The sequence below is a fragment of the Erythrolamprus reginae genome, chromosome 8 (assembly GCF_031021105.1).
Source record: "Erythrolamprus reginae isolate rEryReg1 chromosome 8, rEryReg1.hap1, whole genome shotgun sequence".
NCBI lineage: Eukaryota > Metazoa > Chordata > Lepidosauria > Squamata > Dipsadidae > Erythrolamprus > Erythrolamprus reginae.
Window position 1 is genome coordinate 40352182 of NC_091957.1, and position 72089 is coordinate 40424270.

At 42.9% G+C, this 72089-nt stretch overlaps 1 protein-coding gene and 1 non-coding gene across 2 annotated transcripts; one reads left to right on the plus strand and one right to left on the minus strand.

The window, feature by feature from the left end:
• The first annotated feature begins 26160 nt into the window (after positions 1-26160).
• Positions 26161-44964, plus strand: SPRY3 (sprouty RTK signaling antagonist 3). Its single transcript, XM_070758304.1, has 2 exons — positions 26161-26283; positions 42502-44964. The coding sequence occupies exon 2, from the start codon at positions 42549-42551 to the stop codon at positions 43449-43451; it is 903 nt and encodes a 300-aa protein (XP_070614405.1). The 5' UTR covers positions 26161-26283; positions 42502-42548; the 3' UTR covers positions 43452-44964.
• A 20717-nt stretch (positions 44965-65681) lies between these two features.
• LOC139171731 (U1 spliceosomal RNA) lies at positions 65682-65845 on the minus strand. Its single transcript, XR_011559788.1, has one exon. It is a non-coding gene; the product is annotated as a U1 spliceosomal RNA (small nuclear RNA).
• Positions 65846-72089: the final 6244 nt, after the last annotated feature.

Sequence of the window (72089 nt, forward strand, 5' to 3'; positions counted from 1 at the left end):
CCTAACCAGCTGAAGTGAAGATTTTATTTATTTATTTATTTATTTATTTATTTATTCATTCATTCATTCATTCATTCATTCATTCATTTGTCCAATACACAAATACATAGGAAGAAAATAGACATGAAGTAATATATATAAGGGTAAAAGTGAATATAGAGGAGAAGATATATGAAAGGAAGAAAATATATATATGATATATAGGATAAAGGAAAGACAATTGGACAGGGGACGAAAGGCACACTAGTGCACTTATGTACGCCCCTTACTGGCCTCTTAGGAACCTGGAGAGGTCAATCGTGGATAGTCTAAGGGAGAAATGTTGGGGGTTAGGGGTTGACACAATTGAGTCCGGTATGAGTTCCACGCTTCTACAACTCGATTGTTAAAGTCATATTTTTTACAGTCAAGTTTGGAGCGGTTTGTATTAAGTTTGAATCTGTTGCGTGCTCTTGTGTTGTTGCGGCTGAAGCTGAAGTAGGCATTGACCGGTAGGACGTTGCAGCATATGATCTTGTGGGCAATACTTAAATCGTGTTTTAGGCGCCATAGTTCTAGGCTTTCTAGACCCAGGATTGTTAGTCTATTTTCGTAGGATATTCTGTTATGAGTAGAGGAGTGAAGGGCTCTTCTGGTGAAATATCTTTGGACATTTTCAAGGGTGTTGATGTCTGAGATGTGGTATGGGTTCCAGACAGATGAGCTGTATTCCAGGATGGGTCTGGCGAAAGTTTTGTAGGCTTTTGTGAGTAGTGTGAGATTTCCGGAGCAGAAGCTGTGTAGGATCAGGTTAACAACTCTAGAAGCCTTTTTGGCAATGAGGTGGAAAAACCGTATCTTTGCAGACCAGGTACTCTAGCACAGTGTTTCCCAACTTTGGCAACTTGAAGATATCTGGACTTCAACTCCCAGGATTCCCCAGCCAGCGAATGCTGGCTGGGGAATCCTGGGAGTTGAAGTCTAGATATCTTCAAGTTGCCAAGGTTGGGAAACACTGCTCTAGCACACCAGTATGTCCTTTTTAAGCTCTTATGGCTGATGAGTCTTGACCCCAGGAAAGGATCCCTCACGAAGAAGGCTGACATCCAAACCTGTTTTTCCTTCACCCTGTGGCTTGCCTCCATCTTTATGGTATAGTTAGACCAGTCTGGGAGGGGCATACAGTGACCTCCTGTGGGATGTATTATAAATATTTGATAGGTCTAATGTAATCATATACAATCGATGAGGACAAGAATATATACGCCCCAGTTTCTACCTCCTCTGCATCTCTTCTGTTCCTTCCCCGCCTCTCTCTCTCTCTCTTTGCCTTTCATTAATGCATTCTCCATTTTACATTATTTATTAACTTCCTCCCCCCACCCTTTTTCCCTTTTGAAAAAATAAATTAAATAACATTGGTTATCTGTCGTCTCAGACGCTCAGACTAAGCAGTTTAAGGGTGGGAGGGAGAGAGGAGGAAGAATTGCTGCTGGTCTTCTATTTTTCTCTTATAATTTAGAAAGCTTTCCCTGCTGTTATAATGTCAGGGGCTGGGCATCACCCCAGAGGTTGTTGTTGTTGCTATTATTATTATTATTATTATTATTATTATTATTATTATTATTATTATTATTATTTAGATTTGTATGCCGCCCCTCTCCGTAGACTTGGGGCGGCTCACAACAGTGATAAAAGCAATACATGGTAACAAATCTAATAATCAAAATCTAAAATAACAGTTTTACATTAAAAAGTCTAAAAAGGAAAAAACCCAATAGATAAAATACATACACACAGTCATATCATGCACAAAACTACATAGGCAAGGGGGGGATGTCTCAGTTCCCCCAAGCCTGACGACAGAGGTGGGTTTTAAGGAGTTTACGAAAGGCAGGGAGGGTGGGGACAGTCCTAATCTCTGGGGGGGAGTTGATTCCAGAGGGTCGGAGCCACCACAGAGAAGGCTCTTCCTCTGGGTCCCCCCAGACGACATTGTTTAGTCGATGGGACCTGGAGAAGACCAACTCTGTGGGACCTAACCGGCCGCTGGGATTCGTGCGGCAGAAGGCGGTCTCGCAGATATCCTGGTCCGGTGCCATGAAGAGCTTTATAGGTCATAACCAACACTTTGAATTGTGACCGGAAACTGATCGGCAACCAGTGCAGACTGCGGAGTGTTGGATTAACATGGGCATACTTAGGAAAGCCGCCCTGAGTCTACGGAGAGGGGCAGCATATAAATTTAATAAACAAACAAACAAACAAACAAATAAATAAAACCCATGATTGCTCTCGCAGTTGCATTCTGCACGATCTGAAGTTTCTGAACACTTTTCAAAGGTAGCCCCATGTAGAGAGCGTTACAATAGGTTCCTGTGCATTGCACCCAGGCATTATCTTGAGATTCAGGCCTTTCACTGCTCGCCATCTCTCGGACTGATCACAAGAGATATTGTGAGGTTGAAGCAGAGGCAATTGTGCCGCTTTTCTGGATCCAGCAGTACCATTTATCCCATGGTTTATCTACTTTGTCTGTTTGTATACCTTTAATATCTCTTGACATCTCATCCATCTCCACACACCTAATTTTTTTCCAATTATTTGTTTTTCTAATGGAATGTCTTGTCTTTTCCAGCTTTGGGCATATGTTATTTGGGTTTTTTATATTTTTAGACTGTTTTAATATTGGACTTCTGAACTGGTCTTTGTATTTTTATATGATGTAAGCTGCCCTGAGTCCTTGGAGAAGGGTGGCATATAGGTCCAATAAACAAACAAACAATTTTTTCTGGAGGTCACGGTGATTGGTAGAACCTATAGCATTCCAGAAGTTCCTGAATTACATCTCCCAATATCTATTGGGAATTAACTTCTAGGTCTCACTTGCATCTTGATAGCTTCCTGGTCCTTGTTTTTGTATAGATAATGAGCCCATTGAAACAGAATCTCTAGCTGGCCTTTAAACATGGGGGATAGACATAGGAGAAGACCTTTTCCAAGTCTTCCATCATTCTTGGTTCACTTTTGCTTTTCTGCCTCTCCACTTCCTGAAGCCAGAATTCTGGGATCTATGCCTGCTGGCCCAGACAAGCAGATGGATCTGCAAGAGCAAACAAAGCAATGGTTGATGGTGAGCACTAAATTATTCATCTTCTGACAGTGTGGTGTTCCGGTTGCTTCTGTTCTCAATCAGCAGAAGAAGCCACAATGAGTTGAATGACGCGATCTGGAGCATTCAGAGAACCTTGCTCTTCCCTAAAAGCTAGACTCTCCAGATTGTCTTCCTTTGCTCTGAAAGCCACTTGATGTCTTCCATCTGTTGTAGATGCGATTCCATCTTCCCCAGGGAGCCTAGCCAATGCCCATGGATTGTGGGAGATGTAGTTCAAAACCAGTTGAGGGATTCCAAAGTTATCTGTTCATCCGTAGTCATCAATCCTTTGGAAGTAGGGTTGTTTGCAGTAACTATCACTGGTCTAAAAATGTAGACATGACTGGGCAATCAAAACCCTACTCTTTTTACATTTGTGGAATGCTGGTAATGTCCCTATCTTGAAATCATGGGAATCTCAGTACAACATTTGGAGGGGGGAGGGGGGAGAGAGGACTATAGGAAATAAATTCCTATATCTTTCCATGATGTCCAATTCAGCCAGTATGGTCTGCTCTGGCTGGGGTGGGTCGTCTTCTTCTTCTTCTTCTTCTTCTTCTTCTTCTTCTTCTTCTTCTTCTTCTTCTTCTTCTTCTTCGTCTCCTCCTCCTATTCTCTTATTCTTATTCTTTCCTATTCTTATTCTTATTCTTATTCTTATTCTTTTATTTTTATGCTTATTCTTATTCTTATTCTTATTCTTATTCTTATTCTTATTCTTATTCTTATTCTTATTCTTATTCTTATTCTTATTCTTATTCTTATTCTTATTCTTATTCTTATTCTTATTCTTATTCTTATTCTTATTCTTATTCTTATTCTTATTCTCATTCTCATTCTCATTCTCATTCTTTTATTTTTATTCTTATTCTTATTCTTATTCTTATTCTTATTCTTAATTAGACTTGTATGCCGCCCTTCTTCGAAGACTCGGAACAGCTGATTTTATTATTTTAAAATGGTAAAGCCAGTTTGGTGTAGTGATCGACAGTATTGGGTTCCTATTGGAATGGGGGTTGGGGGTGGGACGCCGTATCAATAGCAGTAATGGAGCTGTGCACGCAGCTCTGGATGACTGGCAGGCGCACGTGTACACTGGAGTGAGATTTGTGCATGCTCAAGAAGCAAAATCTCACAAGAGGATGTGTGTGAGATTTTGGCAATTTTTAGCAAGTTTTGGTTAATGTTTTGCTTCTGTGAATGCGTGGAAGCAAAAAAATCACCAAAATCTCACATACCTGTGCGTCTTCTCACGAGATTTGCTTCCTACACATGCGCAGAAACCAAATCTCACTCTAATGCGTGCCTGTGCCTGCCGGACATGTCCATGTGCCTGTCAGTCACTTAGAGCTGCGGGCATATCAGCACCGGTAGTGGCGGTAAGTTGGAACCCCTGCCTGGTGGTTAAGGTGTTGGCTCAGAAACCAAGTACTTGGCATAGGGATAAAAGCTGACTGTGGGTGATTTGGGGTCAATCATCAGGAGATGGTAAGTTCTAGTCCAGCCTTAGGCATTACAGCTGACTGGGTGGCATTGGGTCAATCACCAGGAGATAGTGAGTTTGGGCCAATCCCTGTTTCTCAACCTAACCCAGAAGTAGGCAAAATTGGCTCTTCGATGACTTGTGGACTTCAACTCCCATAATTCCTGAGCTAGCATGATTGGCTCAGGAATTCTGGGAGTTGAAGTCCACAAGTCATCAAAGAGCCAACTTCGCCTACCCCTGACCTAACCCATTTCATAGGGGTTTTTTGTTGAGTGGAAAATAGGAGTACTAAGTATATGTATGGGTCACCCTGAGTCCTCGGAGAAGGGCAGCATATAAGTCCAGTAAGTAAGTAAGTAAGTAAGTAAGTAAGTAAGTAAGTAAGTAAGTAAGTAAGTAAGTAAGTAAGTAAGTAAATATTTGCTGCCTTGAGTTACTTATAAAGTAATAAAGGCACCCTAATTATAAAATATAAAAAGTAAAAATGAAATAGAATAAAAACATAAATCTGTGTAAAAATATAAATCTGTCAGGGAATTGCGCAGCTAGTGTCCAAATGGAGCCAGAGACGCTGACACAAGGTTATTGTTTTATATAAATAAGATAGTCAGGCACATCACTACATCATGAGGTAAATTGTCAGTGAATCACAGAACGGCATACAGAACACACAGAAGAAAAAGGCGGGAAAAAAGGGAAACCCCCTCTTTACACCCAGCAACCAATCATAACATAAATTGCCTCATGCAGGAGCCCACAATCTCCAATCAATCAACTTACCACTGTATGTTTCGGCCTATTATCTACTTTACTGTTCGAGCTATTCAATAGCTTAACATAACTATGACTAAACAATGGATGATTAGCTCTATCTGGATTCACTAAGAAGGTTGAGAACCTTCACAGACCAGATGTGCTACAGACGTGCAGGACTACAACATTTACTGTGTCCCTCAATGATATAACATGATGTCACCCATCATAGGACTGGGCCAAGTTGGGAATGACAGCTAATGTATTCCTCCATATTTTGAGGGAGCCTGCTTAGGGAAATCTGTAGGACATAATTTTATATCTCAACTGACAGTCCAACTGGGAAAATCTCCATTTGTAATTCATATTTTTTGAGCCCTTCATATGTCGCACCATCTGTTTTTCTTTCCCGCGTGAGTGTAGTCGAACTCTCTTGCTTTTCCCCCTGAAAGTATTAATGAACGCTCATACATATGCATGTGCAATTCTTCTTCAATCACAAGCAAGATCGGTGAAGCCTCTTTTTACAGGAGCTGCGATGTCTTTATTTACTTCTCTCCCTGTCCCGCCTCACTATCATGTTAAGGTCAGGAGCAATTCCACTAAACTCCCAAGAGGCAAAACAGAACTTCGGAGGTCTAATGAAGAGGTAGCCAAATCTCCCTTGTTCCTTGTTTAAATGCAATTCCTTCAAACTGCTTTATCCATTGGCCAAATAAGCACCATCTAATTCCTTTATAATAGGATTATATAATATTTCCTGTTTTAAGGACTACCTATAATTTTGAGGACTGTCTGTTTTAAGGACTACCTCTAACTATGACAAGTGACCCTCAGAACAGTGGGTATGGCCAAGATGAAAACTAGCTGTGATTTAATTTAAAATAATTACAGTTAAATATCAGTTTCTCCTGCAATACCTACAACACCTTTGACAAAAATAGACATAAGGGGGCAAAACCATTTCTTATGATAAAAATAAATGGTTGGTTTTTGAGGAGACACATTTTGTGTAAATCTTTGGTAAACATAAAAGATTTTCTGCCCCGAGTCTATGGAGAGGGGCGGCATACAAATCTAATAAATAAGTAAATGAATGAATGAATGAATGAATGAATGAATGAATGAATGAATGAATGAAACTTTTGAAGTAGTTTTCAGTTGTTCTGAATAATACTGAGTTTTGTATTTTCAATTTTTCCTGATGAGCCTGCATGGCTCTCACGGTGTTTATTTGAATAAAAATTACAGTAAATCCAGGAGAAGATTTAATATAATCTTTGGATACTATTATTTTAGCTCTCACATCTCTGTCACAAGTCATATCAAAACAGATTCTCCAGTTTGGCTGTCCTCCAGTGGTCCTCAATGGACAATGAATTTCAACATCAGTATGCTCTTGCTAAGGAATTTTGGAAATTGAAGGCCACACATGAGGATAATGTTCTGGTTGAGGAAATCTACCCCAGGGTTAGTTAATAAACATTTTTCCATGCTCCCCAAAGAAGAAAGTTTGTAGGTATTTAGGGTGAATGAACTCTGCAGCACCCTGGACAGCTCCCATTGATGGCTAAATCAGTAGGGTGATTGCTATTAATACAGGAGTCTTTCCCAACCTTTGATCTCCAGATGTTAGACCAGGGGTTGGCAACCTTAAACGCTCAAAGAGCCACAAAGGTCCCAACTGGAAGCCCCCCACCATTCAATTCTGGAGCTGACCGGAAGTCCGGTTCCTCCATCATAGTCTCCTAGATTAACGTCTTTTTTCCTCTGCTGACAGGAAGTCCACTTCTTCTACCATAGAGTCCACTCCTAGCATGGCTTCCTTTTTCTTCTATCTGTCCTAACTGAAAGCCCTATCAATTGTGGAGCCAACCAGTGATTGGGAGCCTCAGCAGAGGGATGAAAGAGCCACACATGGCTCCAGAGCCACGGGTTGCTGACCCCTGTTTTAGACTGGCCTGCTTCCACCTCTGAGAGTTGACTATATTGGCTGGAGATTAAAGTAATTGTATGTTAAGAATTTTTGGGGCTGAAAGTTGGAATAGACTAGACCAAGTAATCTCCAACTCTTTAGCAAAAAAACAATTTACTGCTGTAACTTGAACTGGGAGCTAATCCAGTGTCTATGCAGTCCATTAGACCATCCAAGGCACACCAAATTTTACCAGATTAAGACAGGAATCCAAGTGTGGTTACTCTGCCCATTCTCCAACCAGGGCTTCTGGTCCTCATAAACCTGATTGCCTCTCAGACCACAAACTTCCTTCAATAAGATCTATTTGACAACCCACACTCAGTAAAAGACCTTGGAATACTAATATCAAATGACCTAAGTGCTAAAGCCCACTGCAACAATATCGCCAAAAAGGCTTCTAGAGTTGTTAACCTGATCCTATGTAGCTTCTGCTCTGGCAATCTCACACTGCTCACAAGAGCCTACAAAACTTTTGCCAGACCCATCCTTGAATACAGCTCATCTGTCTGGAACCCATACCACATCTCGGAAATCAACACCCTTGAAAACGTCCAAAGATATTTCACCAGAAGAGCCCTTCACTCCTCCACTCGAAACAGAATACCCTACGAAAATAGACTAACAATCCTGGGTCTAGAAAGCTTATAACTACAGCGCCTAAAACATGTTTTAAGTATTGCCCACAAGATCATATGCTGCAACATCCTACCGGTCAATGACTACTTCAGCTTCAACCGCAACAACACAAGAGCACGCAACAGATTCAAACTTAATATTAACCGCTCCAAACTTGACTGTAAAAAATATGACTTTAACAATCGAGTTGTCCAAGCGTGGAACTCATTACCGGACTCAATTGTGTCAAACCCTAACCCCCAACACTTCTCCCTTAGACTATCCACGATTGACCTCTCCAGGTTCCTAAGAGGTCAGTAAGGGGTGTACATAAGTGCACTAGTGTGCCTTTCATCCCCTGTCTAATTGTCTTTCCTTTATCTCATATCTCATATATATTTTCTTCCTTTCATATAACTTCTCTATTTTTACATATTATCTTTATATATATTACTTCATGTCTATACTCTTCCATATGTATTGTGTATTGGACAAATGAATAAATAAATAAAAATAAATAAATAAATAAATAACCACTATAAAGGTCAGCAGGTTTCTAGCAAGAGCCATGTTTTCCAGAAGGTGGTTGATACCATGTTCTTGTTACTGTTTTGTTTCTATTTGTCATGGTGTGTGTGTGTGTGTGTAAGTGAGTTTTATTGGTCTGTGACCATACATAAATGTTTTGATTTACGCGCCCTTGTTGTAATGGTATATTTTGTGAATATGCATAAATGGTTGCCTTGGGGGTATAACCAGTCCCCTCCACTCCAGAATGACTCTTTTTCAGGTACAAATATTTTACTCTTGAAATTCCAAAATTGTCTCTGGCCTAAAAAGATTGGGGACTCTTTTTCCTAGCAATGGACAAAACTTCTGAAATCTGAGCAGACTCCAAGCTTTGAACAGGGCAAAGGTGTTGCTGTGCTTGAAATACCTTCAGTACACTGAAGGAGAACAAATGAACGACACACTTATTAGTTAACAGCACATTTCACGAAGCAGCAGCAATTTTGCACCATGGAAAATTGGTAACACACACATATGGATAAATCCACCCCACCATGGAGGATGAGCAGTCACTTTCTCACACACAGCCAAACCTATTTCACATGCTGTTCTAATGAGTGTTGTGGTTGGCTCCTGCCCCAAGGAATGTGGAGGTGGATGCAGGGGAAACATCAACATGTCAAAGGCCTGTTTTATTGCCGACAGAGTCAAATAGTGCAGTTTCCTTGGACGAAGAAGAAGGTGGGGTTGACTTGGAAGAGGGAGGCTTGGCACACAGCCCAGGAAGCCAATCTCCATTATCTTTGGTCGATTCGGAGGAGGAAGTGTTAGACCCACGCATGCGCAGAGTTATGCATTGGAGAGACCAATTGAGGAAATATTACAGGGGGTAGAGAATCCACCTGTGGTTGGGTGGGGCTCACTTAATGAGAGCAGCTGTTCAATTGGCAGCGTGCAAGCTGAGCAGTGTGGAGATTATCTGATTCGTAGTTCTTCAGGACCGTTCCTTGCTGTTTTAGGACTTTGCTGATTTTTCATGACTTTGAAACCAAAGAAGAGCAAAGTGAGTGTGTTTCACTTCATGGAAGAAGGAGGGCTGTGACGTTTCTTCACAGCTGCTTGCCGATCAGTTTCTGGTCACAATTCAAAGTGTTGGTTATGACCTATAAAGTCCTTCATGGCACCAGACCAGAATACCTTCGGGACCGCCTTCTGCCGCACGAATCCCAGCGACCGGTTCGGTCCCACAGAGTCGGTCTTCTCCAGGTCCCGTCGACTAAACAATGTCGTCTGGCGGGACCCAGGGGAAGAGCCTTCTCTGTGGCGGCTCCGACCCTCTGGAACCAGCTCCCCCCTTAGATTAGGATTGTCTCCTACCCTCCTTGCCTTTCGCAAACTGCTTAAAACCCACCTCTGCCGTCAGGCCTGGGGGAACTGAAACATCTCCCCCTTGCCCATGTTGTTTTGGTGTTAGATTGATTGTGTGCTTGTTTTTTAATATTTTGGGGTTGTTTTTTATGAATTTTTTAGCTTAAAATTGTAATTGGATTGGTGGGTATTGGATTTGTTATTATGTATTGTGTTTACCATTGTTGTGAGCCGCCCCGAGTTTGCGGAGAGGGGCGGCATATAAATCCAATAAATCCAATAAATCTAATCTAATCTAATCTAATCTAATCTAATCTAATCTAATCTAATCTAATCTAATCTAATCTAATCTAATCTAATCTAATCTAATCTAATCTAATCTAATCTAATCTAATCTAATCTAATCTAATCTAATCTAATCTAATCTAATCTAATCTAAATCTAATTACTTAAGGACTGATTAAGGGGATTTTACAGCCTACAAGGTTGTTTTGGGACGAGTGCTCTTTGCAATACAGAAAGGGTGCTTTGTTTCTTTTGAATTTTGTGATAAAGAACATTGTTTTTGAACTTTCAAGTGTGTGTGTGTCTGAAATTTGTACCCTTGAATTTTTGGGAGGCTCCTACCAGAGAGCCCGACAGAACAATGAGGAAAAGAGGAAAGAGGGGTGTGCCACCTTGCAGTCCTGAGACAAGGCAGAATATATCTGTAACAAATCGACAAAAGATCTAACCACACATTTGTGGCCAGCTTAGTAGACATCCATCCCCTCCCACCCCATTTCAACCCTCCCTTCCTCATCTTTGCAACCGGTCTCATTGGTGGGAAAAATCCAGGATGCAACCAGTGCCAACGATGCAAATTCCCCAGTTACTTAAATAATTTTTTTTTTTTTACAGCAGGAAATGCAGGGGGGCAGGAAATGCATTTTCTGTTTATCTGCAGCTATTGGATTACCAGGAAATGGCTTGCTGGCCAGGATCCAAGACTTTGCCTTAAAGTGATAGAGGAAAAGGAAGGAAAGCAGGAGAGAGAGTGAGAGGCAGGGAGGGAGGGAGGGGGAGAGAGAGAGAGAGAAGCACAGTGTCTGAAGAACTAACAGTGCTCTGTTGGAACCTCCTGACTCGGTTGCAATGCACTTGACCTCTGAGCAAGGAAAAAGTAGGAAGCAGAAACTATGTGTGAGCAATATTTTTCTCTGTGTCTGCCATAAATTCAACTACACAAGGAGTGTGTAGATAATGCAAGATTTTTTTCTGAAAATATTCACTCTTAAGCAGCCTGTCAAGTGTTGGTTGTTACCTATAAAGCCCTACATGGCTTAGGACACAATCATCTACAGCAGTGATTTTCAACCTTTTTTGAGCTGCGGCACATTTTTTAGATTTACGACACCCTGGGGCACATTGAGCGGGGGGGGGGGGGGCTAAAAAAGTTTGGACAAAAAAATTATCTCTCTCTCTCTTCCTCCCCTTCACTCTAGTTCTTTCTCCCTCCCTCTTTCTCTCCCTTTCTTCCTCTTTCTTTCTCTCTCCATCCCTCTTTCTTTCTTTCTCTTCCTTCCTTCCTCTCTTTTTTGCTCTCTTTCTCTCTCCCTCCCTACCTCCCTCTATGTATTTCTCTCTCTCTCCTTCCTTCCCTCCCTCTCTTTCTCTCTCTCTCTTGCTTTCTCTCTCTCTCTTGCTCTCTCTCTCTTTCTCTCTCTCTCTTGCTTTCTCTTGTTTTCTCTCTCTCTTGCTTTCTTTCTCTCTGAGCTTCGCGGCACACCTGACCATGTCTCGCGGCACACTGGTTGAAAAACACTGATCTACAGGACTGTCTCTTGCCTTCTCAAGGTGTCATCAGCCAAACAATGCCAGCTGGCAGGCCCTAGGGGAAGAGCCTTTTCTGTGGTGGCTCCGGCCCTTTGGAATCAACTCCCCCCAGAGATTCACACTGCTCCAACTCTCCTGGCCTTGCGGAAGATGTTGAAGACACATTTTGTCGGCAGGCTTGGGGCTGTTTAATGTAGACACTCTGCTCCAGCCCACGTTATGACAGAGAGGGATGAATGTGATGGAATGGTTTTAATGACATGGGTTTTTAGGTTTGTTAAATTAGATTTTAGCATATTTTAATGCATTTTGTTTTTTATTTGGTTTAGTTTTAATTTTCGATTTCTACTGTTTTATTTTTATGTATTCGGAGATGGGCGGCATACAAATCCAATAAATTATTATTATTATTATTATTATTATTATTATTATTATTATTATTATCATCGTCATCGTTGTTGTTGTTGTTGTTGTTATTATTAATAATCTGTATAGTGTAAGCCATCCTGAGTCTCTGGAGGAGGCCTAGAAATGGAAATAATAAAATAAAATAAATAATAAAATAAAGTTTAAATCCAGCTTAAAACTAAACAATCTACAACCAGGAGTAACTATCCATCAGTCACCTGATTTCAGGACCCCCATCAGTAGTCTACCCATCAGTTATAGTAACTATTCATCAGTTACAGATTGCCTAATGGACTGGTGACAGTTCTGCTTTAAACCATCATGATTTAGTGACTAATTATGAATGGGAAGATCCTACTTCAGGTTGGTGCTAAGCCACATGAAGTTTATTGTTGTACATGAGTGACTTGAGTCTTGTGTCCCATCCCACTCTCTCTCACACAGGGTTGTTGGTGTGGGTGAAATGGTAGGAGCAAATACCCAATGGAGCAAATAAAAAATGTATATTTAACAAGTCAGTTACGCTTACTTTTTCTGGAGCTGCTCTTGTGTATGAACATTTTTAAATTTTGTTTCTATCCTACTTTTATTACTTTTAAAAATTGATCAATGTTTCCAAAACACTTTCCTCCTACTATTTTCCCCACCCAAACCCTGTGAGGTCAGTTGGGCTAGCTAAAAGAGAAGGACTGACCCAAGTCCCCTCTCTGTCTCTCATGGCTAAGTTGGGACTAGAACTTTCAGTCTCCTGCCTTCTAGCTTGGGGACTTCACCACTAGACTAAACTTATTCTCTGCAGAAAGATGCAAATGGCCCGCGGTGTCTTCTCTTCAACTGCTAACACCTCAATGGCCATCATAATATATATATATATATATATTTATATATATATGCTTTTCCTCTTTTCCGGTTCTCCGACTATTCAAAATTTTCATTACCGGTTCTCCAGAACCTGCTGAATTTCACCCCTAGGTTGTGGGGAAAGAAAGAACAATCTTTGCCTTACTTAGAGCCAAGTAACTGGCTTATTTATTATACTGTAAATATAATAAATAATGGAACGTGAGAACTGAGAAATTAGCCTCTTCTGGAAGTAACAAAAGGTAAACACTTCTGTTTTAGGCTGTCCTGCCCCTTTTTAGGATCCAATCCAGCCCAGAGGCATGCTGGATGTCAGCGCATACAGGAAATAATAAGCTTGGCAGGTGCTCTCTTTGACTCCTTTTGCCAACCTCACTGGGAATTTATTGGCCTTCCATACCCTTTCAGTCCACCCTTGTCTTCTCAGCACAATTTTGGTTTGGCAAAAGCTTCCGAGGCTCATTTGGCAAATGGCTCCCAGGCTATCTCCCCTTCGGCCTCCCTGACCTCCTCTGCCATTGTGTCTGCAGTGAAGCTAACTCAAGCTAAAGATGGATAACAACCCCCGGGGGTTTTAGACCCTCAGGATTGGGTGGCATGGAAGTCGAATAAAATAAGATAAAATAAGATAAAATAAAATAAAATAAAATAAATAAAATAATGAATATAAATATAAATATAAATATAAATATAAATATAAATATAAATATAAATATAAATATAAATATAAATATAAATATAAATATAAATATAAATATAAATATAAATATAAATATAAATATAAATATAAATATAAATATAAATATAAATATAAATATAAATATAAATATAAATATAAATATAAATAATATAAATATAAGTTAAAGTTAAAGTTAAAGTTAAAGTTAAAGTTAAAGTTAAAGTTAAAGTTAAAGTTAAAGTTAAAATTAAAATTAAAATTAAAATTAAAATTAAAATTAAAATTAAAATTAAAATTAAAATTAAAATTAAAATTAAAATTAAAATTAAAATTAAAATTAAAATTAAAATTAAAATTAAAATTAAAATTAAAATTAAAATTAAAATTAAAATTAAAATTAAAATTAAAATTAAAATTAAAATACATCCACAATATGTTTTTTACAAACATTTTTTTTAAAAAATTAATGTTTATTGATTTTAAAAAAGAAAAAATATATCATATATACATTGTTGAACAGGTCATACTCCATTTCTGTTACATCCTATATTGTCATTTCTTACACTTTGTATAATATTAATCTGTATACATTCACATGTATGAAAGAAGAATAAATGCCCTTGACTCTATAAAGAATAATATTTAAACAAAAATAGTTGTTTCATTTATCTATATTTACATTTTAATACTGGTTATTTATCTATCTATCTATCTATTATTATTATTATTATTATTATTATTATTATTATTATTATTAAAAAACTATAACCAGAGACATCACACTTGGTCTGAATTTTAAGAGTTGATTATTCTTTACAATGCTCTTTGCTTTATAGTGCTGTTATTTCGCCGGTACCTCTTCTAACAGAAATAAGACTGCAACTGACAATTAGCACTGGATACCTTGTTTTGCCTCATCATCTAGATTAGATGCTGTCTGGGGAATTCTGGGAATTGAAGTCCACCCAGCTTAAAGTTAAAAAAACCTCCAAACCCCAATCTAGAACCTGACAGTATTTGAGACATGAACTTCTTGGCACCGGCACCTCATGGAGAAAATGTTGCTATAGGAAGAAAACCAGCCTGTGCCCCAGATGGGCAGAAACGAATCCATCATATTATTTTTTAAAACACTGTTTCCTAAATATTTACAGCGTTTACACGTATATTTACAGGTTTAGGAGGGTGCTGAAATTCCGCTCCAATTTTAAAATGCATTTTAAGGCATTTTCATCCTCCGCAAAAGAACTGGTTTTGTTTTCCTGCCTTCCAGATCCATTTCCCTGTTTTATTATCCATTTCTTTCTTTCCTACCTTTCCATTAAACATCCCCCCTCCTTTATAAGAACTTTGAGAAACTGGAAAGTTTCCTCCCAGATTTATTTTTTTGCAGAGACAGACAAAGGCGGAAGGAATGACTAAGAAGCGGAAGGCAGTTGTGATCCACAGCAGAGGCAGTTTATTAAAGTTTAACAGCCTAGAAGCCCCAAATGGCTATATTTAGCCCTAGATAGGATGTCAGCTGTGAAAATAGCGTGTTGGCAAATGGTGATGCTGTTGTCCCATCCCTTCTGGCAAGGCAGGATGCTCTCAACCTCACCCCACCTCACAAGAGCAGCTGACATTCACAGGAATTCACCTTCTGATTAGCTTCTCATAGCTTCTCCTTCTTCTCCTCTCTGGTCCTCAGCCAAGAAAGTCAATGCAGTAGCAACTGTTGTGAGTGCCCAGCCCTTGCCAGAAACTTAAAGCCTCTCAAATTATTATTATTATTATTATTATTATTATTATTATTATTATTATTATTATTATTATTATTATTATTTCTTCTGTTGGGCTCTCTGGTAGACTCCTCACAAAAATTCACAGGTACAAATTTCAGACACACACACGTTTGAAAATTGAAAACAATGTTCCTTATACTGAAAATGCACTTAAACCAAGCCCTCTTTTTGTATAGCAAAGAGCACTTGTCTCCAAACAAACTGGTAATTTGTACAAGTCCCTTATCAGTTCTGTGATGCTTAGCTTGCAGCTGTGAGGTAATTCACAGTCCTTCTTCTTTCACAAAGTGAAACACACTTTGCTCTGGTTTAGTTTCAAAGCGGGGAAAAATCAGCACACAAAAAGTCAAAGTCAGTAAAGCAGTCACGAAATACAACGGTCAGATAATCCTCCACAATGGCCAAACCCACAGGCTGCTATTTATAGCAGCCTCACTAATTACCACAGCCCCACCCAACCACAGGTGGCCTCATTTTCTTTGATAATAATCTCTCAGTTGTTGTTGCCTATTCATCACTCTCCGCATGCGTGGCTGTATCATTCTGAATCCAAGGAGGAGCTAGATAATTGATCTCCTTCTGAGCTGTCTGCCACACTCTCCTCCTCCCTGTCACTCATGTCTTCTTGGTCAGAGGAGCCTTCATCAGCAGATTCCACTGGGGGCAAAACAGGCCTGCAGCATGTGGATGTCTCCCCCACATCCACAGTCCTTGGGGCAGGAGCAGGGCCAGAGCTAACCACAACATTATTATTATTATTATTATTATTATTATTATTATTATTATTACTATTATGTCAATACAACACAGCAAACGAGATCACTATGCTGGATTTCGTATTTCATCACCAGTCGGGCACTTCCCAAGCACCTAGGACTGCGTGATGTAGCGCCGAATTTCACTAATTTCTCTAGTTGCTTCTCCTCAATTCTGTTGTCCCCTGGGATTGCGATGTCGATGATCCTATTATTATTATTATTATTATTATTATTATTATTATTATTATTATTATTATTTAGATTAGATTATTGTATTAGACTTTGAAGGGACCTTGTAGGTCATCTAGTCCAACCCCCGCTCAAGCAGGAGTCCCTACACCATTTCGGACAAGTGGGTCCAGTCTCCCTTTGAAAGTCTCAAGTCTTGGAACTCTCACAACCTCTGCAGGCAACTTCTGTTCCACTGATTGATTGCTCTCACCGTCAAAAAGTTTCTCCTTATTTCCAGGTTGAATCTCTCCTTGGTGAGCTTCCATCCGTTATTCTTTGTCTGGCCTTCTGGTGCTTTGGAAAACAGCTGGATCCCCCTCTTCTCTCTGGCAGCTCATTGGAACACTGTTATCATGTCACCCCTGGTCAGTAATGGACAGCCAAAATTTTTACTGCCACACTGTGGGTATGGCTTATTTTGTTGGCGTGGCTTAATGGTCATGTGAAATAAAATAAAAAATAAAATAAAAATAAAAAAAATAAAAAAGAAGAGGGGGTGCACCTAGTCTTCAAATGACCTAAAGTGAGGACAAAAAACAAGGGTTAGAAACTAATCAAGGAGAGAAGCAACCTGGAATTAAGGAAGTAGTTTCCTGACAATTGGAACAATTAACCAATGGAACAACCCGCCACCAGAAAAGTGATTGGACAGACACTTGTCTGAAACAGTACAGGGCTGTTTTGGCGAACCTATGGCAGGTGTGCTATAGGCGGCACATGGCGCCATATCTGAGAGCACGCAAGGTGTTGCCCTATGTCAGCTCCGGTGTGCATATACACGTTGACCAGCTGATTTTTGGCCTTCTTTTTGGCTGTTTTGGCTGTTTTTGCTCTCCCCAGCCTCCTGAACCCCGAGAACAGCAAAAAAAATGGCCCAATGGGCCAGCTGGAAATTCACTGGTGTGAGTCACCCCCAGCCTCCTTTTCACTGTCAGAGGCTTTCAGGAACTTCTTCGGCTTTGGACAGTTGCGGCCACAACTCAGCCCATTTCTTCTGCAGCCAGCAAGGCTTTCCTGAAGTCCTTTGCAGCTGACAACAGAGCTCCGGATTGATCTGGAACTTTGTTATCGGCTAGAGAGGCCTTCAGTCAGTGATGAGCTCCTACAGGAACGGTCAGGAACGCAGTTCTGGTAGCAAAATTTGGAGCTCCACCCCAGAGCACCCAATTTGCACTGAAAGATGTTGAAACAAAATGCATAAGCCACGCCCACAGTGCGGTAGTAAAAAATTTGGTAGCCCATCACTGCCTTCAGGAAAGGTCCCTGTAAATGTATATTTCTAATTTTTTTAAAAAAAAAGTCTTGTATTTTCTCCTCTTTCTATTTGTTTTTACTTAGCTTGATTAATGACAAGAAAAAACAAGAGAACATCTTGCTGAAAAACAAGAGAATTTCAAACATTTTCTGGAGCGGATTGTGGTATTCTCACACTTTTTTACTGATGAGATAGCTGAGGGTTGTGTGAGAAAGTGAGAGACTGTCCTGTTTTCATGACAAAGCCATCTGACCCGTGGCCTGGAATCTCCCTACATGAAATTCCAAGGGATTCTGTCTAACATTGTAGGGCTGAGAAAGAAAGATTGACCAAGTCAGTTCTGTGTTTAAATGGAAACTACTACTTAACTACTACTACTTCTATTTCTTCCTTCTCTTTTCTTCTTCTTCTTCTTCTTCTTCTTCTTCTTCTTCTTCTTCTTCTTCTTCTTCTTCATCATCTTCTTCTTCTTCTTCCTCTTCCTCTTATGACAGACCAACGCATGCGTAGAGTGATGCATAGGAGAGAACAACTGAAGGATTATTACAGGAGATAAGTGAGGTCACCTGTGATTGGGTGGGGCTGCTGTAATTAGTGCTACAGATAAAAAGAACAGTGTGCTGGTTTAGCCTTGTGGAAGTTTATCTGATTCATAGTTCATCAAGATCGTGGTTTTGCTGTTTCCCTGTTCAAGACTGTGTGTGGACTTTCTGGACTTTGGAATTTGGACTCAATTTCCCAGTTACTGGGTGAGAAATTGGATTGCATTTAACCTGTGCCTTGTGTGTACCAGAACATCCATTTGACATTTAAAAACAGAGTTTTTTCTGCTTTTCTGTTGATAAAGACTTCTGATTTTCCTTCTATTGTGTGGTGTGTGTCTTTCTGGACTAATTACCTTGTAATTATGGGCGGTTGGGACACGCTGGCAGAACAAATGATGATGATGATGATGATGATGATGATGATGATGATGATGATGATGGTGGTGGTTATTGTTGTTGTTGTTGTTGTTATTATTATTATTATTATTATTATTATTATTATTATTATTATTAATTAGGTTTGTATGCCGCCCCTCTCCGAAGAGTAGGGGCAGCTCGCAACATAACAGCAATACAATATAAATACAAATCTAATGTTAAAAACTTTTAAAAAACTAATTTAAAATACATTGTTATAAAAACTTATCTGCTACACAATCATACACACTCAGTCCAACTGAACATAAACATAATAAAAGTCAGCGAAAAAAGGAGGGGGGAGATTAATCCCCCCATGCTTGGTGGCAAAGGTGAGTCTTCAACATTCAGCAACCCCAAACTGTGCGCGCAGCTCCATTTTTACTACTGGTGTGGCATCTTCATCTGTACCGGTAGGAACCTGATGCTGAACCTTGTGTTAACCCTGAAGCTGGCTTGGCCGAAGCCATCTTGGAGCTTCAGTACCACCACACTAAGATTTAAGATTTAATTGGATTTGTATGCCGCCCCTCTCTGAGGACTCGGGGTGGCTCACAGCAAGTACAGAAAAAACAGGAAACAGGAATCTTTAAAATTCTAATTTAAAAAAACAACGATCAATACCATTCATTCAACAATCATCCTCAAAACATTCATTGGTCAGGGGGGAATATCTAAGGAACCCCAAGCCTTTGTTTAGTCGACGAGACCAACTCTGTGGGACCTCACCGGTTGCTGGGATTCGAGCGACAGAAGGCTGAGGAACAGGGAGGGTGGATTAGAGGTAGCTGGGGTTGTATAGCCAAAATAAAATACTTTCTCTTGGGAATCAAGGACGTTCATTCTCACACCTGGCCAGAGGAAGTGGTGATGTCAACAGACCAGCAGACATGGCCATGTGACCGATTGTTTGTGATTGGAGGGTGTTCTGTCAAACTCTCTGGTAGAATCCTCCCGAAAATGCACAGATACAATTTCAGACACACACACGTTTGAAAATTCAAAACAATGTTCTTTATACCGAAAATGCAAATAAACGAAGCACTCTTTTTGTATAGCAAAGAGCACTCATCTCCAAACAAATTGGTAATTTGTACAAGTCCCTTATCAGTTCTGTGATACTTATCTTGCAGCTGTGAGGCAATTCACAGTCCTTCTTTCACAAAGTGAAACACACTTTGCTCTGGTTTAGTTTCAAAGTGGGGAAAGATCAGCACACAAAGGTCAAAGTCAGCAAAACAGGCACGAAACACAACGATCAGATAATCCTCCACAATGGCCAAACCCACAGGCTGCTATTTATAGCAGCCTCACTAATTACCACAGCCCCACCCAACCACAGGTGGCCTCATTTTCTTTGATAATAACCTCTCAGTTGTTGCTGCCTATGCATCGCTCTCCGCATGCGTGGCTGTATCATTAACTCTTGTTCCGAATCCAAGGAGGAGCGAGATAATTGATCTCCTTCTGAGCTGTCTGCCACACCCTCCTCCTCTCTGTCACTCATGTCTTCTTGGTCAGAGGAGCCTTCATCAGCAGATTCCACCGGGAGCAAAACAGGCCTGCAGCATGTGGATGTCTCCCCCACATCCACAGTCCTTGGGGCAGGAGTTGGGCCAGAGCTAACCACAACAGAGGGAAAGCGTTCACTTTTAATTAGATGAAAACTGAGAGTCGGTTTTCCCCAGATATGTGTCCATATGATATTTCCAATAAAGCTGTTCTTGGAAGAATCTACCTGCCTTGGAGTGAATCTACCTGCTTGCATTGGATCTATTACTTGGAACCCTGACAAATTGTCTAGGTATCAGAAGGATGAGGAATTGACTATCTTGGTCAGGATGATTTTTTTTTAAAAAAACCCTTGCTAAAGACAGTTTTACTTCTTATTGAAAATGGAGGGAGACCCAATTGGGGAACTTCTTCTCCCTTCGGTGGTGGTGGATGGTGGGAGTTGTTCCTCCACCCCACCTCCGTAGCCAACTCCAAGTCATTCTCTCCTTCCTCTTTAGTGCATTCAGGCTAATTCATGGCAGTTTATTATTGGATTGTGAAAGCAGAGTCTGGGCTCGATAGTAAATGGAAAGACACACACAGGAAGAAAAAAAAATAGAAAAGAAAATGCAGAGAAAGTGCTAATGGGTCTCGGAAATAGCTCCCTGCTTTCCTTTCCCCCGTGCTCATTTGGATGAGGAAACCTGGAGCTTTAGGGGTTTCTTGGCTCCAGAATTAGCTGCTTGGTCTTTTTTTTTTTAAATCAGCATTTTGAACATTAGGGAGAAGCCAGGGAGAGACATGGCTAATCAGAAAGAAATCAGGAACTGAGTTAGTCCACCCATCTCCTAATATTGGTAAAGGACTCGTGTCAATTTGATGCATTGTCTTTAAAAATGATACCTTCTTGTTCTTGCATTCAGTGGAATAAGCTGGAGTTCAAACTGATGCCTTCAACAGAAACTTGCTGGGCTTACGTCTAAATCATAAAGGAAAGAGGGATAGATGGACCCAGGGAGGGAGGGAAGAAATGGCGATGGGAATGAGAAAATGAAAGGAAATGGGGAAGGGAGAAAGGGGATCAGGGAGAAAAGAAGACAGAAAGGCAAGCAGACAGGAAGGAAGAAAAATGATAGGAATGAGAAAGTGGAAGGGAGTGAGGAAGGGAAGGAAGCAGGAAGGAAGGAAGGCAGGAACAAAGGAAGGAAAAAAGTTAATGAGGAAGGGAGGAAAAGAATGAGGGAGAAAGGAAGGAAGAAAGAAAGAAAGAAAGAAAGGCAGAAACAAAGGAAGGAAGGAAGTTAATGAGGAAGGGAGGAAGAGAATGAGGGAGAAAGGAAGGAAGGAAGGAAGGAAGGCAGGAACAAAGGAAAGAAAAAGGTTAATGAGGAAGGGAGGAAGAGAATGAGGGAGGAAGGAAGGAAGGAACAAAGGAAGGGAAAAAGTTAATGAGGAAGGGAGGAAGAGAATGAGGGAGAAAGTCAGGAAGGAAGGCAGGAACAAAGGAAGGAAAACAGTTAGTGAGGAAGGGAGGAAGAGAATGAGGGAGGAAGGAAGGAAGGAAGAAAGGCAAAAAGTTAATGAGGAAGGGAGGGAGAGATTGAGGGAGGGAGGGAGGAAGGAAGGAAGGAAGGAAGGATGTTCATGAGGAAGGGAGGAAGGAAATGAGGGAGAAAAGCAGGCAGGAAGGTAGGAAGGAAACAAAAAGCCCACGGAAGCTGAACTGGCTCACATGCCAGAGTATTGACACCAAAAGTTATTCTTGCTTCCTATTTGCAGCTAAACCTTGAAATGCTGATTCAAGAAAAGAACCAAGTCGTTTCCCTTTGCTCTCCAGAAGGTGCTCAAGTTCAAGAGTCTGGAAGTGCTACATTGAGAACATTCATCTCATTGCACTCAATGCAATAATAATTGCACAGTTGTAGGGAAGTTGTAGGCACGCAAGTATACACACAAAATAGAATTTGGATAAACCGGTCACAGTGCTGAGGACCATCTGTTCATCTTCTGCACCCAGCTCATCAGTACTCCAGAGTTTCTCAACCTTGATAACTTACAAAAGTGAGGACTTTAGTTCCCAGAATGCTGGCTGGGGGTTTCTGGGAGTTAAAGTCCACACTTCTTAAAATTTCTGAGAAACCACTAATAAAGACACCGAATCTCCAAACCTGTTGAGACTTTAGAAAGAGTGCAGAGAAGAGCATCCAAGATGATTAGGGGACTGGAAGCTCAAACATACAAAGAGCGGTTGCAGGAACTGGACATGGCTAATCTAGTGAAGGGAAGGACCAGCAGAGACAAGATAGCAGTCTTCCAATACTTGAGAGGTTGCCACAGAGGGGAAGGTTTTTCCCCAAAGCACCTGAAGGCCAGATAAGGAATCAAGGATAGAAACTGATCAAGGAGAGATTCAACCTAGAAATAAGAAGGAATTTCCTGACAGAGAGAGCCATCTGACAGAGAGAGCCATGGAATGGAAGTTGCCTTCAGAAGTTGTGGGAGCTTCATCAATGGAAGCTTTCGAGAAGAGACTGGACTGCTATCTGTCAGAATTGGTGTAGGGCAGGGGTAGGCAAAGTTGACTCTTCTATGACATGCGGACTTCAACTCCAGGAATGCCTGAGCTAACATGATTGGCTCAGGAATTCTGGGAGTTGAAGTCCACAAGTCAGAGAAGAACCAACTTTGCCTACCCTTTAGGGTCTGTTCGGGGTGGGGTTTGGACTACTAGAAGACCTTCCAATTCTGTTAATCTGTTAAACCTGTCTGTCCCACATAAGTTGGTGTCTGATTTTCCTTCCCACCTCCATCCTTCTGTTTCCTTCTTTCTAGATGTGATCTGCTTAATTGCAGAAGGAAAGGAACTGAGTTTTCTACTGGTATTATATTACTAACATATGTACCATAATGTCATTATATAGATGATGCAATAACCAGAAGAGGTTTTGCTGCTAAGTTATCATGACTATTATGATGGATAATGATTATTCCACCTATTCTATAACAAAGGAACAAAGGTAGGATAGCTAAGAAACTGGCCCAAAGCTACTTAAGAGTACAGTAGTACCTCTACCTACGAACGCCTTTACTTACAAACTTTTCTAGATAAGAATCGGGTGTTCAAGATTTTTTTGCCTCTTCTCAAGAACCATTTTTCACTTACAAACTCAAGCCTCCGAAACTGTAACTGGAAAAGGCAGGGAGAAGCGTCCGTGGGGTCTCTCTAGGAATCTCCTGGGAGGAAACAGGGCCGGAAAAGGCAGGGAGAAGCCTCCGTGGGGCCTCTCTAGGAATCTCCTAGGAGGAAACAGGGATGTAAAAGGCAGGGAGAATCCTCCGTGGGGCCTCTCTAGGAATCTCCTGGGAGGAAACAGGGCCGGAAAAGGCAGGGAGAAGCGTCCGTGGGGTCTCTCTAGGAATCTCCTGGGAGGAAACAGGGCCGGAAAAGGCAGGGAGAAGCCTCCGTGGGGCCTCTCTAGGAATCTCCTAGGAGGAAACAGGGATGTAAAAGGCAGGGAGAATCCTCCGTGGGGCCTCTCTAGGAATCTCCTGGGTGGAAACAGGGCCGGAAAAGGCAGGAAGAAGCCTCTGTGGGGCCTCTCTAGGAATCTCCTAAGAGGAAACAGGGCCGGGAAAGGCAGGGAGAAGCCTCTGTGGGGCCTCTCTAGGAATCTTGTGGGAGGAAACAGGGCCTCCACCCTCCCTGTGGTTTCCCCAATCGCATGCATTATTTGCTTTTACATTGATTCCTATGGGAAAATTGCTTCTTCACACAAACCTTTCTGCTTAAGAACCTGGTCACGGAACGAATTAAGTTCTTAGGTAGAGGTACCACTGTATATCTATGACCAAGGATAGACCCAAATCCAGATCTCAGTATTCTTATTGTCTATGGAGATTCTCAGTCATCCAGGTCAGGGTTGTCTCAAAGATGCTTTTTTCAAGAGGCACTTTCTTTTTTTTTTCTTTGAAGACGTTTCACTTCTGATCCAAGAAGCTTCTTCAGCTCTGACTGGCTGGTGGGGAATGAAAAAGTATAGACTGCAGAAAAAAATGCACACTACAGGAACCATTTGTGCTTCAGAGGAATGTACATGACCAGCTGTCTCCAAGGCTTCCACCCCTCACCAGCCTGTCAGAACCGAAGAAGCTTCTTGGGGGAGAAGTGAAAAGTCTTCAAAGAAAAAACAAAAAAAAAGTCCCATTGCCCCTTGAAAAAGCATTTTTCAGACAATATTCTTCTTCTTCTATTGGCTCTCAAGAAGACTCCTGTAGTTTTAGATTGTGTGTTTCTTATTTTCTGCTTAAAGATCTTTTCCAATGCTAATACCACATGGTTTATTGAATTTTCAACAGGACCGTTGTAAACCAAGGTTTATGGATTAGCATTTTGTAGACAGCCAACCGATTGTGATTTGTTCAATAAGCCATGATTAAAACAGGGTTAAGCCATGGCAGTTTTAACCATGTGCTAAGAATAGTTGTTTTGGATTGCAAAACCAGCTTTTGAGATTTCTCATCCCATGGATACTTTCCACGCGCCCCCCCCCCGGTTTTCGCTGCTGAGAAACTCTGCCAATGCTCAGAAGTCCTCTTCTTTTTGTTTCCAATGCACCAGGCCTTTCTGTTGCACTGTTCCATGTTCCAGGATTATAAACTGTTCAATCTGTGTGAGCCCCCTCCCCTGATCCGATTGATCTGAGCGCTTAAAAGCTCCAATAATGCAATTGTGCTGAGAACTCAGGTGATCTCTCCCTCCCTCTACTTCTCCCCCCCCCTGTGTGTGTGTGTGTGTGTGTGTGTGTGTGTTATTTGTTGCTACTTTCACGTTGTTTCCGACCTATAAGCTCTTCCCCCAGATCAGTTGGGATGGAGGCTGCGGGCGAGATGGAGGGAGACTTTGCACATGTTCAAACACACGGTCGTCTCGTGGGGAAATTTCTTTTAAAAGCTGGGGGTGGCGGATGGGGGGGACACACCAAAGCAATTGATCGGACGAGACTTGGTCCCCGGGGCTGAGCCGTCCCGGCTTGCAAGACTGGTGAACGGGAGTCTCTCTCTCTCTCTCTCTCTCTCCCAGCCGCCCCAGCCTCGGAAATTCGTGCGGTTCCGCCGCTGGCTCTTTGCATGGCAGGCAGCCCGGTTGCAAGGAGCGGACGGCGGGCGGGCGAGAGCCGGAGATCCCTGCGGGGACGCCTTAATGGGCCGATTCCATTTCAACGCAATGACGCCACTTGGAGAGCATTAATTGCTCCAGGAAAGTAAGAGAGAGAGAGAGAGAGAGAGAGAGAGAGAGAGAGAGAGAGAGGGAGAGGGAAAGGGAGAGAGAGAGGGAGGGAGGGAGGGTATGAGAGGGAGAGAATGGGACAGAGAAAGAGAAAAGAGAAAGATTCCATTTCAACGCAATAGGCCACTTGGAGAGCATTAATTGCTTCGGGAAAGTAAGAGAGAGGGGGAGGAAGAGAGAGAGACAATGGGAATGAAAATGAGAGACAATGAGAGAGGGAGAAAGATAGAATGAGAGAGGGAGAATGAGAGAGGGGCAGAGAAGCAAGAGAGAGAGAGAGAGAGAATGAGAGAGAGAGGTTGAGAGAGAGAATGCGAAAGATAATGAGAGAGGGAGAATGAGACAGAGGAAGAAAAGCAAGAGAGAGAGAGAGAGAGAGAGAGAGAGAGAGAAATAGAGAGAGAATGAGAGAGAGAGGTTGAGAGAGAATGATAAAGATAGAATGAGAGAGGGAGAATGAGACAGGAAGAGAAACAAACGAGGTTGAGAGAGAATGAGAAAGAGAAGGAGAGAGGTAGAATGAGACTGAGAAAGAGAAGAGAGAGAGAATGAGAAACAGAATGAAAGAGAGAATGAGAGAGAAACGAGAGAGCGAGAGAGAAGGATGTGAGGGGGGAGGGAAGAGACGGGGCGGAGTCAGGGGGCGGAGTCCTCACCTTTCTCTCGTCCCCTCCCTCCATTCACAAGCGCGCCGCCGAGCGCTCTTTACATTCACAAAAAAAAGGGCCCCTCGGAAGGCTCTGCTCCGCCCCGAAGGGAGGTCCCTTCCCAGCCTCATCGGGAGCCGCTGCGCTTTCGCGGGAGACGGCGCGGCTTTTCCTCGCCGCTGGCGGCGTCCCTTGGCTGCCACCCTTGGGGCGGGGGGAGCGCCCGGCCAGACACCCGGCGAGCGGGAGCGGCGTCCAGGTAAGCGCCCGAGCGCAGCGGCGGGCATCCCGGCAAGAAACCCATCCGTCCGGGGCAGCTCGCTACGGGCTCTCCCGCTGCATGCCTTTTTTTTTTTGGCCAACGCAACCGCGCCTTCGCTCCGGCCGCCGGGCTTCTCCGAAGGCAGGTGGTGGCGATCTGGAGCCTCCCTGGGACGCCCGGCACTGGACGGGCGCGGGGGAGACTTCTCCGGAGGAGACTCGACGGCTCCTGACCAGAATCAGCCGGCCTTGTCCCGCCAGCTTCATTTTACGCACATACCCCGGAGCAGGGATTTTGCCAAGCTTCGTCCATCCGTCCCACGGGGGATTTCTTTTTTTTGCCCCGGGTGGGGAAGCTGGACAAGGAATAGGAGAACGCACCCCCCCACCACCACCTTGGCGCCCGGGGCTCTGCGCTTTTGGCGCTGGGCTGGGTGAAAGGATGGGTGGGTGGGGTCGCTCTTTTGGAGGGAGGGGGCGAGCCGCAGAGGGCGCGGAGGAGTTGGCAGGGGCCGCGGGTTCCCCGGTCGGTCGTCGTCGGTCCGACGGGGGCTCAAGATGCCTGGAGAGGCGATTCCCTCCCCCCTTACTTCGCCGCCCTACGAACTTGACCCGAATGGACAAACCTCGATGATGCTGTGGATCTAACCGGGTTTAATAAGAACAGAACGTTAAACCCCCGGGTAACAAGCTTGTATTTTTCTCACCGCAAAAATTGGATAGAATAGAATTCTTGATTGGCCAAGTGTGATTGGAGGCACAAGGAATTTGCAAGGAACAAGCTAAAAGTAGTAATCATTGTTTAGAATTCGCGGTGGTGCAACCCGGGGCGGTGTATGTGTGTGGGGGAGAGATTTGTGGAAGGAGCCATGGGAATTGAGTGGAGTTCTGCCCTATCTTGGCCCTCCCCACTAGGGCAAGAGAACGAAGGCAAAAGAGGCTTCCCAGAGTTAACTGGGAGGAGGGGGCAATTCAATCCCAATCTTTCTTCTGACAACTGGGAGGTCTCACCACCCCTCATAATCCAACAGGTGTTTGCTCTTTTTAAAAAAGGACACGACAGTATTCCCAATGCTCAAGAAAGTGGCAAGGTTTATGGATCTCTTGAAAAGGACCAGGAAAGGCTCTTGGCTATGACTGGTAATGGTAGCTCAATGAAATATGTTCACTTGGAATAATGGATGGGTTCTATCTTGACTAGGAGACGGTCTTAGAGATTTCTGGGCTGTCTGCTGCAGCAATTGGGTTGGGGTCTTCTTGGTCTTCTCTACCAAACTTTAAGCTCTTTAGTGTGTGTATGTGTTTGTCTGGATTCCAGTGGCAGGTGTGGGTGTAGCTGCACCCTCCAAAAAATTGGGGTGCTATCCTCTCATTGTGTAGGCAAAATACAACCTCAGCTGAGGTTTTGATAGACTGTCCAAACTGGAGACAAGAAATAATTTGGGAAAGAGGGGAGGGAACCAGTTATCCAGAGTTTGGAATGAGACCCTTGGATTCCCTGGGGCAATTAGGCAAATAGGAAACAGGGAAAGGGGGTTGGTTGAGCAGCCGGGGCAGGGTGGGGTGGGAAATGATCCAAGGCTAGATGATCAAGCATGGTAACGAAACAAGGGGAAGATATTTCTTGGGAAGAAGGCGATATGTGAATAAATTTGCGGCAAGTATTTTGGTACAGCAGTGTTCAAACACAGAAAAGAAGAAATAAAATGTTGGAGAGAGCTGATCCATGGAATTGACAAGGAGTTTATATTCTATTCCATTCTGTATTCTATTCTATTCTATTCCATTCCATTCCATTCTATTCTGATTGAACATGTAGTTTCTTCTTCTTCTTCTTCTTCTTCTTCTTCTTCTTCTTCTTCTTCTTCTTCTTCTTCCTTCTTCCTTCTTCCTTCTTCCTTCTTCCTCTCCTTCTGCTCTTTTTGCTCCTCCTCCTCCTCCTTCCCTCCTCCTCATTTTAGAGAAGAGTTTTTTTAAAAAAGGAATCCACCTGATAGTTTATCATTGACCATCGGCAATCCCTTGAGTTGACTCTTAATATATTTTTTAAAAAAATCCCCTTTGGTCTACACAGTACCAGCCCATCACTGCCACTAGCCAACAAAGTAGGTTAGTGGTGGTGATTTGACCATGGCTGTTTGTGCAGCTGCCTTCTCCTTGTTTCCTCCTGATTCTCTGGTAGGAGCCGAGAACACTTGAGTTACCACAATGAAGACCTGGATCCAGAGTGTTCTGCCTGCAGTTAGTGATTACATAGCATTCATTGATTGGGAAATTTGCAGGCGGAGGAGGTACCATATCCAAATTCATTCATTCGGACCACACCCTCATGGATGGGAGTGAGCAAGCTTTCAAAAGGATGCTCCCAGCAAAGACGAAAGGCTGGTTGGGCTTGATCCAGCAGCTGAGCAATTGGCAACAGATTGCATTGAGAATAGAATAGAATAGAATGTAGAATAGAATAGAATAGAATGGAATATGGAGTGGAATGGAATAGGTCTTCTAGTCCAACCCCCTGCTTAGGCAGGAAACCCTACACTACTTCAGACCGATGGTTATCTGACATCTTCCAGTGTTGGAGCATTCACAACTTATGGAGGCAAGTAGTTCCACTGATTAATTGTTCTAACTGTCAGGAAATTTCTCCTTAGTTCTAAGTTGCTTCTCTCCTTGATTAGTTTCCACCCATTGATTCTTGTCCTACTCATAAGTAGGATGATTATTCTCCTAAGATGCCCTGTCATTAGTATAGGAGGAAAATGATGGCTTGGTACAGGTGGTCCTTGACTTACAACCACAATTGAGCCAAAGGTTTCTGTTGCTAAGTGAGAAATTGGTTAATTCAGTTTTGCCTCATTTTACAACATTTCTAGCCACAGTTGTTAAGTGAATCACTGCAGTTGATCTTACTAACCTGATTGTTAGGTAAATCTGGCCTCCCCATTGGCTTTGCTTCTCCGAAGGTTGTAAAAAGGGATCATGTGACCCCGGGACACGGTGACCGTCATAAATACGGGCCAGTTGCCAAGCGTTTGAATTTTGCTCATATGACTATGGGAATGCTCCAAAGATCATAACTGTGAACAATGGTCAAAGGTCTGTTTTCTCAGTGCTGCTGTAACTTTGAACAGTCACTAAATGAACTGTTATAAGTCGAGGACCACCTGTATCGAAGGGAAGGGTTGTATCTGCGGGAACGTTAGGGTGTCGATTGCAGAATTGGGCAGCAGAATTTACAAATTCATCCCTGTTGGACCACCCGATTCTTTGGAAGGATAGATGTTGAGACTGAAGCTCAAATACTTTGGCCACCCAAATGAGAAGAGAGGACTCCTTGGAGAAGACCCTGATATTGGGAAAGATGGAAGGCCAAAGGAGGAGGGGACGGCAGAGGATGGGATGGTTCAATAGTTGCATTGATGCAATGAACATGACATTGGGGCAAGCCCTGAAGGACAGGGCAGCCTGGCGTGCTATGGTCCATGGGGTTGCAAAGATTTGGACACAATTTGACAACTGAACCACAAAAAGCTAATCCAAAGCATGCCACGTGGGGTAGTTTATAAGATAATAGAATAGGAACAGGAATAGGAGACTGGGAATAGAATGGAATGGAATAGAATGGAATGGGACGGACAGGAATAGGAATAGGAATAATAGACTGGCAAAAGGAATAGGAGACTGGGAATAGAATGGAATGGGATGGAAAGGAATAGGAATAGGAATAATAGACTGGCAAAAGGAATAGGAGACTGGGAATAGAATGGAATGGGATGGAAAGGAATAGGAATAGGAATAATAGATTGGCAAAAGGAATAGGAGACTGGGAATAGAATGGAATGGGATGGAAAGGAATAGGAATAGGAATAATAGACTGGCAAAAGGAATAGGAGACTGGGAATAGAATGGAATGGAATAGAATGGAATGGGACGGAAAGGAATAGGAATAGGAATAATAGATTGGCAAAAGGAATAGGAGACTGGGAATAGAATGGAATGGGATGGAATGGAATGGGACGGAAAGGAATAGGAATAGGAATAATAGATTGGCAAAAGGAATAGGAGACTGGGAATAGAATGGAATGGAATAGAATGGAATGGGACGGAAAGGAATAGGAATAGGAATAATAGATTGGCAAAAGGAATAGGAGACTGGGAATAGAATAAAAATAGAATGGGATGGGATGGAAAGGAATAGCAATAGAATGGAATAAAAATAAAAATAAGAATAGGAGTTAGACTAGGAATAGGAATGGGATGGAAAGGCATAGGGAATAGAGAATACGGACTGGGAATAGAATGGAATGGAATGGGATACATTTGTCAAGAATCGTAATGTACTACACAATGATAGTCTGGATACAAATAAGCCATTTGGTGTGTGTTTGTGATGGGTGGGTCTTTATGATTGACTATACGTTTATAGGAGGTCGGCGAAGAACAGCCGCAGGGTTTTTTGTGTCTGACCTGTTTGGAGCCTATCCCTTGGTTTCAGCAGGAAGTCCACTCAGGGCAACTTCTGAAATGCCAAACGGACCTGTGTTCTGCAGGCTGTGGTGTTGAATGCACTTGACACATGCTCAGAAGCAATCTCCCTAGTACGTCGATTGAGAAATCTGGATTCTGTGGCTTCAGGCCAGGCAAGGGAGGGATAACCCCTGATGTCCCTTCAGTTTGTCCCACCTGTCTGCTGATGGGATTGCCAACACCGCTGGTGTGCGTGGCCAGGCACTGTCACAAAAAGAGCAACCCTTATCTCCTCCTGGAGTTTTCCCAGCTTCTTCTCAGCTTTTCATGCTCGGCTGCTGCAGCGGCCAGTCCTCCCTTCGTCCTCCCTTCCCCACCCTTCCCGCACCCACCCTACCCCCTTCCTCTCTTCCCCTTCACTGCAGTATCTATTTCAGTCTCTTCTGCTGGCTGGATTTGATCCTTCCCTTTCTGAATGGCAAACCATTTATTGTCATTCAATCTTCGCTTTCCCTCTTCCCTCCTCCCTTCGGTTTGATGCTGGAGAATTGTGGCAGGCCTTAAAGGGACCCTCCCGTTGGGTCAGAGAGCGGACATTGTCATTGTTATTATTTTACCAAAAGCCTCGCTATATGTGGCGCGGCAACGCACGGGCTTCACCTTGAACCTGTGGGCAGTATAGCCATCGTTCTTGGGTTGGCAAAGGGCGGTGGGTTATAGGAGTTGCGTCTGGAGCCATGTCCTGGCTTCTGGGCTGGCTGGTGGCTCTAACTATACTCTTAGGGTACACAGAGAAGTTGGCATTGGTGACAGTTTATTTGTTTTGATGTATTTATTATCATTATAAACTTTATCCTATAAAGTTTCCTAGCTTTCCTCTAAGGTCTGTCTGTCTACCCGCCCTGAGTTTTCGGAGCAGGGTGGCATACAAATCTAATAAATTGAATGGAATTGAATTGAATTGAATTGTCTGTCTGTCTGTCTGTCTGTCTGTCTGCCTGTCTATCTTTCTACCTACCTACCTACCTACCTTTCTATCTATCTATCTATCTATCTATCTATCTATCTATCTATCTATCTATCTATCTATCTATCTATTATTTATTAGATTTGTATGCTGCCTTTCTCCGAGGACTCGGGGCGGATAACAGCATATAATATAACAATACAGTACAATGGCAAATCTAATTAAATTTAAAATTACAATCTAAAAATCCAGTATTCAAAAATAATCATACCAGTTCAATCATACAACATATATCTCATTTCGTTGGCCAGGGAGCTGAGACCTAATTGCCCCAAGCCTGGCAACATAGGTGAGTCTTAAGACTCTGGAGAAGGCCAACTCTGTGGGATCTAATCGGTCGCTGGAACTCATACGGCAGAAGACAGTCCCGCAAGTAATCTGGTTCAATGCCATGTTACCAACACTTTGAATTGTGTCTGGAAACCAATCGGCAACCAATGCAGCCCGCAGAGTGTTGGAGAAATATGGGCATGCCTAGAGAGGCGCATTTTGCATGATTTGAAGTTTTTGAACACTCTGCGGAGATAGCCCCATGTAGAGAGCATTGCAGTAGTTGAACCTCGAGGTGATAAGGGCACGAGCAACTGTGAGCAGAGACTCATGGTCCAAATAGGGCTGCAACTGGTGCACCATGCAAATCTGGGCAAACACTCCCCCCAAGATGATGGTCCAAAGTTAGCTGTGGATCGAGGAGTTGCGTACCCTCTCTGAGGGGGTCAGAATCCCCCCCGAGTAATGGACAGACAGATGGACATGCCCTTGGGAAGCAGAACCCACAGCCACTCCATCCTGTTGGGGTTGAGTCTGAGTCTGTTATCTATCTCTATTATCCATCCATCCATCCATCCATCCATCCATCCATCCATCCATCCATCCATCCATCCATCCATTCATAGATTTCCAGTTTTCCTAATGGTATGGTAAAAAACCACATTTATTTATTTATTTATTTATTCATTCATTCATTCATTCATTCATTCATTCATTCATTCTTACTTTAAGGTAGCAAACATACCGAATACTCCTTCCTCCTCCTATTTTATCCACAACAGCAACCTCTGTGAGATGAGAATCTCTGTAGCGTTGTTATTATTAAAAAAATCTACTTTATAATGTGCCTTGTGAGATGATTGTTGTACTGAAGCATAATGTGGCTTATTGAGGTGGCTATCAATAGCTTATAATCATGATCTTCTTCTTCTTCTTCTTCTTCTTCTTCTTCTTCTTCTTCTTCTTCTTCTTCTTCTTCTTCTTCTCTTCTCTTCTCCTCCCTCCCTCCCTGCCTCCCTGCCTTCCTGCCTTCCTCCTCCTGGCCCACCTCTTGCATATCTTTGTTGATGGTGTCTTACTATCTCTGTTTTGTACCCCCACAAGGTTGCCAGCCATTAACTTCTAGTCTTGGCAACGTTGGAAGGTGTTGCTCTCAGGAGATGCCCATAGCAGTGGAGCCAGCCTTCTCTCATCTTCTCTATAATTGGTGCCACACCAAAACGCTGTCAAATGGTGATATCCAACAGAGCATTCACATTTCCATGGAAGGGAGAAAGCTTTCTGTCTGAATGAATGAATGGCCATTCTCTCTTAGCCTTTATCTTCCTTGCAGCAAAGACTGAAAGTGCAGCCTTATATTCAGATGTTGGTTGAGTGCCAGGGAACTAATGACAATAGATGTGACCTAGGATTGTAGTCTGCCTTGTCCACGAAAAAGGGAAGTCCTCCTTGCCAAACCGTTGAGTGACAGTGTGGGGCCTTAATACAGAAAAGAAATGGAATACTTTTTGCTTTTGTTGATTTTTCCTTTGCATCTGAGGCTGTTTTTAAAGGCAAAATTGTTGTTTTTTCCACTTTGGTCCTGACTCTAGGTCAGGATCTCCAGCAAAGGAGAAAGAACAAAAGAATTTGGATTTGGAGAATTGTGTTGATGTCCAAAGATGCATTTTGTGTAGTGAGATTTTCTTTCTTTTTTTCCAATCCTGGAGGAGAACTCTTGCCCTTCCTTTGTGCACCACCTCCATTTTCATCCTCAGTAGGGATCACATCAGTGCAAGGATATGATCTTTTTTCTCCCTTCCTTCCTTCCTCCCACACTATGGGAAATCCTCAGATGGATTCACACAACACATTAAGCTAAAATAGAGCTGAATAACTTGTGATTCATTCAGTTGTGGGTCCAATCAATGAATATTATGGGGCGTGTATGTATGCACATGTAAAGTATATACAGTTTATTCAAATTGCTAGATGGATAGGAGCTGGGGCAAGGAAGGAGAGCTCACTCCATTGCATGGAACTTGTGTCTTGACAGCTGACAAGCTCACAATCTTCTATATAGGCGGGGCCCAGGAGAAGAGCCTTCTCTGTGGTGGCCCCGACCCTCTGGAACCAGCTCCCCCCAGATATCAGAGTTGCCCCCACCCTCCTTGCCTTTCGCAAGCTCCTTAAAACCCACCTCTGTCATCAGGCATGGGGGAATTGAAATTTCCCTTCCCCCTAGGCTTATAGAATTTATACATGGTATGCTTGTATGTATGATTGGTTCTTTAAATTGGGGTTTTTTAGATTGTTTTTTAATATTAGATTTGTTTACATTGTCTTTTTATATTGTTGTTAGCCACCCCGAGTCTTCAGAGAGGGGTGGCATACAAATCTAATAAATACAAATACAAATATGTATATAGCTTTAGATGTAGGGGGGTATACGTTCTCCAGATGTACTGTTCTCCAGATGTAGAATCCTTAACTGTCATTTGTCGGCCAACCAATTTCATTGTATACATGATGTATAATGACAATAAAGGCTGTCTTATACAGTATTATATATGCATATATGTTGTGGTTAGCTCTGGCCCAGTTCCTGCCCCAAGGATTGTGGGTGTGGGGGAGACATCCACATGCTGCAAGCCTGTTTTGCTCCTGGTGGAATCTGATGATGAAGGCTCCTCTGACCAAGAAGACATGAGTGACAGGGAGGAGGAGAGTGTGGCAGACAGCTCAGAAGGAGATCAATTATCTAGTTCCTCCTTGGATTCGGAACAAGAGTTAATGATACAGCCACGCATGCGGAGAGCGATGCATAGGCAGCAACAACTGAGAGATTATTATCAAAGAAAATGAGGCCACCTGTGGTTGGGTGGGGCTGTGGTTGGGTGGGGATGCTATAAATAGCAGCCTGTGGGTTTGGTCATTGTGGAGGATTATCTGATCGTTGTGTTTTGTGCCTGCTTTGCTGACTTTGAGCTTTGTGTGCTGATTTTTCCCGGCTTTGAAACTAAACCAGAGCAAAGTGTGTTTCACTTTGTGAAAGAAGGAGGACTGTGAATTGCCTCACAGCTGCAAGCTAAGTAACACATAACTGATAAGGGACTTGTACCAATTACCAGTTTGTTTGGAGACGAGTGCTCTTTGCTATACAAAAAGAGTGCTTCGTTTATTTGCATTTTCAGTATAGAGAACATTGTTTTGAATTTTCAAACGTGTGTGTGTCTGAAATTGTATCTGTGCATTTTCGGGAGGATTCTACCAGAGAGCTCGACAGAACACATATGCATGTACGTGTGTGTGTGTGTGTGTGTGTGTGTGTGTGAGTAAGATATTATTGCTGATAATGAAAAAGAATGGAGTCTAGTATAGATCTATTTCAAGCTATTTAGCTCTCATTAGCAAGCCTACTCTTAATGAGATTTGAACCTGGACAGCCTGCCTATAAGGCAGTAGCTTTAACCTCTAAGCCACAGGCTCTCCTCCTGTATCAGCTTGTACCAGGGAAGAGTTATATGTTTTTTTCTGTCAAATCTCCCTTGTATACCAAAAATATGGGAGGGAGTACACTGCTTCCTTTTTGCCTCTCGGCCCCTCCAGGGGCCATATCCAAGGCAGTTAAATTTTTTATAGCCAACAAACTACTGTATATTCTATACGTGTAAGATATTTTTTGCTGATAATAATATGTGTGTGTGTGTGTAACATATATTTGCTGAATTTGAAAATGAAGGGAGACTAGTATAGATCTATTTTGGCCTTGTTGTGGCCTCATCAGCTAGCCATACCTTTATTGGGATTTGATCCTTCAGCCGCTGCCTTGTAAGGCAGAGAATTAACCTCTAGGCCACAAGATCTCATCCTTTCAGCTTTGTACCAGGGAAGTGTTATATGTTATTTTCTGTTGAATCACCCTGGTACATCCAAATATGGGAGGAGCTTAATGCTTCCTTTTGCCTCTCGACCCAACCTAGGGCCATTTCCAAGGCAGTTAATCAATTTAGCGAGCTCCCTTTCCTTGGCCCAGCTCCTGCCTACACTACCTAGCAGTTCAAAAGCATGGAAATGTGAGTATATAAATAGGTAGCACCTTATTGGGAAGCTAACAGGTTCTTTGTGCCTTTGACATACAGTCATGCCAGTCACATGACCTAACTGGCTCTTTGGACAATACTGGATCACTTGGCTAAGAAATGGAGATGGCATTGTGCCTTAGAATCAAACTTGATTGGAGAGGGAAATCTTTGCCCCCCCATCTCTCTCTCTCCCTATCTGCCCCTCTCTCTCCCTCTCTATCTGTCTGTCTGCTTGCCTGCCTCTCTCTCACTTTCTCTCTCCATCCATCCATCCATCCATCCATCCATCCATCCTACCTACCTACCTACCTACCTACCTACCTACCTACCTCTATCTATCTATCTATCTATCTATCTATCTATCTATCTATCTATCTATCTATCATCTATCTATCTATCTATCTATCTATCATCGTCTGTCTGTCTGTCTGTCTATCTATCTATCTATCTATCTATCTATCTATCTATCATCTATCTATCTATCTATCATCTATCTATCTATCTATCTATCATCTATCTATCTATCTATCTATCTATCATCTATCTATCATGTATCTATCTATCTATCTATCTGTCTGTCTGTCTGTCTGTCTGTCTATCATCTATCTATCTATCTATCTATCTATCATCTATCTATCTATCTATCTATCTATCTATCTATCTATCTATCTATCTATCTATCATCTATCTGTCTGTCCATCTGTCTGTCTGTCTGTCTATCATCTATCTATCTATCTATCTATCTATCTATCTATCTATCTATCTATCTATCTATCTATCATCTATCTATCTATCTATCTATCTATCTATCTATCTATCTATCATCTATCTATCATCTATCTATCTATCTATCTATCTATCTATCTATCTATCTATCTGTCTGTCTATCATCTATCTATCTATCTATCTATCTATCTATCTATCTATCATCTATCTATCTATCTATCTATCTATCTATCTATCTATCTATCTATCTATGAAACATATATAGGTCAGAAAATATTATACTATATTGATTTGGGCTTCACATGTTTGGTTAATGAAGCGAATGTAGTTTGAGAATCTGAGTTTAACATGGTTTTGTGAAACTGGTCCTTCTGTCAATCCTTAAGGCTCCATAATTTAGACAAGGGGTTTTTCACTCAGCTTACAAATTACAGCTGTATTTCACTTTGCAAGGTTTCTACTACATTGTTCTCTCTGTGCTATACGAGGATGTCTGAGGCTCCAAAGATTTAATAAAAGTGAGGGATGGAATGGGAGAATACTTGGACCGATGTTTTGCTACTGTAGTTGGGGTCCCTTTGGGCATGGTCAGCCAGTCCTTGCAACTACCTGTTCAGCGAACCAGATGTACGAGGGTCGCCCAGAAAGTAATGCACCACATTGTTTTTCTTCAACAATTATTTATTGGACACAATGAAACTTACACACAAGAAAGAATGATGTTTCTTCTACACTCCCTATTTTTCCACTCTGGAAAAATTGAGACTCTGGAAAGAGTGCAGAAAAGAGCACCAAAGATGATTAGGGGATTGGAGACCAAAACATGTAAAGAACAGTTGTAGGAATTGTGTTTATCCACAATAGTCTATTGAAAAGAAGGACCAGGGGTGACATGATAACAGTGGTCCAATAGTTGATGGTCTGCTACAAGGAAGAGGGGTCGATCTTTTCTCCAAAGCATCTGAAGGCAGGACAAGAAGCAATGGATGGAAACCAACCAAAGAGAGAAGCAACCTAGAACTGAACAGAAATTTCCTGACACTGAGAACAATTAACCAGTGGAACTGCTTGCCCCCAGTAGATTTGTGAATGCTCCATCACTGGAGGCTTTTAAGAAGAGACTGGAGAACCACTCGTCTGGAATGAAATAGGATGGCGAACCTAAGGCACGTATGCTACGGGTGGCAGTGGAGCCATACCGGAGGGCACATGAGGCATTGCCCTATGTCAGCTCCAGTGCGCATGTGCATGCTGGCTAGTTGATTTTCAGCCTTGGGAAGGCTGTTTCGCCCTCCAAAGGCTTCAGGAGTGTGAAAAAAGCCCAATGGGCAAACCGAAAATCTGTTTTCTGAACTTCCTGTTTCCCTGTTGTGTCATTTTGTGCACTCCGGAGGATTCAGCCCAGAGTTCGACAAAAAGCCCAAAGGGCAAACCGGAAGTTTGTTATTCTGAACTTCCAGTCTGCCGGTTGGGCTGTTTTTCACACTCCAGGGCTTCAGGAAGCTTCCCTGAAGCTTTGAAAAATAGCACAATGGGCAAACCGGAAGTCTGCTTTTCCGAACTTCCAGTTTTCCCATTTGGACTTTTTTTTTTACTGTCCTAGGCTTCAGTGAGGTCTGTGCTCATGCGCAGTGGCTGAGGGGGGGTTGTGTGCATGCACAGGGGTAGTATGGGAAGTGCACATGCATGAGCGGAGGGAATGGGTGTGGGCACATGAGCACATGTGCGCTCGTGCACACACACACAACTTTTTGGCACATGAATGAAAAGGGAGTTGGATTAGAAGACCTCTAAGGTTCTCTTCCAACTCTGTTATTTTGTTTTGTTCTAAAATACAGTCGTACCTCTACTTAAGAACTTAGTTTGTTCCATGACCAGGTTCTTAAGTATTAAAGTTTGTAAGTAGAAGCATTTCTCTCATAGGAATCAATGTAATAGCAAATAATGCATGCAAACCCATTAGGAAAGAAATAAAAGCTTGGAATTTGGGTGGGAGGAGGAGGAGGAAGAAGAAGAGGAGGAGGAGGAGGACAGCCACTGCCGAAGGAAGAAGGTGAGGGGAAGGGAATCAAAAAAATCCAAAACCTTAAGGCTTAAAAAAACCCCAGGAGGGTCTCTGAGCCAGCGAGGAGGAGCACGCGCCTCCCATACACATGGCGCAAGGCTGCCTCCCATACACTGCACCAGAGAGAGAAACCCAGGGGGAATGGCAGGAAACTGGCCGGGCCTTCGTGCCGCTCTCAAATTTCCTGGGAAATTTTTCTGGGCGCGGGTTCTTAAGTAGAAAATGGTTCTTAAGTAGAGGCAAATAAATCTTGAACACCCGGTTCTTATCTAGAAACTGTTCTGTCGAGCTCTCTGGTAGACTCCTCCCAAAAATTCACAGGTACAAATTTCAGACACACACACGTTTGAAAATTCAAAACAATGTTCTTTATAATGAAAATTCACTTAACCTAAGCCCTCTTTTGGTATAGCAAAGAGCACTCGTCTCCAAACAAACTGGTAATTTGTACAAGTCCCTTATGAGTTCTGTGATACTTAGCTTGCAGCTGTGAGGTAATTCACAGTCCTTCTTCTTTCACAAAGTGAAGCACACTTTGCTCTGGTTTAGTTTCAAAGTGGGGAAAAACCAGCACACAAAAGGTCAAAGTCAGTAAAGCAGTCATGAAACACAACGATCAGATAATCCTCCACTATGGCCAAACCCACAGGCTGCTATTTATAGCAGCCTCACTAATTACCACAGCCCCACCCAACCACAGGTGGCCTCATTTTCTTTGATAATAATCTCTCAGTTGTTGTTGCCTATGCATCGCTCTCCGCATGCGTGGCTATATCATTAACTCTTGTTCTGAATCCAAGGAGGAGCTAGATAATTGATCTCCTTCAGAGCTGTCTGCCACACTCTCCTCCTCCCTGTCACTCATGTCTTCTTGGTCAGAGGAGCCTTCATCATCAGATTCCACCAGGGGCAAAACAGGCCTGCAGCATGTGGATGTCTCCCACACATCCACAGTCCTTGGGGCAGGAGCTGGGCCAGAGCTAACCACAACAGAAACGTACTTAAGTAGAGGCTTTCTTAGGTAGAGGTACCGCTGTACCATGTAGTGCTTGGGACAGCTCTTAGGTTAACAGATGTTATGCACCTGCGATGCAGAAGAAACTCTTGTATGCCCAAATCAAATTTGGATTTGCATCTTCTTTTTTTCTCCTGCCCTTCCTTTTTGTTTGAAACCCCCCCCCCCCCAAAAGAGAATATTTTTCAATGAATGTCATTCTTTTATCTTCCCTTTGATGGGTGGAACATCCAAATTAGCTTTGGCTTTTAGCAATCAAAGGGAGGAGATCGTGATCTTCCACTCGTCTTCAAGGTCAACCCGACCAATGAAAATCAATCTTCCCACCACAGTGCCTCTTCCCGTCAGCGGTTTGCTCTTCAAGGCAGCACCAAGCTCTTGCGTTATTTTGTTGGCTTGGATATCACATTCTCTCCGTTTGCTTTTTTCTTAACCTGGCAGCCTCCAGCTGTGGTGGAACCCCAGAGCTCAGGTGCAATGTTGTCACCTTAAAAAAAAAAAATCTCTAGTGGGCACCAGATTGGGAAGACTATAGTATAGAAATCAGACTTTCTCTAAGAAATTCTCTTAAGAGCCTGGGTGGCACAGTGGTCAGAGTGCAACACTGCAGGCTACTCCAGCTAACTGTTAGCTGTAATTCAGCAGTTCAGATCTCACCACTGGTTGACTCAGCCTTCCATCCTTCCGAGGTGGGTAAAATGAGGACTATGCTGATTCTATAAACCACTTAGATAGGGCTGTAAAAGCACTATGAAGTGGTATACAAGTCTAAGTGTTAAATGCTAATGCTAAAGTGAGAGCAATCAATGGATTGTGTCCAATCAATTGCTCCAGAAATGATTTTGTTTCCCCTGATCCCTGAGAGATGAACTCTCTGGACTGATCAATGAAGCTCGGAAGGATGGAAGGGTGAGTCAACCTTGAGCTGGTGGTGAGATTTGAACCGCTGACCTACAGATCTACAGTCAGCTTCAGTGGCCTGCAGTACAGCACTCTACCTGCTGCGCCACCCCGGCTCTTTTCTCTTTCAGTTGATTTCTGGGATCTACACTTGGGCAGATCTTGTCTACACATATGACTTATAACTTGTCTGCAATAAATAATCTTCTGTAGCTGGATTGTATCTGTGAAACTTCTGTTGAAAGCTTGTTCCAGGATATAGAATTGTGTATTTGGAATGTCCAGATATAGTATATAGCGAGGGTTTTGACAGGTTCTGGAGAACCTACTGGCCTTACAGAAAGCTATAAAGGCCTGGCTTTTCCAGCAGGCCTGGGACTGTTGATCTGATGATATACCTTTGAGATCTGGCCATAAATGGCATGAATGGTTTTTTTAAACTAGGGAGTTTAAATTGTTTTTAAATTATTTTTAGAGGCTTTAATACTATTTATATGTTTTAATTTTTGTTGTGAGCTGCCTAGAGTTCCTAGGGAGATGGTCGGCATACAAAATCAATCAATAAATCAATTCATCAATCAATCAATCAATCAATCAATCAATGAGTGTTGAATGATTGGTTTGATAGGTTTTACTTTCTTTTAATTGAATTTAATGGTTGTTTTTAATGTAGCATTATTTGGAGTTATAGTATTATTTTTTTAATTTAATGTATTTATTAAATTTTTCAGTTTTTTTTAAAACAATACATGATCGTATTTACAGATGAATCTACATCATATATACATTCCTATCAACATTATCTTTTGATTGTTTTTAGATTTCTTGATGTTTTGTTTCAATGTTTAGTTTGAGCTTCTTTTTTTTGTCCATTGGTACCATTTTGTCCAGATTTCATGGTAGTCCGATTCTTTTCGATTATTGAGTTCCATTGTCAATCTGTCCATCTCTGCGCAGTCGTATATTTTCTTAATGATCTTTGTTGTCTTCAGGTATTTGCGGGTTTTTCCAGTTCTGTGCAAATACAATCCTTGCCGCTGTTATTATATGCAAGCTTAAATAGTTTACATTTTTAGGATAAGTCCCTCTCATAATACCCAGTAGAAAAAACTGTGGTGTATATTCCATTTTTGTATTTGTTATTTGACACAACGAATTATTTATTTTTTTCCAATATTTTCTTGGCTCTGGACATAACCACCATAGATGAAAGAAGGTGCATTGAGTTATATTATTGTTCTGTTTTTGTATACGCTGTGAGCTGCCCCGAGTCCTCGGAGAGGGGCGGCATACAAATCCAATTAAATAAATAAATAAAACAAACAAACAAACAAACAAACAAACAAACAAACATTTGGAGAACTGGCAAATACCACCTTTGACTGTCCCCAAAGTGGATGGGGATGGAGATTTTTGCAATATCTTCCCCCAGGAATGGGAAGGGCATGGGGACTTTGCAGCATCCTTCCTCTGTCATAACCACTAAGCCATGCCCACGGGAAAAAATTGAATTTCACCCCTGTCTGTAGCTGCCCTTTGAGTGAAGATGGATGGGAGTTTTCAGGATCTGTATGATTTTGGGTAGCACTGGAGGGATTCCCCCCGCCCCAATAGTGTTCATTCTTGGGATTAACCCTGCTGTTGTTCATAGCTTTTGCTTCTTCTTCTTCTCCCCCCTGTAGGACCTTCTGATGTTCCCTATTGACCCCAGCCTTTCTGCCCTCCCAGAATGCCTCTGGCGTCCAACACCGTGGAGCACAGTCCTGAAGAAGTCATGGACTCCATGTTGGAAGAGTTCCAGCAGGTCCTTTCCATCAGCCAGATCCGGGCCACCCATGCCACCAATGACTATGTGGAGAGACCGGCCTGCAAAGTGCTCATGCCGTCCCAGACGCCGCCAACCCATAAAGTGGAGATGACTCAGGAACGCCTGGTGTCCTCCGTCTTCCAGGAATTTCACTCCAGCCAACCACACCAGACGCTGCCCGCTGGACAGCCCCTGAGCCATTCCAGCACAGCCAGCTCCATCTCGCACAGCACTGCCACTTCGGAGCAGCACCTCCTCAGGGCTATCACACCATCGCACTCTGGACACTCACTCATCCGGACACAGCCTCAGGCAAGTGACCCGAAGGCCGAAGAATTGCTGAAGGGGACCCCAGAGAAGTCTCCCGCCCTTCACCCAGGCCATCTCTTCATCTGCGAAGAATGTGGTCACTGCAAATGTGCCCAGTGCGCCACTGCCCGCACCTTGCCCTCCTGTTGGCTCTGCAACCAGCGTTGCCTCTGCTCGCCGGAGAACCTCATTGACTATGGGACTTGCCTCTGCTGTGTCAAGGGCATCTTTTACCACTGCTCCTCAGATGACGAGGACACCTGTGCGGATGACCCCTGCTCCTGCAGTCCTGGCTCTTGCTGCGCCCGTTGGGTGGCCATGGGCTTGCTGTCCTTGCTCATGCCCTGCCTATGCTGCTATCTACCTACCTTTGGTTGCCTCAAACTCTGCCAAAAGGGCTACGATGCTGTCAAACGGCCAGGCTGCCGCTGCCGGAACCACACCAATACCGTTTGCAGGAAGATCTCCCCGCCTAGCGGTCTCACTCTCCCCAAAACTTTGGACAAACCAGTATGACTCCTTTTGGGAAGGGGTAGGGAAATGGCTGTTCTCTTTTGACCTCCTTCTTTCAGCTCCCTTCTCTCGGGAGCCTCTGGCCGAGAACAAAACATGGAACCAAATTGCTGGTTAGCTGTTGAGGTTCTCCTGGGAGGTTAGCCCCTGATTCTGGAATGGAGGAAGCCACGGGTCGCTGTGTCCAAGCTGAGCTTTTTAAGGCCTCACACATTTTGGTCCTAGCCAAGGGCAGGTGGAGGCATGCACTAGTCATATTGGATATCAGATTGGGTGTGGAAGGGGGCGGGTGGGAGGGAAGATGCAATTTGCTATGGATTGGCTCAGGAGTGTGACCTCCAGAATGCCTTATGAGTTGACTCATCTGTTGGGGTTCCAGAAAAGAGGAATTGCATCCAAACATGGCATCTTGAGGACACTCGAGGACATAGTTTTCTTTCTTTGTTTCTTCTTGTTGGGCTACCACTACTGTCTCCCTTGCATTCCACCCTTCCATCTGCTGTGCACAGTTTGCAGTTGAGAAGAGGCTGGTTGACTGAAGCATTAAAAATGCTGTAGGAACAAGCATTTCTGCAAAACTCTAGCAAGGTGCGGTTTCCAGAGGGGCGAAAAATGACATGGCAGGGGTGAAATCCAACAGGTTCTGGAGAACCGGTAGTGGAAATTTTGAGTAGTTCAGAGAACAGGCAAATACACCTCTGGCTGGCCCCAGAGTGGGGTGGGAATTGGGATTTTGCAATATCCTTCTCCCAAGAGAGGAGAGGGAATGGGGATTTTTCAATATCCTTCCCCCAAGAGTGGAGAGGGAATGGAGATTTTGCAATATCCTTCCCCCAAGAGTGGAGAGGGAATGGAGATTTTGCAATATCCTTTTCCCAAGAGTGGAAAGGGAATGGAGATTTTGCAATATCCTTCCACTAGAGTGGAGAAGGAATGGGGATTTTGCAATATCCTTCCCCCAAGAGAGGAGAGGGTATGGGGATTTTGCAATATCCTTCCCCCAAGAGAGGAGAGGGTATGGGGATTTTGCAATATCCTTCCCCCAAGAGAGGAGAGGGTATGGGGATTTTGCAATATCCTTCCCCCAAGAGAGGAGAGGGTATGGGGATTTTTTCAATATCCTTCCCCCAAGAGTGGAGAAGGAATGGGGATTTTTCAATATCCTTCTCCCAAGAGTGGAGAGGGAATGGGGATTTTTCAATATCCTTCCCCCAAGAGTGGAGAGAGAATGGGGATTTTGCAGTATCCTTCCCCCAAGAGTGGAGAGGGAATGGGGATTTTTCAATATCCTTCCCCCAAGAGTGGAGAGAGAATGGGGATTTTGCAGTATCCTTCCCCCAAGAGTGGAGAAGGAATGGGGATTTTTCAATATCCTTCCCCCAAGAGTGGAGAGAGAATGGGGATTTTGCAGTATCCTTCCCCCAAGAGTGGAGAGAGAATGGGGATTTTGCAGTATCCTTCCCCCAAGAGAGGAGAGGGTATGGGGATTTTTTCAATATCCTTCCCCCAAGAGTGGAGAAGGAATGGGGATTTTTCAATATCCTTCCCCCAAGAGAGGAGAGGGTATGGGGATTTTTTCAATATCCTTCCCCCAAGAGTGGAGAAGGAATGGGGATTTTTCAATATCCTTCTCCCAAGAGTGGAGAGGGAATGGGGATTTTTCAATATCCTTCCCCCAAGAGTGGAGAGAGAATGGGGATTTTGCAGTATCCTTCCCCCAAGAGTGGAGAGGGAATGGGGATTTTTCAATATCCTTCCCCCAAGAGTGGAGAGAGAATGGGGATTTTGCAGTATCCTTCCCCCAAGAGTGGAGAAGGAATGGGGATTTTTCAATATCCTTCCCCCAAGAGTGGAGAGAGAATGGGGATTTTGCAGTATCCTTCCCCCAAGAGTGGAGAGAGAATGGGGATTTTGCAGTATCCTTCCCCCAAGAGAGGAGAGGGTATGGGGATTTTTTCAATATCCTTCCCCCAAGAGTGGAGAAGGAATGGGGATTTTTCAATATCCTTCCCCCAAGAGTGGAGAGGGAATGGGGATTTTTCAATATCCTTCCCCCAAGAGTGGAGAGAGAATGGGGATTTTGCAGTATCCTTCCCCCAAGAGTGGAGAAGGAATGGGGATTTTTCAATATCCTTCCCCCAAGAGTGGAGAGGGGATGGGGATTTTGCAGTATCCTTCCCCCAAGAGTGGAGAGAGAATGGGGATTTTGCAGTATCCTTCCCCCAAGAGTGGAGAGAGAATGGGGATTTTGCAGTATCCTTCCCCCAAGAGTGGAGAGGGGATGGGGATTTTGCAGTATCCTTCCCTGGCCATGCCCACCAAGCCACGCCCACAGAATCAATAGTAAAAAAAATTGGATTTCACCACTGTGACATGGATGTTTTCGCTGGTTATACAGGGAAGTTAAATAGTTTTGGAAGGATGTCAGGAGGACACTATAGAGTGTCTTGCACAATTACAGTCCTTTGATTTGCAGCTTGATTTAACTTGAGGGATTCTGAATGACTGAATTATTCTTATTTCGACCCCTTTTTAGAGACTGCAAAGTAACCAAGTTTGGAGATACCTATCTACAGATGCCACCTCTGAATCTGAAGTGTTTTACCTCCCCCTCCCAGCACAGAGGTTCTATTTTGGGGTGCTACAGAATCAAGTCATACTCTACAACAGAGTTTCCCAACCTTGGCAACTTGAAGATATTTGGACTTCAACTCCCAGAATTCCCCAGCCAGCTGGCTGGGGAATTCTGGGAGTTGAAGTCCAGATATCTTCAAGTTGCCAAGGTTGAGAAGCACTGCTCTACAAATAACAGTAACATTTTTAAATCTAGCATCTGTGACCCATTTGTTTTTTTTCTCTTCCAAGCACAAATGGAAACATGCTAGGGAGGGAAAGCTCGTGCCCCTTTGCCTGGAATTTCATTTTGAATTAAAATGTAGCTTCTCATTTAAGGAGGGCAGGAACAGTCTTTCAACTGCACCATCTCTTTGATGTATTCTGGAATCTGGTCCTTGTCTTGCCTGAGCACCTCGATCCCACTTATTTAGAGAGACCAATGTAAGGCACAGGTTCCCCAAAGCTTTGCACTGTGTCTGGGCATTGCGGTAGGAAAACTAGATCTTTGGATTTGGGGAGAATCACAGCTCAGAGGTCATGGAGATACCCTCACATTCAAAGGTTCGTAGATTCAATCCTATGTGCCTTTAGGAAGAAGAGTTGTGAGGGTCTACTTTGCATTGGTGGAAACCTGCTCATTGGTGTAGCAGAGTTACTAGACCAAGCTAGACCAAAATTGTGAGGAACATCTATGTTTCTAGCTAGCAGGTTCTTGTCATCTTGTCAACACACACTTCCCATAGATGGGAGCAAACGCATCAGTAGGCTCAGTAGACAAAGCTGCTCAATTGATTTAGGGGCCCTCACAACTTGGCTTAGTTTAAACCAAACAAAATTAGTTTAAACTTCTGCAAGACTCACTTTACTGGGTGTTTTAAACTTGGGTTTAGCTGGCTGGGTCAGCCATTTATAACCAGTTGTAGGAATAAGGCACAAGAGTGGGAAAATAGTTGAAATGATCCACCTAATTCCTTAAATGAACATAAGAACCTTTCTTACTACAAGCTTGGGTTGATGTGTCTCCAGACTTGTTAATTTAGGGAACAAAAATTCCAGCATTGTACTTTCTTCTTGATTTAACCAACAGTTTGTTGAGGAACCCACAATTTGATGGATTTGCACAATACAGCGAACCAGTAAACCCTATGAAGTCCCATTATGGCTTAGCTGTGTTTACTTGGTTTTAAATACTACACATGTACCACTGCAGTATACTTATGGCAATCAGGAGACACATGTATTAGCCCTTCTAACCTCCACTGAACCTCTCGGCACATGAGTCCTGTCTGATGACTAATAGTTATCGGATTTCACTGTCTTAGACCTCAAAAATCAAAATCTTTTTTAAAATGATGTTTTATTTGATTCATGCCACAAACATTTGTACGCCAACCTATTTCCACAGAGTTATTTCCTCCTTTCTAAAATAGCTACTTAAAACATGCTGACCTTTCTTCTCCCTGCCTTAGAACTTATTTGAGTCTTGGTGGTTGTGGGTATGCATGCCACACATATACAACAAATTCTGCAGTAGTTTAGGACTATGAAAAACTGCAGCTTACACCACTAGCTGTTATGATAAAAGCCATAGACAAGATTCATCCTGCTCCATTTGGTAAACACATACAAGATAATAATAGTTAGAAGGAACTTTGGAGGTCTTCTAGTTCAATCCCCTGCTTGAGCACCCACAACTTCTGAAGACAAGCTCTTCAACTGGCTCATAATTAGGAAATTTCTCCTTCATTCTAGATTGCTTCCCTCCTTGGTTAGTTTCCATCCATTATTCCTTTGATGCTTTGGAAAATAGTTTGACCTCCTCTTCTTTATAGGAATCCCTCAAAAATTGGAACTCTGCTATCATACCTAAGTCTTTCTGTTCATTAGACATACCCGTAGCCTTGCTTTTAGGGTGTTTTTTTTTTTTTTTGTATCATGCCAATTTTGGAACATTTAATTCATTGGGAAACAACTTTCTAATGATACAGTTCCTTGTGTGCATCAAGGAACTGGGGAGAGGCAGCTTCCCGAATCTACCAGTTACGCTGCCCCTGATTTGAGGTTATTGTGAAAATGGTCTCCTTTTGTGAAAATTAAAACATCAGTCTAAAAATGCTCTTTTTGTGTGAAGGGTAAGCCAAGAGTTTTGTTAAAATAAGCAAGGAAACTAAGTTCTCTTCCTTTAATCATGTGCAGACTTACTTAATGGGTAGCTAGATAACTTTGGCTAAATATGGTTAAATCATGGGTGTTGCTTGAATCGACAGTCAACTGTCACAATTTGGCAAAAATAATAATGGTTTGAATATCTGTTTGCTGCATATTTCCTTTGTTTTTTCATAAACCTTTGAAGCTATCTTCCTCTGGCCTGTCCAGTTTAAAGGCCCCTATCCCAAGCATTTAAGGCTTCTGCCATAAGTGATATATTTTTCTTTCTTTGTTTTTGGGAAGCTTTTTCCCCAGGATCTCGAACTGAAGGCATTCTGACTAGTGTGACTCCCTCAAGTTGTGTTTTTTGCAAGACCTTGTATACAATATAATAATGGCTGACTGTATACCTCCTTCTTTGTTGTATATATTTTTGTTAACCATACTCCTATCTTCTGCAACAAAGCAAGCTATTTATTTCGGAAATTTATTTAAAGGGTTAAAATGCATCCTATTGTATTTATTATAACTTTCTTAATTAGCTCCTCCTCCTCCTCTTTCTTGCAAACCAAAGTAAAGAATTTCTGAACCACTGGTGAAATAATGAGAAGAAAAACCATTCTATGGGTGGTGTCTAAACCACATCAAAGCAACTATACAATAAAAAAAATATCTATATATTCATTCTGAATCTCTTTTTTTGTTCTTGTTTTGATGTGAAGGATTGGAAAAAGTCTGAGTGCCTCTGGATGGGCTGTTGTGTCCTAGATCAGTGATGGTGAACCTTTTTTATTGGCTCAGGTGCCAAAAGGGCACAGGTGGGTATCCACACCCACAATGCAATGCCCTTCCCCTACAAGGGGCATACATAACTGCACCAGTGTGCCTTTCGTCCCCTGTCCAATTCTCTCTCCTTTATCTCATATATCTTTTCTTCCTTTCATATATCTTCTCTATTTTTATATCTTTTCTTCTATCCTTTTCTATCTATCTATCTATCTATCTATCTATCTATCTATCTATCTATCTATCTATCTATCTATCTATTTTGTCCAATACACAATGAGGGTTTTAGTGGGTATATATATATATATATTCGTAAATTTTCACGGGTATATGTATGTATGTAGATTGTTCTGAGTTCGGGTTTTGCCCTGTGTAATATTTTGCATGTCTATGCGACGTTTCGGTGAAATCACATTCACCATCATCAGGCTGAAGTTCCAAGCTTCGTGTTGTTGTAAAATGGATTTTACAACAACATCCATTTTACAACAACACGAAGCTTGGAACTTCAGCTTGATGATGGTGAATGTGATTTCACCAAAACGTCGCATAGACATGCAAAATATTACACAGGGCAAAACCCGAACTCAGAACAATCTACATATATATATATATATATATATATATATATATATATATATATACACACACACACACACATACACACACACACACAGTAAAATACATGATGAAGGTTATAGAGGAGATACTCATAGTAAAATATATCTAAGAAAGAATAGAAAAGAAGATATAGTAATAGAACATATCAATGAAAGAATAGAAGAAGAGATATAAGAATACAAGAAAGGTATAGGAGATATAGGAGAGCAATAGGACAGGGGACGGAAGGCACTCTAGTGCACTTGTACTCGCCCCTTACTGACCTCTTAGGAATCTGGATAGGTCAACCATAGATAATCTAAAGGTAAATTGTTGGGGGTTTGGGGATGACACAATGGAGTCCGGTAATGGGTTCCACGCTTCGACAACTCGGTTACTGAAGTCATATTTTTTACAGTCGAGTTTGGAGCGGTTAATATTAAGTTTAAATCTGTTGTGTGCTCTAGTGTTGTTGTGGTTGAAGCTGAAGTAGTCGCCGACAGGCAGGATGTTGCAGCATATGATCCTGTGGGCAATACTTAGATCTTGTTTAAGGCGACTTAGTTCTAGGCTTTCTAGGCCCAGGATTGAAAGTTTAGTCTCGTAGGGTATTCTACATGTCAACATTCTACATTCTATATATTACTACATGTCTATTCTCTTCATTATGTATTGTGTATTGGACAAATAAATAAATAAATAAATAAAAAATAATTAATTAATATTAACCGCTCCAAACTTGACTGTAAAAAATATAACTTTAGCAATGAAGTTGTCGAAGTGTGGAACTCATTACCTGACTCCTTAGTGTCAACCCCTAACCCCCAGCATTTTTCCCTTAGACTATCCACGATTGACCTCTCCAGGTTCCTAAGTGGTCAGTAAGGGGTGTGCATAAGCGCACTAGTGTGCCTCCCGTCCCCTGTCCAATTGTCTCTCTTTTTCTCATTTATCTTTTCTTCCATACCTATATCTTTCCCTCTATTCCTCATTGACTTATTTTATTTTATTTTTATTCTTATATCTTCTCTATTCTTTTTTTGATATACTTTACTACGTGTATATTCTCTATAAACTACAATGTGTATTGGACAAAATAAATAAATAAATAAAAGAAATAAAAAACATGTGCACAATCCCATGCCCCACTGTGCTGCCTCCCACGCATGTGCACAACCTCACTGAAGAAGCCTTCGGACTTCTGGTTGGCCCATTGAACCAGTTTTTGCCACCCCCAGGGTTCAGAAAAGCCTCCTGAAGGCTGCGGATGGCAAGAAACAGCCAACAGGAACTTCTGGTTAGCTCATTGGGTTGTTTATCACCATCCCCAAAGTCAAAGCAGTGGAAACTGCAGTTTAATGTTTCCAAATGTAAAATAATGCCCCTGGGGAAAAGGAATCCCCAATCTGAGTATTGTATTGGCAGTTCTGTGCTAGCAAAAAGAAGAGAAGGATTTAGGGGTAGTGATTTCTCAAAATGGGTGAACAGTGCGGTCAGGCGGTAGGGAAAGCAAGTAGGATGCTTAGCTGCTAAAGGTATAACAAGCTAAAGGTATAACAAGCTAAAGGTATAACAAGCAGGAAGAGGGAGATTATGATATAAAGGTATAACAAGCTAAAGGTATAACAAGCAGGAAGAGGGAGATTATGATCCCGCTATATAGAGCGCTGGTGAGACCCCATTTGGAATACTGGGTTCAGTTCTGGAGACCTCACCTACAAAAAGATATTGACAAAATTGGACGGGTCGAAAGACAGGCTACAAGAATGGTGGAAGGCCTTAAGCATAAAACATATCAGGAAAGACTTCATGAACTCAATCTGTATAGTCTGGAGGACAGAAGGGAAAGGGGAGACCTGATCGAAACATTTAAATATGTTAAAGGGTTAAATAAGGTTCAGAAGAGAAGTGTTTTTAATAGGAAAGTGAACACAAGAACAAGGGGGCACAATCTGAGGTTAGTTGGGGGAAAGAGCAGAAGCAACGTGAGAAAATATTATTTGACTGAAAGAGTAGTAGATGCTTGGAACAAACTTCCAGCAGATGTGGTTGGTAAATCCACAGTAACTGAATTTAAACATGTCTGGGATGAACATAGATCCATCCTAAGATAAAACACCGAAAATAGTATAAGGGCAGACTAGATGGACCATGCGGTCTTTTTCTGCTGTCAATCTTCTATGTTTTTATCCCCAGGGTTTAGGAGATTTTCCTGAAGCCTGGATAGAGAGAAAACGGCCCAAAATCAGCATCAAAATCAGCATATGCATGCTGGAGCTGACATAGGCCAAGCCTCCCATGCTCTCAGATATGGCTCTGAATGCTACCTATGACATGCATGTCATAGGTTTACCATCACTGTCCTAGTATCCTAAGATTTTTATTAATATTGATTGTTTCTTCATTGCTTATTTGACCCCTATGACAATAATTAAGTGTTGTACCACATGATTCTTGACAAATGTCTCTTTTTCTTTTATGTACGCTGAGAGCATCTGCACCAAGACAAATTCCTTGTGTGTCCAATCACACTTGGCCAATAAAATTCTATTCTATTTTACTCTAGTGGATATAGACCAGCCAGGAGCTCTATCTCCTCCTCCTCCTCCTCTATCCCTGCCCCACATCCTGAGAATTCCTAATTTGGAAGACGGCATCCAATTGAAAAGGCGCTGTTGCATATCCACACTTCCGATTCTCAAACAGTGTGAAACTTCACAACGAAAGTTGTGATTCCACCCGATTAAAATGACTAAATTGTGAATCAGGAAGAGATCAGTGATGGGATGATCTAAGGCAGTGTTTTTCAACCAGTGTGCCATGGCACACTAGTGTGCCGCAAGACATGGTCAGGTGTGCCACGAAGAAGGAAGCTCAGGTTCTGGTCTCGCAACTTTTTGCTGAGAGAGAGAGTGAGAGAGAGAGAGAGTGAGAGAGAGAGAGAGAAAGCAAGAGAGAGAGAAAAAGAGAGTGAGAGAGAGAGAGAGAGAGAGAAAGCAAGAGAGAGAAAGAAAAGAGAGAAAGAGAGAGAAAGCAAGTGAGAGAGAAAGAAAGCAAAAGAGAGAAAGAGAGAAAGCAAGCAAGAGAGAGAGACAGAGAAGAAGAGGAACAGAGAGAGAGAGAGAGCAATGAGCAAAAAGGGGAGGAAAAAAGAGAAATGAGAAAATGATTGAGACAGAGAATGAGAGGAAAGAGAGAGAAACAAAAGAGAGAGAGAGAAGTGGCTCTTGATTTAAAGCATATGATAAAAAGCACCCAAAGAATAAGAGAGAGAAAAAACCCAGCCTTCACCTGTTTTTGGAAATGGTTCAAGGGTGGGGAGGAGACAGAGATGGAAAAAGAGAGGAGAGTGTCTTAGGGTGTCATTTTGTGTTATTTTGGGTGGTGGTGTGCCCCAGGATTTTGTAAATGTAAAAAATGTGCCGCGGCTCAAAAAAGGTTGAAAATCACTGATCTAAGGAGAGAAACCTGACCCTGGATCATGCTTTGCTCTTCATGGAAACGCCAGCCCTGTGCTTCAGGCTCCAAACGTTTCGAGGTGCGGTGGGGGTGGGGGAATAAATGAAGAGGTGAGACATGGAAATCTCATCGGTGCTAACAGCACCAGCCAACTGAAAGGAGATGACACCTCACTTGCAGTTCATATGTCTGCAGCACACCTTGCTTGAAATAACCACCGTCCGCACATCATATGCCAAGGTGATGCTTCCAAGTCAGAGCAAAATGGGAAGTGAAATGAAATTTATTAAAAAATAGATCAACAGGGAACTGAAAAACCATAAAAAACATTTTTTAAAAAATATTTTTATTATTTCTCAAACAAACATAACAAACACAACATATAACATTTAGTGGGGCTACAATCGCTCCGCTTAAAATAGAAGTCTTCATTATATAAAAAGAAGAAAGATCTTATTATTGCTTAACACCATCTAAAATATATATATTATTATTATTATTATTTTATTTATTGGATTTGAATGCTGCCCCTCTCCGCAGACTAACAACAATGATAAAAAACAACATGTAACAATCCAATTTAATAAAACAACTAAAAACCCTTATTATAAAAACCAAACATACACACAAACATACCATACATAACTTGTAATGGCCTAGGGGAAGGCGAGCTGAGACGGGTACTCCAGGAAGTGACAGCTGCCGATCAGCTGGAGCTGTGTATGCATCTTCATTTCGGCCAGTGGAACTGCATTCCACCCCGTCCTGCCTGCTGCCCACCCATGGTAGTAGGCGGTCCCATAAATAGTCTAGTCCTAAGATATTTAGAGCTTTAAAGTAGTAAGCAACACCTTGAATTGCATCCAGATTACCATTACCAGTGGGTAGCCAATGCAGCGTGGGGAGAGATGGAGTTATCCAGGTGTTCTTGGTACCCCTACTGTACCTGGAATCTTTCAGCTCATGAACAGATAGACCCTGTTTAAGGCATGGGAGGAATTTAGGGTTGAGGTTAAAGAGATGGAGCCCATCAAATAGGTAAGTCTTGGTTAACTTGCTTTTTAACGGAGACATTGCTAGTTGGATCTATACATATCGCTAGCTTCGATCTATAGCTTTGGTAAACTTGAAGGCCACACCAAGTTTTCTCCAGTTAAGTGAAGGGCCATATTACTAAGTGGATAGAGCCATGGATAAAAATGAGCACAACTTTAGAAGTTGGGGATATTGTACCCCATCACATACGGAAGAGGTCAAATTGGATAAAGTTTTATGAATCTTTTAAAGCTTAATAGAAGTAACCTTGGGAGTCACCTAGTCCAGGACTTACCAACCTTTTGGACCTCAGAGACCACTAAATTCATAATTTTAAATCCTGTGGACCAGTAATATGAATATTTTAAAAAGTTGAATAGTATTTAGTGCAGAGGTCTTCAAACTTTTTAACTTTAAGACTTGGGGACTTCAATTCCCAGAAGTCCCCAAGTCTTAAAGTAACCAAGTTTGGGGACCCCTGATTTAGTGCAATATAAAAATGCAAATACTTTTTCTGCAAGCCACCAAAATTTTCTCTTAGACTACCATTGATCTAGTCCAGGGGTCCCCAAACTTTTTACACAGGGGGCCAGTTCACTGTCCCTCAGACTGTTGGAGGGCCGGACTATTAAAAAAAACTATGAACAAATTCCTACGCAGACTGCACATACCTTGTTTTAAAGTAAAAAACAAAATGGGAATGTACTATTTAGAGGGGTCTGAAATTCATATAAGTTTATGTTTTGTTTTTAATTTTCTTCTGTTGACATCTGATTGGCTACGCAAGGTTTTCTTGGCTTATGAAAAATGTATAAAGAAAGAAGGACCTTTGGCATAATGGTTAATACGTTAGAAATATAATTGGTGTTGCACTTTTTGAAGGAACATTAAGGAGGAAATTTAATTAAAAGAAAATGAATGTAACTGGATGACAAAATTAGAAAAAAAAACTTTTGCAACTTTTTTGATGATTGATATTAGTTACTAACAAAATACTGCATTTTATTCATGGAAAATTAGATGGTACACTGTGTTGTTTGAATGTATGTTGAGAGAAAAAATTAAAAAAATTAACCCCCCCCCCAAAACAGTCCTTCCTTCCTCTGTCCCTCCATTCATTTCATCCTTCCTTCCTTCCTTTCTTCCTTGTTCCCTCCATTTCTCCTTCCTTCCTTCCTTCCCTCCTTCCTTCCTCTCCACTTCTTCCCTCCCTCTCTTTCCCTTTTCTTTCTTTCTCTCTCTCTCTTTTCCCTGTGCTCTTGTCACTCACCAGCGGGCCGAATAAATGGCCTCAGTGGGCCGCATGTGGCCCGCGGACCGTAGTTTGGGGACCGCTGGTCTAGTCCAACCCCCTGTTCAAGCAGGAGACCTTATATGCCATTTCAGACAAATGATTGTCAATCCCTTCTTAAAAACCTCCAGTGTTGGAGCACTCACAACTTTTGGTGGCCAGTTGTTCCACTGATTAATTGTTCTATCAAGAAATTTACAACGCTCCGGTTTTCTTTGGGGAAAGCCACATTTGCCTCCTTGTCTGTATCAATTTTCCCCACTGCACTGGGTCTGGATGATATGGGGAAATTAAAGAAGAGGAAATGACAAAAAGAAACAGAGGAAAATAAAAGAGGGACAGAAAAATCCACTTTCGGAATCCTGAGGATAAAAATATAGCATTTGACCTTCTGGGAAGAGGCTGGGAGGTCATCCAAGCCTTCATCCAAGCTTCTATTTCGCTGAGCCTTGAAAGAATGGGGCCAAAAGGAAGAATTAAGAGGCAGAGAAAAAAATGGTATGTATCACTTGATCTTTTGGCCTCCAGAAGGTCAAAGAGCAGAGCACATAAGCCTGGGTGAGCCATTAACTGTGTGATGTCTTAAATCAGGAGGAGGAGGAACCACTTTTTTTTCTGGACCATCCTGGCAATATACAGATTAACAGAGTTAGAAGGGACCTTGTAGGTCATCTAGTCCAACCCCCCCCCCCCCCCCAAGCAGTACCCTATACCATTTCTGACAGATGGCAGTTTCAGTCTCTTCTTGAAATCCTCCAGTGATGAAGCTCCCACAACTTCTGAAGGCACAACTTCTGTTCCACGGTCAGAGAAAATTCTCCTTATTTCCAGCTTGAATCTCTCCTTGTTCAGCTTCCATCCATTATTCCTTGTCTGGCCTTCATGTGCTTGGCAAAATAACTTGATCCCCTCCTCCCTGTGGCAACCCCTCAAATATTGGAAGGCTGCTCTCATGTCTCCCCTGGTCCTTCTCTTCACTAGACCAGCCATGCCCAGTTCCTGTAATATTGCTCTTTCTTGAATAACCTTCCCTATCACATGTCTCCAAATGGATTGTGCCTGCAACCATGAAAAATTGTTGTAGGTGAAGAAACCTGAAGGTGGAGTAATAATAATAATAATAATAATAATAATAATAATAATAATAATAATTATTATTATTATTATTATTATTTATTAGATTTGTATGCCGCCCCTCTCCTATTGTTGGCTCACAACAATAATAAAAACAGTGTAACATTGAAACAAATCTAATAATAAAAAAGATATATAAAAACCCCAAGATTAAAATCATACAACACATACATACCAAACATTAAATATAAAAGCCTGGGGGAGATGTCTCAGTTGCCCCATGCCTGGCGATATAGGTGGGTCTTGAGTAATTTGCGAAAGACAAGGAGGGTGCGGGCCGTTCTAATCTCTGGGGGGAGTTAATTCCAGAGGGCTGGGGCCGCCACAGATAAGGGTCTTCCCCTGGGGCCCGCCAAACGACATTGTTTGGTTGACGGGACCCGGAGAAGGCCAACTCTGTGGGACCTTGTTGGTCGCTGGGATTCATGTGGTAGAAGGCGGTTCCGGAGGTATTCTGGTCCAATGCCATGTAGGGCTTTAAAGGTCATTACCAACACTTTGAATTGTGACCGGAAACTGATCGGCAGCCAGTGCAGGCCATGGAGTGTTGTAGAAACGTGGGCGAATCTGGGAAGCCCCACGATAGCTCTCACAGCCGCATTCTGCACGATCTGGAATTTCCAAACGCTTTTCAAAGGTAGCCCCATGTAGAGAGCATTACAGTAATTGAACCTCGAGGTGATGAGGGCATGAGTGATTGTGAGCAATGACTCCCTATCCAAGTAGGGCCGCAACTGGTGCACCAGGTGAACCTGGGCAAACACAATAGCAATAGCATTTAGACATATATATTACTTCATAGCATTTTTAAAGCCCTCTCTATGCAGTTTAGAGAGTCAGTTTCTTGTCCCCAAACAATCTGGGTCCTCATTTTAGCCACCTTGGAAGGATGGAAGGCTGAGTCAATCTTGAGCTGGTGGTGAGATTTGAACTGCTGAACTACAGCTAACAGCTGAAGTAACCTGCAGAGCTGCACTCTAACTGCTGTGACACTCCAGCTCTTAAAAGATAAAATAAAAAGAAGGATCAGCCTGGAATCCCAACACAGACTCAAGAGAATTAAATCTTGAAATTCTTGAATGCCACTGACACTTATTTATCCTAAGGAGGTGTTGACCTTTAGTTGAGAAGATATCTGTGCATTGGCTTTTAGCAATAAATTAATTTCAATTTATCTTCAGGTGTGGACCTGGTCTTATGCTACAGTCTAATACATCTGCAGGACACTCCATATTGGGGAAAGTGACTTTAGAATATATTAAGCTGGGAAAATATATATCAATAGTTAAACCCAAGTTGTGTGCCTGCTGGTATTTGAAACACAATGACAGGGGTGTCCTGTATTGTTCTGTCGAGCTCTCTGGTAGAATCCTCCCAAAAATTCACAGGTACAAATGTCAGACACACACATGTTTGAAAATTCAAAACAATGTTCTTTATAATGAAAATTCACTTAAACCAAGCCCTCTTTTGGGATAGCAAAGAGCACTCGTCTCCAAACAAACTGGTAATTTGTACAAGTCCCTTATCAGTTCTGTGATACTTAGCTTGCAGCTGTGAGGCAATTCACAGTCCTTCTTCTTTCACAAAGTGAAACACACTTTGCCCTGGTTTAGTTTCAAAGCGGGGGGAAATCAGCACACAAAAGGTCAAAGTCAGTAAAGCAGTCATGAAACACAATGATCAGATAATCCTCCACAATGGCCAAACCCAAAGGCTGATATTTATAGCAGCCTCATTAATTACCACAGCCCCAACCAACCACAGGTGGCCTCATTTTCTTTGATAATAATCTCTCAGTTGTTGTTGCCTATGCATCCCTCTCCACATGCGTGGCTGTATCATTAACTCTTGTTCTGAATCCAAGGAGGAGCTAGATAATTGATCTCCTTCTGAGCTGTCTGCCCCACTCTCCTCCTCCCTGTCACTCATGTCTTCTTGGTCAGAGGAGCCTTCATCAGCAGATTCCACCGGGGGCAAAACAGGCCTGCAGCATGTGGATGTCTCCCCCACATCCACAGTCCTTGGGGCAGGAGCTGGGCCAGACCTAACCACAACATGTAGATTGGGTGGAGTCCGGAGAACATTTGCCTTGAAGATCTATCCATCCTCTTTGGGAATTCTCCCCACTGCTTCTCTCTTTCTCCTCATTCTTCCTGATGCACCCTTAAATTCTTATTTTTCTTCTTGTTATTACAGTGATACCTCTACTTAAGAACTTTTCTAGATAAGAACCGGGTGTCGAAGATTTTTTTGGCCTCTACTTAAGAACCCGAGAGAGTGGCAAGAAGGTCCAGCCAGTTTCCTGCCATTCCCCCTGGGTTTCTCTCTCTGGCGCAGTGTATGGGAGGCAGCCTCACGCCGAGTGTATGGGAGGCGTGTGCTCCTCCTCGCCGTCTCAGAATCCCTCTTTTTTTTTTTAAGCCTTAAAGTTTTGGATCTTTTGATTCCCCTCACCACACCTTCTTTCTTCGGCAGCGACTGTCCTCTTCTTCCTCCTCCTCCTCTCACCCAAATTCTGAGCTTTTGTTTCTTTCCTTATGGGTTTGCACGCATTATTTGCTTTTACATTGATTCCTATGGGAAAAATTGCTTCTACTTAAGAACGTTTCTGCTTAAGAACCTGGTCATGGAGTGAATTAAGTTCTTAAGTAGAGGTACCACGGTATTTATTTTATTTATTTATTTATTGGATTTGTATGCCGCCCCTCTCCGTAGACTCAGGGCGGCTAACAACAGTAATAAAAAACAGCATGTAAATCCAATACTAAAACAACTAAAAAACCCTTATTGTAAAACCAAACATACTTACAAAGAAACATACCATGCATAAATTGTAAAGGCCTAGGGGGAAAGAATATCTCAGTTCCCCCATGCTTGATGGCAGAGGTGGGTTTTAAGGAGTTTACAAAAGGCGAGGAGGGTGGGGGCAATTCTAATCTCCAGGGGGAGCTGGTTCCAGAGGGCCGGGGCCGCCACAGAGAAGGCTCTTCCCCTGGGCCCCGCCAAATTACATTGTTTAGTTGACGGGACCCGGAGAAGGCCAACTCTGTGGGACCTAATTGGTTGCTGGGATTCGTGCAGCAGAAGGTGGTCCCGGAGATAATCCGGTCCGGTGTCATGAAGGGCTTTATAGGTCATAACCAACACTTTGAATTGTGAGCGGAAACTGATCGGCAACCAATGCAGACTGCGGAGTGTTGGTGTTACATGGGCATTTTTGGGAAAGCCCATGATTGCTCTCGCAGCTGCATTCTGCACGATCTGAAGTTTCCGAACACTTTTCGGAACTAGCCTTTTCTTCCTGTTTTTATTCTCTCCTTTAAATACTTTTATATGTTTACGCTAATGTTCCTCAATGTTGGCTGCCCTGGAGTTACTTACAAAGTAATGACGCTGGGGTTAAAAACGTCGAATAATAAGTAAAAATAAAATTGTGGCCACGTTTCTTTTAGCACATCAAAGGGAGTGAGATTTGATAGATGCAAACAATGCTCTTCCTTCAAGCGACAGTAGCATCAAAGGTGATGCAAAGGAAAAGTGTGACATTGGCTGCTAATGACGCAGGTGCAAGGCAGTGCTTATAGGATCACATCAAGCAAGGCAGGGTAATTATTGTTCAAATGGGTTTCTCTGAAAAAAGCCTCCTGAATAGGACGGGCAGCATTGAGTTTCGCTGCCCACTACGCCATTGGCTTGAGCAAACGAGGGTTTTTGCAAAACCCTGTAAAATGATACAGCAGTTGGTGCAATAATAATTATCACGTTTCCTAGTCTAGGTCTTGTTTCCTGCAGCCAACATAGCATTGAAACACCCTGGAGGGAAGTGGGGAGGGTTAGCAGGGCAAGATATCCATGTCACAAAAGGTATCAATTGCCAGGCAAGGCTGATGAAGTTGCTCAGGTGAAAATGAATTCAGGCCTGATTGGACAGCAAAACAGGAGCTGCAGCTGAACCGAACACTCATTTCATTCAGTGGGATTTTTGGCCTGGTAAATGTGCACTGAACAGAAACCTCGGAGATTTAATTATTACTGCTTTATGGTGCCTTGGTAAGACCACACTTGGAATATGTTGTGGTTAGCTCTGGCCCAGCTCCTGCCCCAAGGCCTGTGGATGTGGGGGAGACATCCACATGCCGCAGGACTGTTTTGCCCCTGGTGGAATCTGCTGATGAAGGCTCCTCTGACCAAGAAGACATGAGTGACAGGGAGGAGGAGAGTGTGGCAGACAACTCAGAAGGAGATCAATTATCTAGCTCCTCCTTGGATTCAGAACAAGAGTTAATGATACAGCCATGCATGTGGAGAGCGATGCATAGGCAACAACAACTGAGATATTATTATCAAAGAAAATGAGGCCACCTGTGGTTGGGTGGGGCTGTGGTAATTAGTGAGGCTGCTATAAAGAGCAGCCTGTGGGTTTGGCCATTGTGGAGGATTATCTGATCGTTGTGTTTTGTGACTGCTTTACTGACTTGGACCTTTTGTGTGCTGATTTTCCCCCCCGCTTTGAAACTAAACCAGGGCAAAGTGTGTTTCACTTTGTGAAAGAAGAAGGACTGTGAATTGCCTCACAGCTGCAAGCTAAGTATCACAGAACTGATAAGGGACTTGTACAAATTACCAGTTTGTTTGGAGACGAGTGCTCTTTGCTATCCCAAAAGAGGGCTTGGTTTAAGTGAATTTTCATTATAAAGAACATTGTTTTGAATTTTCAAACGTGTGTGTGTCTGAAATTGTATCTATGCATTTTTGGGAGGATTCTACCAGAGAGCTCGACAGAACAGAATACTGCATGTCGTTTTGCTTTTCACAATGTTAAAAAGACATTGAGATGTAGAAAGATTGCAGAGAAGAGCAACAAAGGTGATTAGGGGACTGGAGGCTAAAACATATGAAGAACGGCTGCAGGATTTGGGTTTGGATCATCTAACGAAAAGAAGAATTAGGGGCGACATGATAAATGTATTCCACTTTTGAGGTGCTGCCACAAATTGCAATAGCACTTAGATTTATATACCACTTCATACTACTTTTACAGCCCTCTCTAAGTTTTTTACAGAATCAGCACATTGCCCCCAATAATCTGGGTCCTCATTTTAACCCATCTTGGAAGGATGGAACACTGAGTCAGCCTTGAGCTAGTGGTGAGATTTGAACTGCTGAACTATAGCTAGCAGTTAGCTCAAGTAGCCTGCAGTGCTGCACTCTAACCACTGCACCACCCCAGCTCACAAAAAAGAGGCGGTCAAACTATTATATAAAGCACCAAAAGGCAAGACAAGAAACAATGGTTGGCAACTAACCAAAGAATTAAGCAATCTGGAAGAATTAAGGAGAAACTTCCTAACAATTAACAATTAATTGGCAAATAAAAGAAGCAGCGATAGAAAACGCTCAAGCTTGGGTTTGAAGGATGCAACAAAATGGACAATGCAAAATTGGTACTGGTACATGGTGGATCATTTCAATTTGAGATTATGGGCAAGAGGATGAACTCTGCCAATGAAACTGATTTGCAGGAACTGATGGGACGATGGGACAAGGTAAGACGATATATGGTTAGTAAAATTAGAGACCAAGCTACAAGGAATACTATAAATTGGAATCACTTTATAATATGTAAATAGATATATTGCTCTTGAGTTAAAATGTTATATATAAAATATGCTCCCATTATAGTGGAGGGGTACGAATGTTGTCTGGTGGTGGGCACAAATCACTCAGCACTTGATGTACCGTGTTTCCCCGAAAGTAAGACAGTGTCTTACTTTCTTTTTACCCCCAAAAGCCCCACTACGTCTTACTTTCGGGGTATGTCTTACATTGGAAAAAAATTGAAAGGGTCGCGTTCCCGAAGGCATCTCCCCAGAGTCCAGAAGGGCAGCCGCGGGACAGGAGCCTCGTGAGCCCTTTTCCAAGTTCAACCTCAGGGCTCCAAGCGGCGTGCACACGTGGAGCCACAGACGGGTGTCGGGGAAGCGTGTGTCTGGAGGGGAGGAGCCGCTCTGCGCAGTTGGGCAGCCCCACCTGCCTGCCGGAAAGGAGGCGGGCGAAGGAGGGCGCAGCTCCGGCCGCTCTCCTCGGAGCTGGTCAGCCTCGCTGGCCGCTTGCAGCCGAGCCTCGGCAGGACTCAGTTGCTGGGATGAGCGCCTTCGCTGCAAGCCGCCTTCGCTCGGCTCGCTTCGGACCAGCGCCGTCCTTCGCTTTGCCAAGCCGGGGAAGAGGCGGTGGCGCCGCGGCGAGGCGAAGGTGAGGGGCGTGCGGGGAGCTTGGAAGCGACGTCATCGGGCTCCCCCCCGGCAATACCCCCATCTTTCCCCGAAAGTAAGACATATGTGTGTGCATGTGCACATCACAACTATGTGTCAGTTCCCAAGCACCTGAATTTTGATCATGTGACCATGGGGAATGCTGCAAGGATCATTATTGTGAAAAATAGTCATAAGTCACTTTCTTCAGTGCCGCTGTAACTTTGAATGGTCACTGTTGTAATTCAAGGACTACCTGTACTTATTGAATTTGGATATAGAATGTAAGTACTGTATATTAATAATAATAATAATAATAATAATAATAATAATGATTAAAAATAATTTATTAGATTTGTATGCCGCCCCTCTATGAAGACTCGGGGCGGCTCACAACAATAATAAAAACAATATTATAGTAGAACAAATCTAATATTATTAAAAGAAAGCATATAAAACCCTATCATATTTTTAAAAAACCAAACAACACATTCATACCAAACATAAAACAAAATATAAAAAAGCCTGGGGGAAAGGTGTCTCAACTCCCCCATGCCTGGTGGTATAAGTGAGTCTTGAATAGTTTACAAAAGAGAGGGAGGGTGGGGCAGTTCTAATCTCCGGGGTGAGTTGATTCCAGAGGGCCGGGGCTGCCACAGAGAAGGCTCTTCCCCTGGGGCCCGCCAAACGATATTGTTTAGTCGACGGGACCCGGAGAAGGCCAACTCTGTGGGACCTAATCGGTCGCTGGGATTCGTGAAGCAGAAGGCGTTCTCTGAGAATTGTGATCGGAAATTGATCGGCAACCAATGCAGACTGCGGAGTGTTGGTGTAACATGGGCATACCTGGGGAAGCCCATGACTGCTTTTGCAGCTGCATTCTGCATTCATCCTTATCGGTCGCTGGGATTCGTGCAGTAGCAGGCAGTTCCGGAGGTACTCTGGTCCAATGCCATGTAGGGCCATGTAATGCCATATATTATTTCATATGATTTCACATCAGAAACAAAGTGGAATCTGTCAGGGCTACTAAGTGTGCATTTATTTCCCTTTTTCCCTTTTCTGCATGTGCAAAAGCAAAACCACACTGAGATGTGCGTGTATGCATCTCTTTGTGAGATTTTGCTTCCTGCGCATGTAAAACACGCTGGAACGCACACGCATTCATGCAGGAGAAGCAAAATTGCGCACGGGAATGGGAATTCGCCCCTGTATGTGACCAAGGAAGCTTGTCCCCTCTGTTGTGACAGCAGTCATGGAGGACCCTCCCCTCCCCTCCCCAAATTTAGATGGCGATGACCTTGTTGCTCTTTTAAAAAATCACTGAAGACTTGGTTTTCTTTCCCACGGTTGTTGAACCAGCATGGTGAGTTAAATCTAAATGCTTAGAGAGGTTTTAAAAGACATTTTTAGGGAGATGGATGCTGAGACCTTTGCTGCTGCTTATTTGGTTCTGAGGCTGATATTTTGATCTTGTTTTTTAAATTGGTTGTTCACTGCCCGATGTCCTTCTGAATTGGGGATTGGCAGACCATCCCAAAGGAACAAATAAACAACAACATTCACTTATTCTTGAAGGAGAGAAGACGGAACCTTGAACAGAAGTTTCCACACTGTGATACTTTTTTAACAGGTTCCCCTTGTTAACTGCTAATTCCCAGGCACTAAAAACATCTACTCTATCATATACCTTTTCCCTAGTCCCTTCAGTCTCCTTGCGTTGCCCTGGCAACAGAGGCCACGACACCTTGGCAAGAGTGACAGGGGTCCAACAAAGCCTTCTGTCATGGTACCAATTGGATTGAAATATTCTAGGGCCCCCCACCTCCTCTTTCGGAGGGCACAATACAAGAGACAAGAGTCCTGGGAGGTGTCTGGGCCTAGCAGGGGGATGCCAAATGCTGACCAACTCTGCCGAGCCCTGACGTTCTTGCCTCCTGGTTGCCTTGCTTCTTTAGTTTTTCTTGGGTCAGAAGGACAAGGTTCACTGACTCCTCTTAGTTGCGGAGCCCAAGGTGGATTAAAGAAGGGTGACGGCCTTTTCTTGTTAGTTTTTGCCTGGGGGAGGCCAGATCAGTCATCCACAAAACCCCTCACACACTTTGTGGAGTCCACAAGTGTCATTCAGGATGAAGATAGCTGTCCATCATATCCTCAGGACAAGTGGGAGCACGTAGGACCCAGCAGGGGCCGATAGACCCATCAGGAGATGGAGTTGTTCTGAAAAACTCCAACTTCTTTTTTAAAGGGATGATAGCTATTCAAACACTGTTTTGAAAAGATTGTTATCTACATTGGAGATGAGTACATGCCAGCAGAGATTATGGGAATGCTTATGTACTAAACTCTAACAAACGTGTAAATTAGGAATGATATATTTACAGGTGGTCCTCAACTTGACGACCATAATCAAGCCCAATTTTTTTTTTGTTACTAAGTGAGACCTTTCTTAAGTAAGTTTTGCCCCATTTTACAACTTTTCTTGCTGCAGTTGTTAAGTGAATCACTAAAGTTATTAAATTGGAAACATGGTGGTTAAGTCAAATCTGGATTCCTCATTTACTCTGCTTGTCTGAAGGTTGCGACAGGGGATCATGTGACCCTGGGACATGGCAACCATCACAACTATGGGCCAGTTCCCAAGCATCTGAATTTTGATCATGTGACTGTGGCGATGATGCAATGATCATTATTGTGAAAAATAATAAGTCACTTTTTCAGTGCCTCTGTAACTTTAAATGGTCACCGTTGTAATTCAAGGACTACCAGTACTTAGTGAATTTAGATATAGAATATAAGTATATTATTTCATGTGATTTCACACTAGAAAAAAAGTGGAATCTGTCAGGGCTACTAATTCTGCATTTATTTCCTTCTTCAATTATTATAGAAACAATGGGAGCCAACTTTCGGGGGAAAGCGTGAATGCAGTCCGCCACTACCACAAATTATGCAGTTGAGTTTCCCGCATTTGTGGAAATCACAGGGGTCATCACACCCGGAGTGCAATGGATGAGCTTCACCCTGGGAAAACCACCTTCATGATCATGGTGTCTCCCCTGCTAGGTAAGTACAGTGATACCTTGTATTACAAACTTAATTGGTTCCAGGATGAGGTTCTTAAGGTGAAAAGTTTGTAAGACAAAATAATGTTTCCCATAGGAATCAATGGAAAAGTGATTAATGCGTGCAAGCCCAAAATTCACCCCTTTTGCCAGCCGAAGTGCCCGTTTTTGTGCTGCTGGGATTTCCCTGAGGCTCCCCTCCGGACTTCTGTGTTTTTGTGATGCTGCAGGGGAATCCCAGCAGGGGATTCCCAGCATCGCAAAAACGAGCGCTTTGCTGGCAACGGAAGTCCGGAGGTGGGGTTTCCCAGTGAAGAGAGCATCAGTGAAATTGCACCATCACAAAAACACCGAAGTCCTCAAATCCCCACCTCTGGACCTCTGTATTTTCCCCTGCAGCGTCACAAAAACACAGAAGTCCGGAGGTGGGGTTTCCCATGGAGGGGAGACTCAGGGGAATCCCAGCAGTGCAAAAATGGGTGCTTCACTGGCACAAAAGCCACTTCCACTGTCACCTTAACGGATAAGTCCAGAGGCGGGGCATCCCAGCAGCGGCGGTGGGTTTGTAAGGTGAAAATAGTTTGTAAGAAGAGGCAAAAAAATCTTAAACCCCAGGTTTGTATCTCGAAAAGTTTGTATGACGAGGCGTTTGTATGACGAGGTATCACTGTATTCAACTCAATTTTTTCAAGGGTGATTTGAAATTAGTCATCAATGCTTGCTCTAAGCAATGAATTTTGATCCACATAAAATGAACTGAAAGCATCTTATAGTCCTTCATAAACATAACAGTGAAATCAACTTGGTCAACTATGTCAATTTAGAAAGTACTCAGGTATAGAGCAATCATTAGGCACCATTCCGAATTGGCGGGGTTTCTTTGCCATATGTTGAAAACTGCCTAGGCATCATGGGTTGTACTAACCCTGATACTGTAGATTGGAATACTGGGTGAAGCAAACCCTGTGTATTGATATGATCAAGATAATTGGTGGGAGGAGGGCATTGGATATGTACAGAAATGGCACGCCCACTGTAAACCCAGTGACAACAGCAACTCAACTGCTACAAATCTATGATATAGAGAAGGGGACAGCAGCCCAGGGCTCTGGAGCTGCATGGCATTGGACCTACATGGCATTGGACCAGAGTACCTCCGGAACCGCCTGCTACCGCACGAATCCCAGCGGCCGATAAGGTCCCACAGAGTTGGCCTTCTCCGGGTCTCGTCGACTAAACGATGTCATCTGGCGGGCCCCAGGGGAAGAGCCTTCTCTGTGGTGGCCCCGGCCCTCTGGAATCAACTCCCCCTGGAGATTAGAACGGCCCCCACCCTCCTTGCCTTTCATATACTACTTAAGACCCTCCTATACCGCCAGGCATGGGGGATTTGAGACATCTTCCCCCAGGCTCATTATTATTTATGTTTGGTATGTATGTGCTGTTTGGTTTTTAATTATGATAGGGTTTTTAGTTATTTTTAATATTAGATTTGTGCCATTATAATATTGTTTTAATTGTTGTTGTGAGCCGCCCTGAGTCTTCGGAGAGGGGTGGCATACAAATCTAATAAATTGAATTGAATTGAATGTGGCTCTTTAGTCCCTCTGCTGTGGCCCCCTGTCACCGGTCAGCACCACAATTTTGAGAGGAGCTTGCTATGGGGGAAAGCATGGTGTGCCAAGAGGAGATTCTATGGTAAGGGGTGGGTTTTCTAGTCAGCTGCATGATTGATAGGGTTTCAGTTAGGACAGGTAGAGGAAAAAGGATGCCATACTAGGAGGAAACTCTATGGTGGGAAAAGAAGGTTTGTCACCACTGGTATAGGGTTTCATGCTTGAACTAGAAGAACTCCAAAGTCCCTTCTTTTCTGCCGGCTCCCAGTACGAGCCCCCAATTAATTGCAAAGGTAGACAAAGCAGACACACACACGTGAAAAGGCAAGAACACTGTCTTTATCCAAAGCAAAGGAGAAGCAAAACACCCTTTTGGTAGTCAAAGGGCTCACCTTCAAAGTAACAGACTTGAATGCGGTGAAAAACAATAAACAAACACAAAGCAATTAACAAGTATCTGTGAAGACTTCACAGCCACTCTCCTTCCAACATTTTCAAACTCACACGTTTGACTCAGAATCCTGGTATCAAAGCAAAGAGAGTCCTTGGAGAATCCTGAGACAAAAGCCACTTCCACTGTCACCGAACGGATAAACTTCCACACTCTGAAGCCAAAACGCTGCCAATTTAACGGCAGCCCCAATTAGTTGAACCACACCCAACCACAGGTGAAACTCCCTTATCTCCTGAAGTATTTCCGCAGCTGCTCTTTCCTAGTCATTGCCCTGTGGCTGCGTACGTCAATGAATGCTTCTTCATCTGAGCCCAGCGAAGATAAGGAGGAGGATGAATTGCTCCCTAATTGGCTGTCTGCCATGACCCCCTCTGAGGATCCTGTTTCACAGTCACTCCCTGCTTCCGACGATGCTTCGCTGCCCGAAGCAGTCGGCAGTAAAACTGGCCTCTGACACTGGGAGGATTCACCCACATCCACCCCCACAGTCCTTGGGGTAGGAGCTGGCCGAGAGCCAACCACAACACCTTCCAACTCTGTTATTTGCTTATTTAATTAATTTAATGAAATTTCTATGCCACCCAACTCCCTAGGAACTCAGGGCAGAGTCTGTTATTCAGCGGCTTGTGGCAGGGCGTAATCTCTTTCTATCTCTGGGCTGAGCGGTCCCTCTTCTCTGCCTTCTCTCCCAAGATAGCTGTTTCGGGAATCCTGTAGCAGAGGAAGGAGCCACTGCGGCTGCAGCCTGAGAGCTCCTTTTGTTTCCACATTTCAACTCCTTCCGTGATGGAGCTAAAACAACTTTCTGGCAAAGAAGTCCGTCCAATCCAACCCTCCCTTCTCCATTGCACATTTCCCGCTCCGATTCCCTAAGAATAACTCCAGAACTCTTTAGGGCTGAGTTCTGAAACTGGGGTGAATATTATCATCATTATTTAACCCACTCGGTTAAAGACCTTGGTATACTAATAAAAAAAGATTTAAGTGCCAAAGCCCACTGCAACAATATAGCCAAGAAGGCTTCAAGAGTTGTAAACCTAATCCTACGCAGCTTCTGCTCTGGCAATCTCACACTACTTACCAGAGCTTACAAAACTTTTGCCAGACCCATCCTCGAATGCAGCTCATCTGTTTGGAACCCATATCGCATCTCAGACATTAACACCCTTGAAAATCTCCCAAGATACTTCACCAGAAGAGCCCTTCACTCCTCCACTCGATGTATTTTACTATGTGTATATAGATATATACCCACTAAAACCCTCACTGTGTATTGGACAAAATAAATAAATAAAATAAAATAAATAAAACTTTTAGTGGTATCACAATTATCAATCAACAGAGATCCACCCGGATCTTTCTTTGCTGGCCAGGCAACCTTTAAAATCCAAAGCCATCTATTTAACAATGCGGATTCAGCCAATTTTTTGATGCTTTACCTTTGGCAACATGACTGTTACAGCATTAGTAATCCGAGTTGTTATTTTTATTTTATTTTGTTTTATTTTGTTTCAATGTACTTCATGCCAGCTGCTTTGTTTTTCCAACAGAGAGGTAAGATATATATTCTACTTCCTTTTGTGTGCTTTTCATGGGTAGTCTGAAACAGGACAATGGATCCCAGATGTTGGTCCATGAAAGGTAGGAGATGCTGGAAGTGATGCAAAGCAACGTAGCAAAGGAAACTACAGGAATCAAACAACTTCTTCTCTCTCTCTCTCTCTCTTCCTGCTTGCCTCCATTTTTATTTTAGTTTTTTTGCAGCTGCTGGGGTTCACTTGTCCTCAGCAAGCCAAGGGAAGAGCTTTCTCGTGTCAATCCTTTAAAAAAAAAACAGCATAGTGAGTCTGATGTCAGCAGAAGCATATTTTTAACCTGCGTTCAAGCGAACAGGAAATGGCCCCGAGAAAAGACATCAAAGTTTGGACAATGCAGATCCTGCCTAGATTTTCCCAGAACAACAACAACAACAATTATTGAAACAAAGTAAAAAATTTAAAAAAAATCCTGTCTCTGCAGGCTGTTCTTCGGAAAAAAATATATAAAGGAATTGGAAACAGGAAGCTTCGGCTAAATAAAGACTGTGCTCTCTTCCCTTTTCCAGGCCTTGTGCTGGGAATCGGGAAGAATACGCATCAATAGCTCTTGAAAAGGAGGGTCCAGCTGGGATGGGGTGGGTCACTCATTCTATTTGCAGATGCCTTAGAAGTCAGTGCCTTTCTTGGAGAAAGAATGTGATTTCATCAGATGATACAACAGACTGGCTACGTTTGAGGAATATCCATGACTTCCAAGTGAGGTCTTCTTGAAGACAAGAGTCAAGTTGAGCAACACGTAGAGGTTGCATCTGGGGCAAGCACTTACGTGCCAACAGGGAAAGGAAAATGTGTCACTCCAAAGAGAACACGGATTTCCATCTGATTGGCACATGCTGATGTAGAGATGGAAATTTGGAGCAAGTGACTCAAGTTGAACATGGATGTGTGTCACTGCTTGGGGAAGACAACGAGGGGATTTATGCAACCACAACAGCTGTTGATGAACATGAAGCCTTTCTAATGAATTCTTTAAAACTGACTTGTCGTGGTGGCCACTGTAAATAAAAGACACCCTCAAAGACAGGGGTGGGCAATTAATTTTGCCATGGGGCCGCATGAGAACTTTGGATGGTTTTAGAGGGCTGGACTAATATAAATAACTCAGTTCTACCCAATACTGTAAAAACCAGACCCTGGCCTGACCTAAACACCCAGACCCACTCTATAGACCCCTAATTGTTTGCTTTCAATTCAATTCAATTCAATTCATTAGATTTGTATGCCACCCCTAATATTAAAAATAACTAAAAGCCCTATCATAATTAAAAAACCAAACAACACATACATACCCAACATAAATTATAAGGAGCCTGGGGGAAAGATGTCTCAAATCCCCCATGCCTGGCGGTATAGGTGGGTCTTAAGTAGTTTACGGAAGACAAGGAGGGTGGGAGCAGTTCTAATCTCCAGGGGGAGTTGATTCCAGAGGGCCGGGGCCACCACAGAGAAGGCTCTTCCCCTGGGGCCCGCCAGACGTCATTGTTTAGTCGACGGGATCCGGAGAAGGCCAACTCTGTGGGACCTTATCGGTCACTGGGATTCGTGTGGTAGCAGGTGGCAACACCATGCACCACAGTCACTGCACAGGAGTGTTTGTGTGGTTTCTGTGCTCGGACGCTCTCGGTAGGAGGTCGGGGTCTGCTCCAATGCGAGGATGAATGAGTTCACCGCATCTGCCGGGACTCCTCCGGTTCCTGCTTTCCTCATGATTCATCAGGAAAGCAGGAACTGGAGGAGTCCCAGCAGACGCGGTGAGCTCTTTCATCCTTGCACTGGAGCGGACCCCGACCTCCGTGGACCGGTCACAAATAGTGGGCAGGCTGGTCACAGACAGCGGGTGGGCCGGATACGGCCCACGGGCCGCCCCTTACCCAGGTCTGCTCAAAGAGGATGAGAATGACCCCTTTTAAATGAGAGGTACCATATATAAAGTGGACATATGGACACTCCAATCAAACGTTGTGGTTGACAACTCATTTTTCTATTGTATCCCACATTCCTCCAAAATCCACTTTCTTAGTCCTGGCATAGTAATTTTCTTCTCCAGTCTTCTTCAGGCAAACCTCACAGACATCTGTGTATAGCTAGAAAATATGTTGTATAGATTGGTCATCTTCCTGTTGTCTCTGACTTTCGTACAACATACCTTAACTTAAAAGCTCTGGAGGAGGAATCATATCCTGATCATTGCTGATCCGCTTCTTCTATAATCATGAACAGTTGCGGAAACATGTCCCCAATCAAATGGAGATGTCTATGCTTGTGAACCTTCATGTTGTCTGATGGCGGTAGTCCATGGCAGTGATTGGCTTGGCAGCCAAGATGTGTGGACTTCAACTTCCAGAATTCCCCAGCCAGCATGGGAATTGATTCAGGAGTGGGTTCTGTTGTGAGTGGTCTATGACCAGGTCAGTTAGTGACAGATTCTGAGGAGGATGAACCGGACCCATCTTGGTACCCTAGGGCAGCGTTCTTGCCAGCTAAATCAGAGAGTGAGGAAGATCTGGAACCTGAGGAACTTCCTTTTAAAAAAAAACCATTTTATTGATTTTTAACAATAACAATAAAACATACACATGGCATAT

Coding starts and splice junctions, on each gene's coding strand:
- SPRY3 (XM_070758304.1), top strand. CDS start 42,549: ATGCCTCTGGCGTCCAACACCGTGGAGCACAGTCCTGAAGAAGTCATG.